The sequence below is a fragment of the Triticum aestivum genome, chromosome 3A (assembly GCF_018294505.1).
Source record: "Triticum aestivum cultivar Chinese Spring chromosome 3A, IWGSC CS RefSeq v2.1, whole genome shotgun sequence".
Taxonomy (NCBI): domain Eukaryota; kingdom Viridiplantae; phylum Streptophyta; class Magnoliopsida; order Poales; family Poaceae; genus Triticum; species Triticum aestivum.
Genome location: NC_057800.1, coordinates 735,027,897 through 735,099,985, shown reverse-complemented (window position 1 = coordinate 735,099,985; position 72,089 = coordinate 735,027,897). Strand labels below are relative to the sequence as shown.

Genomic DNA, 72,089 nt, shown 5'->3' with positions numbered 1-72,089 from the left:
ATGGGCCAAGAGTTACAAAGGGCCTCATATGGGCCAAAAGATGTCATGGGCTATACATGGGCCAGAAGTGAAAACGGGCTGGAATCATATTGGACAGCCCAGATGACGCTACTGGGCCTAATTCGGATAGGGCGTAACTGGCCTTGGGTTAGCGGGCTGTAAATGGCCAATATGCAAACAGGCCGTTAACAGGCTTTCCATGGGCCGGCCTGCCAGCTTTGACCAAGTCAAATGGGCCGGCCTTTTCATAGGAATGTGCCACTGTTGGGCCGTGCCACATGTCGACGTATCATAGGTGCCTTCTGCCCAGTGAGTGGATGACATCTGTCCCAACGATGAGCCGACACGTGTTTCCTCTAGCCAATGATGATTTTACACGTGGAAAATCCCCATTGGTCGGGGCTGTTAACGGGTTATCGGATCCAAAACCCGACCCGATAGCTTAACGGCGTTCCATTACGGTGGATGCCACGTGTCGGTCACCCTTGACGAAAGCACTTTTGTGACGCGCGATTTATTGTCATGGAAGTGGACACTTCCGTGACGATAATTTTGGTAATGTCATGGAACACTTCTACGACAGCACAGGTATGACTATCTTGATTCTGTCATAAATTTGTCATGGATGTACATGCATGACAAAAAAAGCGACCTACTGTGACAAACACGTATCATCACGAAAGTGTATTTTTTTTGCAGTGTGAGGTTGTAGTTTGTTAGTTTTCAATGAAGTTTATGACTCATACTTGAAATTGTGATGGAATTGTTACTCTAGCATAAGAGATGATATGACAAGAATTATATAAGTTGATGTTCTAAGAATGATCATGATGCCCTCATGTCCGTATTTTATTTTTATCAACACCTCTATCTCTAAACATGTGGACATATTTTTCGATTTCGGCTTTCGCTTGAGGACAAGCGAGGTCTAAGCTTGGGGGAGTTGATACGTCCATTTTGCATCATGCTTTTATATCGATATTTATTGCATTATGGGATGTTATTACACATTTATGCCCATTATCTCTTATTTTACAAGGTTTACATAAAGAGGGAGAATGCCGGCAGTTGGGATTCTGGGCTGGAAAAGGTGCAAATATTAGAGACCTATTCTGCACAGCTCCAAAAGTCCTGAAACTTCATAGAAGTCATTTTCAGAATATATATAAAATACTGAGCGCAAGAAGATCCAGAGGGGGGCCACACCCTGCCCACGAGGGTGGGGGCGCGCCCTACCCCCTGGGCGCGCCCCCTGCCTCGTGGGCTCCCCTGGTGGCCCTTTGATGCCCATCTTCTACTATATGGAGTCCTTCGATGAGAAAAAAAATCATAAGCCAGCTTTCGGGATGAGACTCCGCCGCCACGAGGCGGAACCTTAGCGGAACCAATCTAGGGCTCTGGTGGAGCTTTTTTGCCAGGGACACTTCCCTCCGGGAGGGGGAAATCATCGCCATCGTCATCACCAACGCTCCTCTCATCGGGAGAGGGAAATCTCTATCAACATCTTCACCAGCACCATCTCGTCTCAAACCCTAGTTCATCTCTTGTATCCAATTCTTGTCTCTAAGTCCGAGATTGGTACCTGTGGCTTGCTAGTAGTGTTGATTACTCCTTGTAGTTGATGCTAGTTGATTTATTTGGTGGAAGATCATATGTTTAGATCCTTTATGCATATTAATACTCCTCTGATTATGAACATGAATATGCTTTGTGAGTAGTTACGTTTGTTCCTGAGGACATGCGGGAAGTCTTGCTATTAGTAGTCATGTGAATTTGGTATTCGTTCGATATTTTGATGAGATGTATGTTGTCCCTCCTCTAGTGGTGTTATGTGAACATCGACTACATGACACTTCACCATTGTTTGGGCCTAGAGGAAGGCATTGGGAAGTAATAAGTAGATGATGGGTTGCTAGAGTGACAGAAGCTTAAACCCTAGTTTATGCATTGCTTCGTAAGGGGCTGATTTGGATCCATATGTTTCATGCTATGGTTAGGTTTACCTTAATACTTCTTTTGTAGTTGTGGATGCTTGCAATAGGGGTTAATCATAAGTGGGATGCTTGTCCAAGTAAGGACATCACCCAAGCACCGGTCCACCCTCATATCAAATTATCAAAGTACAGAACGCGAATCATATGAACGTGATGAAAACTAGCTTGACGATAATTCCCATGTGTCCTCGGGAGTGCTTTTCTCCATATAAGAGTTTGTCGAGGCTTGTCCTCTGCTACAAAAAGGATTGGGCCATCTTGCTGCACTTTATTTACTTTTTTTACTTGTTGCTCGTTACAAATTATCTTATCACAAAACTATCTGTTACCTATAATTTCAGTGCTTGTAGAGAATACCTTGCTGAAAACCGCTTATCATTTCCTTCTGCTCCTCGTTGGGTTCGACACTCTTACTTATCGAAAGGACTACGATAGATCCCCTATACTTGTGGGTCATCAGGCGGCGGCAGCTGCAACCCTGAATGAAACCACAGATTGTTCTTTTCCCTCTGCTTGGTCTAGGTACCATTTTTCTTTTTGAGACAAGTCTTGGTAACAATTTTCTAGGCATTTCCTATTTAGTATTGCAGGCGCTCGTCACAGTGCAATTTTGCAAACGGGCGCCTACATCAATCTAAACTGGGTCGGCCCATTCAGACTTTTTCGTCCGGTTCTTTCCTGATTTTCGAAAGGTCAAAAATAGTGCCAGAAGGGCTGTCTAACCTCATGGCATCGTCAAAAAATGAAAGTAAATTTATGCCAACAAAAACTGATAATACTAGACGATGACGAAGAATGTAGAACTCTTAAAGATGTGAGGTTCTCCGCCTCTCAGCGCAAGATGGCAGTCGGACGCGGCAGCTGCATCCCTAAATGAAACCGCGGATTGTTCTTTTCCCTCTGCTTGGTCTAGGTACCATTTTTATTTTTGAGACAAATCTAGGTAACAATTTTATGGGCATTTCCTATTTAGCGATGTAGGCGCCTGTTACAGTGAAATTTTGCAAACGGGCGCCTGCAACAGTCTAAACTAGGCCGGCCCATTCTGACTTTTTCGTTTGGTTCTTTCCTATTTTTCGAAGGTCAAAAATTGTGTCGGAAGGGCTGTCTAACCTCATGGCATCGTCAAAAAATGAAAGTAAATTTATGCCAACAAAAAGCGATAATACTAGACGATGACGAAGAACGTAGAACTCTTAAAGATGTGAGGTACTCCGCCTCTCAGCGCAAAATGGCAGCCGGAGGCGAGGGGGCAAGACAGCGGTGGCAGCTGCAGCCTGATGACCCACAAGTATAGGGGATCTATTGTAGTCCTTTCGATAAGAGTGTCGAACCCAACAAGGAGCAGAAGGAAATGATAAGCGATTTTCAGCAAGGAATTCTCTGCAAGCACTAAAATTATAGGTAACAAATGGTTTTGTGATAAGATAATTTGTAACGAGCAATAAGTAACAAAAGTAAATAAAGTGCAGCAAGGTGGCACAATCCTTTTTGTAGCAAAGGATAAGCCTGGACAAACTCTTATATAGAGAAAAGCGCTCCCGAGGACACATGGGAATTATCGTCAAGCTAGTTTTCATCACGTTCATATGATTCGCGTTCGGTACTTTGATAATTTGATATGTGGGTGGACCGGTGCTTGGGTGGTGTCCTTACTTGGACAAGCATCCCACTTATGATTAACTCCTTTTACAAGCATCTGTAACTACAAAAGAAGTATTAAGGTAAACCTAACCATAGCACAAACATATGGATCCAAATCAGCCCCATACGAAGCAACGCATAAACTAGGGTTTAAGCTTCTGTTACTCTAGCAACCCATCATCTACTTATTACTTCCCAATGCCTTCCTCTAGGCCCAAATAATTGTGAAGTGTCATGTAGTCGACGTTCACATGACACCACTAGAGGAGAGACAACATACATCTCATCAAAATATCGAACAAATACCAAATTCACATGACTACTAATAGCAAGACATCTCCCATGTCCTCAAGAACAAACGTAACTACTCATAAAGCATATTCATGGTCATAATCAGAGGAGTATTAATATGCATATAGGATCTGAACATATGATTTTCCACCAAATAAACCAACTAGCATCAACTACAAGGAGTAATCAACACTACTAGCAACCTACAAGTACCAATCTCAGACTTAGAGACAAGAATTGGATACCAGAGATGAACTAGGGTTTGAGAGGAGATGGTGCTGGTGAAGATGTTGATGGAGATTGGGGCCCTCCCGATGAGAGGAGTGTTGGTGATGACGATGGCGATGATTTCCTCCTCCCGGAGGGAAGTTTCCCTGGCAGAACAGCTCCGCCAGAGCCCTAGATTGGTTCCGCCAAGGTTCCACCTCGTGGCGACGGAGTCTCGTCCCGAAATCTTGCTTATGATTTTTCTTCGGACGAAAGACTTCATATAGCAGAAGATGGGCACCAGAGGGCCACCAGGGGCCCCACGAGGCAGGGGGCGCGCCCCCCACCCTCGTGCCCAGGGTGTGGGTCCCCTCTGGTATTTTCTTTGCTTAGTATTTTTTATTATTTCCAAAAATAACTTTCGTGGAGTTTCAGGACTTTTGGAGTTGTGTAGAATAGGTCTCTAATATTTGCTCCTTTTCCCGCCCAGAATTCCAGCTGCCGGCATTCTCCTTCCTTATGTAAACCTTGTAAAATAAGAGAGAATAGGCATAAGTATTGTGACATAATGTGTAATAACAGTCCATAATGCAATAAATATTGATATAAAAGCATGATGCAAAATGGACGTATCAACTCCCCCAAGCTTAGACCTCGCTTTGTCTTTAAGCGGAAGCAGATAGCGATAAATATGTCCACATGTTTAGAGATAGAGGTGTCGATAAAATAAAATACGGACATGAGGGCATCATGATCATTCTTAGAATAGCAACATATATGAATATTGTCGAATAATTTCTTATGCTCAAGTAATAATATATTCACAATGTCAAGTATGAATCCGAAACTTCATTAAGAACCGACAAACTATAATCTCAGTCATTGAAGCAATTGCAATTTATCAGAACATCGGAAAGAGTCTATGTAAGAGCTTTTCAGCAAGTTCACATACTCAACTATCATTTAGTCTTTCACAATTGCTAACACTCACGCAATACTTGTGGTTATGGAGTTTTAATCGGATACAGAGAAAGATAGGGGCTTATAGTTTTGCCTCCCAACCTTTTACCTCAAGGGTAATGTCAACAATAATAGTTTATGCTAACTTACATCCAATTGGATATATATATCAGGATCTTTCCAACACACTGTGCTTGCCAAAGGATAAAATGTAAAAAGGAAAGGTGAAAATCACCATGACTCTTGCATAAGGATAAGAGATAAAAGTAAAAGATAGGCATTCGCAGAGGGAAGCAGAGGTTGTCATGCGCTTTCATGGTTGGATGCACGAAATCTTAATGCAAAAGAACGTCACTTTATATTGCCACTTGTGATGTGGACCTTTATTATGCAGTCTGTCGCTTTTCTTTCTTCCACATCACAAGATCGTATAAAGCTTATTTTCTCCCACACTAATAAGTCATACATATTTAGAGAGCAATTTTTATTGCTTGCACCGATGACAACATACTTGAAGGATCTTGCTCAATCCATAGGTAGATATGGTGGACTCTTATGGCAAAACTGGGTTTAAGGGTATTTGGAAGCACAAGTAGTATCTCTACTTAGTGCAAAGAATTTGGCTAGCATGAGGGGGAAAGGCAAGCTCAACATGTTGGATGATCCATGACAATATACTTTATCTCAGATATAAGAAAATATAACCCATTACGTTGTCTTCCTTGTCCAACATCAACTCTTTAGCATGTCATATTTTAATGAGTGCTCACAGTCCTAAAATATGTCCAAGATAGTATATTTATATGTGAAACCTCTCTTTATTTATTACTTCCTATTAATTGCAACAATGACCAAAGCTATATTTGTCACCTCTCAACAACTTTTAATCATCATACTCTTTCTATGTGAAGTCATTACTCTCCATAAGATCAATATGATCTCTTTGTTTATTTTTATTGTTTTCCATTTCTTTTATTCCCTCAAGATCATAGCAAAATAATCAAGCCCTTGACTCAACACTAATCTTTATTATATAGCTCATGGACTCGATTACATAGAGGGATCATAAAGCAAAACTCAAAACTAGATCATACTAAAACTTTATTCTACTAGATCAAGATATTACCAAAAGGATCGAACTAAGAAAAACGGTAAAGATAGAGATGTGATGGTGATACGATACCGGGGCACCTCCCCCAAGCTTGGCAGTTGCCAAGGGGAGTGCCCATACCCATATGATTATGTCTCCTTTGCTGGTGAAGAAGATGGTGGAGTTGTTGATGATGTGGGCTTGTCGTCCATCTTCCAAGGCATGGGCTCACCATCATAGAAGGATGATCGAGTCTCTGGGATCCTCAAAGCTGCAGCCAAACTCATCCTCTTGAATCTATATTCATACTCACAGTTTTGGTTTTGCAGGTCATAGATTTGGGCTAGGAGGTGCTCGATCTTCTCGTGAAGCTTGAAGATGGTCTCCCCAATGTTCTTGCCATCTAGCTTGTGGTTGTTGGTGAACTCCGCGATCATCATGTGGTTGGCATTGAGTCCATGTTCCACCATCCCCTGGCACTTGAAAACTTGTTGCTCCATTGCTTCGAGCCTCGTCTCCATGCTTCCAGTCCTCCTTGGCCCCTCAACATCGTGGATGTGTAGCAGCCCATCACGCATCTCAATGGTTTGAGGATGTCGCAGCACCTCCGCGAGGTAAGGGTTGATGACCTTCTCGAAGAACTTGTCCTTGGGGGCGCTTGGAGACGTCAAAATGACCTAGATCTGTCAGAAAAACAGCTCGAAACAAAAACAGAGGATATTTGCATGATACAGGAGTCAAAACCTCCAGGAGATTATATAATGAATTTGTACCGACCAAAATACGTATCGTGCAAGAAAACGGAGTCCGGAGAGCACACGAGGTGCCCACGAGGCAGGGGGCACGCCAAGGGGGGTAGGGCGCGCCCTCCACCCTCGTGAAGGCCTCGTGTCCTTCCCGGACTGCTTCTTATTTTTCTACTTTTCTAAATATTCCAAAACAGAGAAAAATTGCCATTACAACTATTTTGGAGTCGGTTTACTTACTGTACCACATACCTATTCCTTTTCGAAGTTTGAAACGTTCTGGAAAGTGTCCCTTATGTATTCCTCCGGGGTTACAGTTTCAATAACATTGGTTTCAACATTTATAGCGCTACCTGAGATATAATGTTTGATTCTTTGACCGTTCACCACCTTCGATTTGTGCCTTCGAAGTTGTTGATTTTTATGGCACCGGAATGATAGACCTCCTTGATAATGTAAGGGCCTTCCCATTTAGAGAGAAGTTTTCCTGCACAAAATCTTAAACGAGAGTTGTATAATAATACATAATCACCTACATTAAACTCATGCTTTTGTATTCTTTTGTCATGCCATCTTTTAACTTTTTCTTTAAACAACTTGGCGTTCTCATAGGCTTGGGTTCTCCATTCATCAAGTGAGCTAATGTCAAATAACCTCTTTTCACCAGCAAGTTTGAAATCATAGTTGAGCTCTTTAATAGCCTAATATGCCTTATGTTTTAGTTCGAGAGGTAAGTGACATGCTTTTCCATAAAGCATTTTATACGGAGACATGCCTTAGGTAAGTGACATGCATCATCAAGTTTCTTGGACCAATTCTTTCTAGATCTATTAACAGTCTTTTGCAAAATTAATTTGAGTTCTCTATTACTCAATTCTACTTGACCACTAGACTATGGGTGATAAGGAGATGCAATTCTATGATTAACATCATACTTGGTAAGCATTTTATGGAAAGCACCATGAATAAAATGTGAACCACCACCAGTCATTAAATATCTAGGGACTCCAAACCTCAGAAAAATAACTTCTTTAATCATCTTAATAGAGGTGTTATGATCAGCACTACTAGTTGGAATAGCTTCTACCCACTTAGTCATGTAATCAACAACAACTAAAATATGTGTATATCCATTAGAGGCAGGAAACGGTCCCATATAATCAAAGCCCCAAACATCGAATGGTTCAATAACAAGTGAATAATTCATAGGCCTTTCCTGACGTCTACTAATATTACCAGTTCTTTGGCATTCAGCACAAGATAAGACAAACTTACGGGTGTCCTTGAAGAGAGTAGGCCAATAAAAACCGGATTGCAATACCTTATGTGCAGTTCTATCTCCAGCGTGGTGTCCTCCATAAGCCTCGGAGTGACACTTGTGTAGGATCTGTTCATGTTCATGCTCAGGTACACGACGTCTAATGACACCATCTACCCCTTCTTTATAAAGATGTGGGTCATCCCAGAATTAATGTCTTAAATCATAGAAAAACTTTTTCTTTTGCTGGTATGTGAAACTAGGTGGTATAAATTTAGCAACAATGTAATTAGCATAATCAGCATACCATGGAGCAGTACGAGAAGCATTTATGACATTTAGTTGTTCATCAGGGAAGCTATCATCAATAGGTAGTGGGTCATCAAGAGCATTTTCTAACCTAGACAGATTGTCTGCAACGGGGTTCTCAGCTCCCTTTCTATCAATAATACGCAAATCAAATTCTTGTAGAAAGAGAACCCATCTAATAAGTCTAGGTTTAGCATCTTTCTTTTCCATAAGATATTTAATAGCAGCATGATCCGTGTGAATAGTTACTTTAGAATCAACAATATAAGGTCTAAACTTATCACAAGTAAATACAATTGCTAAGAATTCTTTTTTAGTAGTAGCATAATTTCTCTGAGCACCGTCTAGAGTTTTACTAGCATATTGAATAACATTTAATTTCTTATCAACTCTTTGCCCTAGAACAACACCTATAGCATAATCACTAGCATCACACATAATTTCAAAGGATAAATTCCAATCAGGTGGTTGAACAATAGGTGCAGAAATCAATGCTTTCTTAAGTATTTCAAATGCTTCTACACAATCATCATCAAAGACAAGGTATATCTTTTTGTAATAGATTAGTCCGAGGCCGAGAAATTTTTGAGAAGTCCTTAATGAACCTCCTATAAAACCCGGCATGACCAAGGAAACTTCTTATACCTTTGATGTCCTTGGGACATGGCATCTTTTCAATAGCATCAACTTTAGCTTTATCAACTTCAATGCCTCTTTAAGAAATTTTATGCCCCAAGACAATACCTTCATTAACCATAAAGTGGCACTTCTCCCAATTCAAGACAAGGTTTGTTTCTTCACATCTCTGCAAAACTCGATCAAGGTTGCTCAAGCAATCATGAAAAGAGGATCCATAAACGAAGAAATCGTCCATGAAAATCTCACACATCTTTTCACAAAAATCAGAGAATATAGCCATCATGGATCTTTGAAAGGTAGCAGGTGCATTACATAAACCAAAAGGTATACGTCTATAAGCAAAAGTACCGAAAGGGCAAGTAAAAGTGGTCTTTGCTTGATCATCAGCTGACACAGGTATTTGAGAGAAACCAGAGTAACCATCTAGGAAGCAAAAATGTGTGTGTTTGGATAATCTTTCTAGCATTTGATCAATGAAAGGCAAGGGGTAATGATCCTTTTTAGTAGCTTTATTTAATTTGCGGAAATCAATTACCATCCTATAACCTGTAATAATTCTTTGCGGAATCAATTCATCTTTATCATTAGGAACGACAGTAATACCTCCCTTCTTAGGGACACAATGGACAGGACTTACCCACTGACTATCAGCAACGGGAAAAATCATACCTGCCTCAAGGAGCTTTAGTATTTCCTTTCTTACCACTTCTTTCATCTTAGTATTCAGCCGTCGTTGGTGATCAATAACTGGTTTGGCATCCTTCTCCAAATTTATTTTATGTTGACATAGAGTGGGACTAATGCCCTTAATATCATCAAGAGTATATCCAATAGCAACACGGTGCTTCTTCAGAGTTTTCAATATTTTTTCTTCCTCCTTCTCTGAAAGGTTAGCACTAATAATAACAGGATATATCTTCTTTTCATCAAGATAAGCATATTTAAGAGTATCAGGTAAAGGTTTAAGCTCAAACACGGGATCACCCTTGGGTGGAGGAGGAACCCCTAGGATTTCAATAGGCAAGTTGTGTTTTAGAATAGGTCACTGTTTAAAGAATACCTCATCTATTTCCCTTCTTTCATTCATAAACATATCATTTTCATGGTCTAGCAAATATTGTTCTAGAGGATCACTAGGAGGTACGCCAATATAAGAAAGATCAATAATTTCATATTTACTAGGCAATTCCTCTTCACGGTGTTGTCTATGAAATTTAGAAAAGTTAAACTCATGGGACATATCACCTAGACCAATGGTAAGAACATCCTTTTCGCAGTCTATCTTAGCATTAACAGTATTTAAGAAGGGTCTACCAAATATAATGGGACAAAAGCTATCTTGTGGGGAACCAAGAACAAGAAAATCAGCAGGATACTTAGTTTTCCCACGCAAGACTTCAATATCTCTAACAATTCCAATTGGCGATATAGTATCTCAATTGGCAAGCTTAATGGTAACATCAATTTCTTCTAACTCAGCGGGTGCAATATCATGCATAATTTCATTGTATAAGTCAATAGGTATTGCACTAGCACTAACACCCATATCACACAAGCCGTGATAACAACGATCTCCTATTTTAACAAAAATAATAGGCAGGCCTACCATAGGTCTATATTTATCTTTAGCACAAGGTTTAGCAATTCTAGCAGTTTCATCACAGAAATAAATAACATGCCCATCAATATTATCAGCCAAGCGATCTTTAACAATAGCAATATTAGGTTCAACTTTAACTTGCTCAGGAGGTGTATAAGTTCTAATATTGCTTTTATGAACCAAAGTTGAAGCTTTAGCATGATCCTTTATTCTAACAGGGAAGGGTGGTTTCTCAACATAAGTAGTAGGAACAATAGGATCATTATACGTGATAGTATTTTCTTCAACTTTAATAGGTGCAACTACTTTTACTTCTATGGGAGGATTATATTTAAACCACTTCTCCTTAGGGAGATCAACGTGAGCAGTAAAAAAAATTCACAGAAAGAAGCTACTATCTCAGAGTCAAGTCCATATTTAGTGCTAAACTTACGGAAAGCATCGGTATCCATAAAAGATTTAACACTATCAAACTTAGGTGTTATACCTGAATCTTTACCTTCATCGAGATCCCAATCTTCAGAGTTGCGTTTAATTCTTTCCAATAAATCCCATTCGAATTCAATAGTATTCATCATAAAAGAACCAGTACAAGAAGTATCTGCTACCTCTTGAACACTGCGTTGGTTTTCCCTTGAAGAGGAAAGGGTGATGCAGTAAAGTGATAACCCACAAGTATAGGGGATCGCAACAGTTTTCGATAAGTAAGAGTGTCAAACCCAACGAGGAGCTAAAGGTAGAACAAATATTCCCTCAAGTTCTATCAACCACCAATACAACTCTATGCACGCTTGACATTCGCTTTACCTAGAACAAGTATGAAACTAGAAGTACTTTGTAGGTGTTGTTGGATAGGTTTGCAAGATAATAAAGATTACGTAAATAAAAAGTAGGGGCTGTTTACGTAAAGACACAATAAAGTAAATATAGCGAGTGTGGAAAATTGGTGGTAGGAGTTGCGAAATTGTCCCTAAGCAACTGACTACTTTACTAGACCGATAGCAAGTATTATGTGGGAGAGGCCACTTCTAGCATGTCATCCCTGACTTGGAATTCTATGCACTTATGATTTGAACTATTAGCAAGCATCCGCAACTACTAATGTTCATTAAGGTAAAACCCAACGATAGCATTAAGGTATATTGGTCCCCCTTCAATCACGTATGCATCAATTTCTATGCTAGGTTGAAGCTTCTGTCACTCTTGCCCTCCCATACATAGTCTTATCAACATACAACTAACCCTAGGGTGTGATCCACACACGCAATCATATGATGGGAACCAAAGGACAGCAACATAACCACAAGAAAATTGAATCAATCATAGCAATTCATCAACCACCGATAGGACAATGAAAATGTACTCAGACATCATAGGATGGCAACACATCATTGGACAATAATATGAAGCATAAAGCACCGTGTTCAACTAGAGGGTACAGCGGGTTGCAGGAGAGCGGACCGCTGTAGATAGAGGGGGGAAGGTGATGGAGATGTTGGTGAAGATGGCGGAGGTGTTGGTGTAGATCGCGGTGATGATGATGGCCCCCGGTGGCACTCCGGTGCCACCGGAAGCAAGGGGGAGAGCCCCCCTCCTTCTTCTTATTCCATGATCTCCTCCCTATATGGGAGAAGGGTTTCCCCGCTGGTCCAAGGCCTCCATGGCACGGGAGGGGCGAGAGCCCCTCCGAGATTGGATCTGTCTCTCTGTCTCTCTCTGTTTTGCGTTCTCAGATTCTTCCCTTTCACCGTTTCTTATATTCCCGGAGATCCGTAACTCCGATTGGGCCTAAATTTTAACATGATCTCTATCCGGAAATTAGCTTTCTTGCAGCGAAAGAAGTGCACCAACTGCCTTACGGGTGGCCCACGAGGGTCAGGGGCCGCCCAGGGGGGCAGGCGCGCCCCCTGCCTCGTGGCCACCTCGGGCACCATCTCGCGTGGATTTTTCTTCCCAAAAATCATATATATTCCAAAAAAATCTCCGTCGGTTTTTATCCCGTTTGGACTCCGTTTGATATGGATATTCTGTGAAACAAAAAACATGCAACAAGCAGGAACTGGCACTGGGCACTGGATCAATATGTTAGTCCCAAAAATAGTATAAAAAGTTGCCAAAAGTATATGAAAGTTGTAGAATATTGGCATGGAACAATCAAAAATTACTCCGCCGTATCATAAAGTAGCGTAAGTATTTCCCTCAGTTTTTGAGAACCAAGGTATCAATCTAGTAGGAGGCCATGCACGAGTCCCTCACACCTACACAAACAAATAAAATCCTCGCAACCAATGCAATAAAGGGGTTGTCAATCCCTTCACGGTCACTTACGAAAGTAAGATCTGATAGATATGATAAGATAATATTTTTGGTATTTTTATGATAAAGATGCAAAGTAAAGAAAGCAAAATAAAAGCGATGCCAGAAATAACTTGTTGACGGGAGATTAATATGATTGAAAATAGACCCGGGGGCCATATGTTTCACTAGTGGCTTCTCTCGAGAGCATAAGTATTACGGTGGGTGAACAAATTACTGTTGAGCAATTGATAGAATTGAGCATAGTTATGAGAATATCTAGGTATGATCATGTATATAGGCATCACGTCCAAGACAAGTAGACCGACTCCTGCCTGCATCTACTACTATTACTCCACACATCGACCACTATCTAGCATGCATCTAGAGTATTAAGTTCCAAAGAACAGAGTAACGCTTTAAGTACGATGACATGATGTAGAGGCATAAACTCATGCAATATGATATAAACACCATCTTGTTATCCTCGATGGAAATAATACAATACGTGCCTTGTTGCCCCTACTGTCACTGGGAAAGGACACCGCAAGATTGAACCCAAAGCTAAGCACTTCTCCCATTGCGAGAAAGATCAATCTAGTAAGCCAAACCAAACTGATAATTCGAAGAGACTTGCAAAGATAACCAATCATACATAAAAGAATTCAGATTAGATTCAAATATTGTTCATAGATAAACTTGATCATAAACACACAATTCATCGATCTCAACAAACACACCACAAAAGAAGATTACATCGAATAGATCTCCACGAGAATCGTGGAGAACCTTGTATTGAGAACCAAAGAGAGAGAAGAAGCCATCTAGCTAATAACTATGGACCCGAAGGTCTGAGGTAAACTACTCACACATCATCGGAGAGGCTATGGTGTTGATGTAGAAGCCCTCCGTGATCGATGCCCCCTCCGGCGGAGCTCCAGAAAAGGCCCCAAGATGGGATCTCACGGGCACAGAAGGTTGCGGTGGTGGAATTAGGTTTTTGGATCCGTATCTAGTAGTTGGGGGTACATAGGTATATATAGGAGGATGAAGTACGTCGGTGGAGCAAGTTGGGCCCACGAGGGTGGAGGGCGCGCCCAGGGAAGGTAGGTGCGCCCCCTACCTCGTGCCTTCCTGGTTGATGTCTCGACGTAGGGTCCAAGTCCTCTCGATCATGTTCGTTCCGAAAATCACGTTCCCGAAGGTTTCATTCCGTTTGGACTCCGTTTGATATTCTTTTTCTGTGAAACTCTGAAATAGGCAAAAAACAGCAATTCTGGGCCGGGCCTCCGGTTAATAGGTTAGTCCCAAAAAAATATAAAAGTGTATAATAAAGCCCATTAAACATCCAAAACAGAATAATATATAGCATGGAACAATAAAAAAAATATAGATACGTTGGAGACGTATCAAGCATCCCCAAGCTTAATTCCTGCTCGTCCTCGAGTGGGTAAATGATAAAAACAGAATTTTTGATGTGGAATGCTACTTAGCATAATTTCAATGTAATTCTTCTTATTGTGGCACGAATGTTCAGATTTAATATGATTCAAGATAAAAGTTTAATGTTGACATAAAAATAATAATACTTCAAGCATGCTAACCAAGAAATTATGTCTTATCAAAATAACATAGCCAAAGCAAGTTATCCCTACAAAATCATATAGTCTGGCTATGCTCCATCTTCCCCACACAAAATATTAATATCATGTACAACCCCGGTTTTAGCCAAGCAATTGGTTCATACTTTTTAACGCGCTTCAACCTTTTCAACTCTTACGCCATACATGAGCGCAAGCCATGGATATAGCACTATGGTGGAATAAGGTATAATGGTAGGGGTTTATGTGGGAAGACAAAAAAGGAGAAAGTCTCACATCAACGAGGCTAATCAACGGGCTATGGAGATTCCCATCAATTGATTTTAATGCAAGGAGTAGGGATTGCCATGCAACGGATGCACTAGAGCTATAAGTGTATGAAAGCTCAAACAAAAGAAACTAAGTGGGTGTGCATCCAACTTGCTTGCCCACGAAGACCTCGGGCATTTGAGGAAGCCCATCATTGGAATATACAAGCCAAGTTCTATAATGAAATTTCCCACTAGTATATGAAAGCGACAAAATGAGAGACTCTCTATCATGAAGATCACGGTGCTACTTTGAAACACAAGTGTGGTAAAAGGATAGTAACATTGTCCCTTCTCTCTTTTTCTCTCATTTTTTTATTTGTGCCTTTTCTCTTTTTTATGGCCTCTTTTTTGTAGTCCGGAGTCTCATCCTGACTTGTGGGGGAATCATAGTCTCCATCATCCTTTCCTCACTTGGGACAATGCTCTAATAATGATGATCATCACACTTTTATTTACTTACAACCCATGAATTACAACTCAATACTTGGAACAAAATATGACTATGTCAATGCCTCCGGTGGTGTACTGGGATATGCAACGAATCAAGAGCGGCATGTATGAAAGAATTATGAATGGTGGCTTTGCCACAAATACAATGTCAACTACATGATCATGCAAGGCAATATGACAATGATGGAGCATGTCATGATAAACGAAACGATGGAAAGTTGCATGGCAATATATCTCAGAATGGCTATGGAAATGCCATAATAGGTAGGTATGGTGGCTGTTTTGAGGAAGATACAAGGAGGTTTATGTGTGATAGAGCGTATCATATCACGGGGTTTGGATGCACCGGCGAAGTTTGCACCAACTCTCAAGGTGAGAAAGGGCAATGCACGGTACCGAAGAGGCTAGAAAATTGCGAAAAGGTAAGTATGCGTATAATCCATGGACTCACATTAGTCATAAAGAACTCATATACTTATTGCAAAAATTTATTAGCCCTGAAGCAAAGTACTACTACGCATGCCCCTAGGGGAAGGGTTTGTAGGAGTTAACCATCGCGCGATCCTGACCGCCACACAAAGGATGACAATCAATAAATACCTCATGCTCCGACTTTGTTACATAACGGTTCACCATACATGCATGCTACAGGAATCACAAACTCCAACACAAGTATTTTTCAATTCCACAATTACTGAACTAGCACAACTATGATATTACCACCTTTATATCTCAAAACAATTATCAAGCATCTAATTTCTCATGATATTATAATTAAAGCAAATAGCCATGCTATTTTAAGACTCTCAAAATAATATAAGTGAAGCATTAGAGATCAATAGTTTCTATAAAACAAATCTACCGCCGTGCTCTAAAAGATATAAGTGAAGCACTAGAGCAAAAACTATAAAGCTCAAAAGGTATAAGTGAAGCACATAGAGAATTCTAACAAATTTCGAATAAAGTGTTACTCTCTCAAAAAGTGTGTACAGCAAGGATGATTGTGGCAAACAAACAAATAAAGACTCAAAATAATACAAGACGCTCCAAGAAAAACACATATCATGTGATGAATAAAAATATAGCTCCAAGTAAAGTTACCGATGGAAGTAGACGAAAGAGGGGATGCCTTCCGGGGCATCCCCAAGCTTTGCCTTTTTGGTGTCCTTAGATTATCTTGGGGTGCCATGGGCATCCCCAAGATTAGGCTCTTGCCACTCCTTGTTCCATAATCCATCACATCTTTCACCCAAAACTTGAAAACTTCACAACACAAAACTCAGCAGAGAATCTCGTGAGCTCCGTTAGCGAAAGAAAACAAAACACCACTTCAAGGTACTGTAATGAACTCATTCTTTGTTTATATTGGTGTTAAACCTACTGTAATCCAACTTATCTATGGTTTATAAACTATTTTACTAGCCATAGATTCATCAAAATAAGCAAACAACACACGAAAAACAGAATCTGTCAAAAATAGAACAGTCTGTAGTAATCTGTAACTAACGCAAACTTCTGGAACTCTAAAAATTCATCCAAAATAGGTCGACCTAAACAATTTTTTATTGATCTTCGTGAATTGGAATCAACATCATACCACCTCATGATAATTTTTAACAATTGTTTCCATGAACAGAAAGTTTCTGGCATTTTCAGCAAGATCAAAGAACTATCATCCAAGAAGATCCTATATGTTAAATTTGGCACAAACACTAATTAAAACATAAAAACACATCTAACCAGAGGCTAGATCAAATATTTATTCCTAAACAGAAGCAAAAAGCAAAAAAAACTAAAAATAAAATTGGGTTGCCTCCCAACAAGCGCTATCGTTTAACGCCCCTAGCTAGGCATAATAGCAAGGATAGATCTAGGTATTGCCATCATTGGTAGGGAATCCATAAGTGGCTCTCATAATAGATTCATAAGGTAATTTTATTTTCTTTTCGGGGAAGTGTTCCATGCCTTTCCTCAACGGAAATTGGAATCTAATGTTCCCTTCCTTCATATCAATAATTGCACCAATCGTTCTAAGGAAAGGTCTATCAAGAATAATAGGACATGAATGATTGCAATCTATATCAAGAACAATAAAACCTACGGGCACATAATTCCTATTTGCAACAATAAGAACATTATTAATTCTTCCCATAGGTTTCTTAATGGTGGAATCCGCAAGGTGCAAGTTTAGAGAGCAATCATCAAAATCACGGAAACCTAGCAAATCGCACAAAGTTTTTTGGGATCGTGGAAACACTAGCACCCAAATCACACAAAGCATAGCATTCATGATCTTTAATTTTAATTTTAATAGTAGGTTCCCACTCATCATAAAGTTTTCTAGGGATAGAAACTTTCAACTCAAGTTTTTTCTTCATAAGATTGCATTAAAGCATCAACGATATGTTAGGCAAAGGCTTTATTTCGACTATAAGCATGTGGAGAATTTAGCACGGATTGCAACAAGGAAATACAATCTATCAAAGAGCAATTATCATAATTAAATTCCTTGAAATCCAAAATAGTGGATTCATTAATATCTAGAGTTTTGATTTCTTTAATCCCACATTTACTAATTTTTGCATCAAGATCTAAAAACTCCAAATTTTTGGAATGCCTTCTAGGCAAAGGTGGATCATATTCGGTCCCATCAAGATTCATATTGCAAAACAAACATTTAATAGGGGACACATCAATATCTTTTAGATCTTTATCTTTATTTTCATAAAAACTAGAAGAACACGCTTTCACAAAGCAATCTTTCTTAGCATGCATCCTAGCGGTTCTTTCTTTGCACTCATCAATGGAAATTCTCATCGCTTTGAGAGACTCATTGATATCATACTTAGGAGTAATAGATCTAAGTTTCAAAGAATCAACATCAAGAGAAATTCTATCAATGTTCCTAGCCAATTCATTATTCTTAGGCAATTTTTCTTCAAGCAAAGCATTGAAATTATTTTGTGAATTTATAAATTCTTTAACACTAGTCTCAAATGCAGAAGGCATCTTATTAAAATTTCCATAAGAATTGTTGTAGGAATTACCATAATTATTAGAGGAGTTACTAGGATACAGTCTAGGATTAAAGTTTCCTCTATACGCGTTGTTGCCAAAATTATTCCTACCAACAAAATTCACATCCATAGATTCATTATTATTCTCAATCAAAGTAGACAAAGGCATATCATTAGGATCAGAAGAAACACTTTTATTAGCAAATAATTTCATAAGTTCATCCATCTTTCCACTCAAAACATTAATTTCTTCTATCGCATGCACTTTTTTATTAGTGGATCTTTCGGTGTGCCATTGAGAATAATTAACCATAATATTATCTAGGAGTTTAGTAGCTTCTCCTAAAGTGATTTCCATAAAAGTGCCTCCCGCGGCCGAATCTAAAAGATTTCTAGAAGCAAAATTCAATCCGGCATAATTTTTTTGTATAATCATCCACAAATTCAAACCTACGTATCATTAATTTCATCCTCTCCCAAGCTTGTGCAACATGTTCATGATCAAGTTTCTTAAAATTCATAATATTGTTTCTAAGAGAGATGATCTTAGCGAGAGGAAAATACTTAGAGATAAAAGCATCTTTGCACTTATTCCAAGAATCAATACTATTTTTAGGCAAAGACGAAAACCAAGCTTTAGCACGATCTCTAAGCGAAAAAGGAAATAGCTTCAATTTAACAATATCATTGTCCACATCTTTCTTCTTTTGCATATCACACAAATCTACGAAGCTATTTAGATGGGTAGTGGCATCTTCACTAGGAAGGCCGGCGAATTGATCTTTCATGACAAGATTCAACAAAGCAGCATTAATTTCACAAGATTCAGTATCGGTAAGAGGAGCAACCGGAGTGCTAAGAAAATCATTGTTGTTGGTATTGGTGAAGTCACACAATTTATTATTATCTTGAGCTATCATGACAAGCAAGCAATCCAACACATGAGCAAACAAGAAGCGAGCGAAAAAAAGGCGAACAGAAAAGAGAGGGCGAATAAAATGGCAAGAGTGAAGTGGGGGAGAGGAAAACAAGAGGCAAATAGCAAATAATGTAATGCGGGAGATAAGGGTTTCTGATACGTACTTGGTATGTTGACTTTTGCGTAGACTCCCCGGCAACGGCGCCAGAAATGGCTCGTTGTCGGGAGTTCAAATCTTGACTTGACTTTGCATAAGCCTCCCCGACAACGGCGCCAGAAATCCTTCTTGCTACCTCTTAAGCACTGCGTTGGTTTTCCCTTGAAGAGGAAAGGGTGATGCAGTAAAGCAGCGTAAGTATTTCCCTCAGTTTTTGAGAACCAAGGTATCAATCCAGTAGGAGGCCACGCACGAGTCCCTCGCACCTACACAAACAAATAAAATCCTCGCAACCAACGCAATAAAGGGGTTGTCAATCTCTTCACGGTTACTTACGAAAGTAAGATCTGATAGATATGATAAGATAATATTTTTGGTATTTTTATGATAAAGATGCAAAGTAAAGAAAGCAAAATAAAAGCGACGCCAGAAATAACTTGTTGACGGGAGATTAATATGATGGAAAATAGACCCGGGGGCCATAGGTCTCACTAGTGGCTTCTCTCGAGAGCATAAGTATTATGGTGGGTGAACAAATTACTGTTGAGAAATTGATAGAATTGAGCATAGTTATGAGAATATCTAGATATGATCGTGTATATAGGCATCCCGTCTGAGACAAGTAGACCGACTCCTGCCTGCATCTACTACTATTACTACACACATCGACCGCTATCTAGCATGCATCTAGAGTATTAAGTTCAAAAGAACAAAGTAACGCTTTAAGTACGATGACATGATGTAGAGAGATAAACTCATGCACTATGATATAAACACCATCTTGTTATCCTCGATGGAAACAATACAATACGTGCCTTGCTGCCCCTACTATCACTGGGAAAGTACACCGCAAGATTGAACCCAAAGCTAAGCACTTCTCCCATTGCAAGAAAGATCAATCTAGTAGGCCAAATCAAACTGATAATTCGAAGAGACTTGCAAAGATAACCAATCATACATAAAAGAATTCAGAGAAGATTCAAATATTGTTCATAGATAAACTTGATCATAAACCCACAATTCATCGGTCTCGTGCCTGGGGGGTAGGCGCGCCCCTACCTCGTGCCTTCCTCATTGATTGCTTGACGTAGGGTCCAAGTCCTCTAGATCATGTTCATTCCAAAAATCACGTTCCCGAAGGTTTCATTCCGTTTGGACTCCGTTTGATATTCTTTTTCTGCGAAACTCTGAAATAGGCAAAAAACAACAATTCTGGGCTGGGCCTCCGGTTAATGGGTTAGTCCCAAAAATAATATAAAAGTGTATAATAAAGCCCATTAAACATTCAAAACAGAATAATATATAGCATGAAACAATCAAAAATTATAGATACTTTGGAGACGCATCAATATCGAGCATGGTGCGATTGTTGTCAGAAAGCAAAGCATAAAAATTTTGAATAATCATTTTTCTTGAGAGCTCATGATTGGGGCATGAATATAACATTGACTTAAGCCTCCCCCAAGCTTGAGCGATGCTTTCTCCTTCGCGAGGCCAGAAATTATATATATAATTACGATCACGATGAACAAGATGCATAGGATAAAACTTCTGATGAAATTCCAATTTCAATCGCTTAGAGTCCCATGATCCCATATCATCACATAGCCTATACCATGTCAATGCATCTCCCTTCAAAGATAAAGGGAAGACATTCTTCTTGATAACATCATCGGGTATACCTGCAAGCTTAAATAATCCACAAACTTCATCCACATAGATTAGGTGCTCATCAGGATGTAATGTTCCATCTCCTGCAAAAGGATTAGCTAGCGGTTTGTCTATCATACCCGAAGGAAATTCAAAGTAGACATTTCCATTTTCAGTAGGTTGAGGACCAACTCTTTGCTCTACTGGTCGGGGTGAAGATACCCCGAACAAGCCCCTCAGAGGATTACTTTCCATAGTAACAAGTGACAGTAAATTTCAGCACACCATATAAATTTTTCCTTACCAAATTCCACCTACCAAAGGCGCTTTACTCACAAGTATAGGGGATCTATCATAGTCCTTTCGATAAGTAAGAGTGTCGAACCCAACGAGGAGCAGAAGGAAATGATAAGCGGTTTTCAGCAAGGTATTCTTTGTAAGCACTGAAATTATAGGTAACAGATGGTTTTGTGATAAGATAATTTGTAACAAGCAATAAGTAACAAAAGTAAATAAAGTGCAGCAAGGTGGCCCAATCCTTTTTGTAGCAAAGGACAAGCCTGGACAAACTCTTATATAGAGAAAAGCGCTCTCGAGGACACATGAGAATTATCGTCAAGCTAGTTTTCATCACGTTCATATAATTCGCATTCGGTACTTTGATAATTTGATATGTGGGTGGACCGGTGATTGGGTTGTGTCCTTACTTGGACAAGCATCCCACTTATGATTAACTCCTATTGCAAGCATCCGCAACTACAAAAGAAGTATTAAGGTAAACCTAACCATAGCATGAAACATATGGATCCAAATCAGCTCCTTACGAAGCAACGCATAAACTAGGGTTTAAACTTATGTCACTCAAACAACCCATCATCTACTTATTACTTCCCAATGCCTTCCTCTAGGCCCAAATAATGGTGAAGTGTCATGTAGTCGACATTCACACGACACCACTAGAGGAGAGACAACATACATCTCATCAAAATATCAAACGAATACCAAATTCACATGACTACTAATAGCAAAACTTCTCCCATGTCCTCAGGAACAAACATAACTACTCACAAAGCATATTCATGTTCATAATCAAAGGAGTATTAATATGCATATATTATCTGAACATATGATCTCCACCAAATAAACCAACTAGCATCAACTACAAGGAGTAATCAACACTACTAGCAACCTACAAGTACCAATCTCAGACTTAGAGACAAGAATTGGATACAAGAGATGAACTAGGGTTTGAGAGGAGATGGTGCTGGTGAAGATGTCGATGGAGATTGGCCCCTCCTAATGAGAGGAGTGTTGGTGCTGACGATGGAGATGATTTCCCCCTCCCGGAGGGAAGTTTCCTCGACAAAACAGCTCCGCCAGAGCCCTAGATTGGTTCCGCCTCGTGGCAGCAGAGTCTCGTCCTGAAAGGTTGCTTATGATTTTTCTTCGGACGAAAGACTTCATATAGCAGAAAATGGGCACTGGAGGACCACCAGGTGCCCCACGAGGCAAGGGGCGCGCTCCCACGCTCATGCCCAGGGTGTGGGTCCCCTTTGGTATTTCCTTCGCTCGGTATTTTTTATTATTTCCAAAAATAACTTCCATGAGTTTCAGGACTTTTGGAGTTATGCAGAATAGGTCTGTAATATTTGCTCCTTTTCCAGCCCAGAATTCCAGCTGTCGGCATTCTCCCTCTTTATATAAACCTTGTAAAATAAGAGAGAATATGCATAAGTATTGTGACATAATGTGTAATAGTAGTCCATAATGCAATAAATATTGAAGTAAAAGCATGATGCAAAATGGACGTATCACAACCCTGAATGAAACCGCGGATTGTTCTTTTCCCTCTGCTTGGTCTAGGTACCATTTTTCTTTTTGAGACAAGTCTAGGTAACAATTTTATGGGCATTTCCTATTTAGCGCTGCAGGCGCCCGTTACAGTGCGATTTTGCAAACGGGCGCCTGCAGCAGTCTAAACTGGGCCGGCCCATTTTGACTTTTTCGTCAGGTTCTTTCCTGTTTTTTGAAAGGTCAAAAATAGTGCCGGAAGGGCTGTCTAACCTCATGGCATCGTTAAAAAATGAAAGTAAATTTATGCCAACAAAAAGCGATAATACTAGATGATGACGAAGAACGTAGAACTCTTAAAGATGTGAGGTTCTCTGCCTCTCAGCGCAAGATGGCAGCCGGAGGCGAGGGGACAAGACGACGGCGGCAGCTGCAGCCCTAAATGAAACCGCGGATTGTTCTTTTCCCTCTGCTTGGTCTAGGTACCATTTTTCTTTTTGAGACAAGTCTAGGTAACAATTTTATGGGCATTTCCTATTTAGCGCTGCAGGCGCCCATTACAGTGCAATTTTGCAAACAGGCGCCTGCAACAGTCTAAACTGGGCCGGCCCATTCTGACTTTTTCGTCCGGTTCTTTCCTGTTTTTCGAAAGGTCAATAATAGTGCCGGAAGGGCTGTCTAACCTCATGGCATCGTCAAAAAATGAAAGTAAATTTATGCCAACAAAAAGCGATAATACTAGACGATGATGAAGAACGTAGAACTCTTAAAGATGTGAGGTTCTCCACCTCTCAGCGCAAGATGGCAGCCGGAGGCGAGGGGACAAGACGGCTGCGGCGACTGTAGCCCTGAATGAAACCGCGGATTGTTCTTTTCCCTCTGCTTGGTCTAGGTACCATTTTTCTTTTTTGAGACAAGTATAGGCAACAATTTTATGGGAATTTCCTATTTAGCGTTGCAGGCGCCCGTTACAGTGCAATTTTGCAAACGGGCGCCTGCAGCAGTCTAAACTAGGTCGGCCCATTCTGACTTTTTCGTCAGGTTCTTTCCTGTTTTTCAAAAGGTCAAAAAAAGTGCCGGAAGGGCTGTCTAACCTCATGGCATCGTCAAAAAATGAAAGTAATTTTATGCCAACAAAAAGCGATAATACTAGACGATGACGAAGAACGTAGAACTCTTAAAGATGTGAGGTTCTCCGCCTCTCAGCGCAAGATGGCAGCCGGAGGCGAGGGGACAAGATGGCGGCGGCAGCTGCAGCCCTGAATGAAACCGCGGATTGTTCTTTTCCCTCTGCTTGGTCTAGGTACCATTTTTCTTTTTTAGACAAGTCTAGGTAACAATTTTTGGGCATTTCCTATTTAGCGCTGCAGGCGCCCGTTACAGTGCAATTTTGCAAACGGGCGCCTGCAACAGTCTAAACTGGGCCGACCCTATTCTGACTTTTTCGTCCGGTTATTTCCTGTTTTTCGAAAGGTCAAAAATAGTGTCGGAAGGGCTGTCGAACCTCATGGCATCGTCAAAAAATGAAAGTAAATTTATGCCAACAAAAAGCGATAATAGTAGACGATGACGAAGAACGTACAACTCTTAAAGATGTGAAGTTCCCCGCCTCTCAGCGCAAGATGGCAGTCGGAGGCGAGGGGACAAGACGGCGGCGGCAGCTGCAGCCCTGAATGAAACCGCGGATTGTTCTTTTCCCTGTGCTTGGTCTAGGTACCATTTTTCTTTTTTAGCCAAGTCTAGGTAACAATTTTATGGGCATTTCCTATTTAGCGCTGCAGGCACCTGTTACAGTGCAATTTTGCAAACGGGCGCCTGCAGCAGTCTAAACTGGGCCGGCCCATTCTGACTTTTTCGTCCGGTTCTTTCCTGTTTTTTGAAATGTCAAAAATAGTGTCGGAAGGGCTGTCTAACCTCATGGCATCGTCAAAAAATAAAAGTTAATTTATGCCAACAAAAAGCGATAATACTAGACGATGACGAAGAACGTAGAACTCTTAAAGATGTGAGGTTCTCCGCCTATGGCAGCCGGAGGCGAGGCTGCAGGCGCCCGTTACAGTGCAATTTTGCAAACGGGCGCCTGCAGCAGTCTAAACTGGGCCGGCCCTATTCTGAATTTTTCTCATGTTTTTTCCTGTTTTTCGAAAGGTCAAAATTAGTGACGGAAGGTGGGTTTGATCTCGCAACCCTTCGTTCGTTGTAATCACTCGGCTCTTGCCAGCAGGCTATCCACCCGTTACTGTAAAGGTCGTTCATTTTTCTATCTTTATTTAGTTCTTCCGATTGCTTTATTCTTTTTCTTTTTTCTCATATGTTTTGTTTGCCTCATTGCGCGTTTTTTTAATTCATGAACTTGTTTGTTAAATTTGTGAACTTTTTTTGAAAATCGTTGAAATTTTTTATAAATTTTTGAACTTTTTCTGAAATTTGATGAACTTTTAAAAAATTCCACGAAGAATTTTTTCAAATTCAATGAACTTTTTTCAAATTGGGTGAACTATTTTTCAAATTTGATGAACTTTTTTTAGTTCGACGAACTTTTTTCAATTTGATGAAAAATTTTCATCTATAATTTTCAAATTTGATGAACATTTTTCAATTTGATGATTTTTTTCAAATTCGGTGGAAATTTTTAAAATTCGATGAACTTTTTCAAATCGATGAACTTTTTTCAAAATCGATGAGGTTTTTTCGAAAATATATGAACTTTTTTCAGTTTTGTGAATTTTATTCAAAATAATGAATTTGTTTCAAAATTTTCATGAACTATATTTTAAATTGATGAACAGTTTTCAAATTCAATGGACTTTCCTTGAATAGGGGCAACGTTTTTTGCATGTTCACGAACTTTTTTCCGAAATCTGTGAAGTTTCAATTAATTTAAGAAGAAAATCATGTATGGGCGGGTAGTTTTTAAAGTGTTGGAGCTGCATTCGATCACTGGTAACGACATGCCGTAGCGGTTAGCCAAATGCTGTAGGTAGCGAAGGGCGCAAGTTCGATTCCTAGCGGGAGCGGTAATTTTTTGAATTCTATTCGACATTCAGCTTCCAACTGGGCTTCGAAAGAGCAGCCCACTAACCATCCCTGTAGGCGCCCGTTAGGAGCTCCCATTTTATGTGCATCGCTCCCTCTCTCTACGGCGATATGGCCCAGCGGCCCAGTCTCTCCTCGAGCCCAATTCTGAAATCGCCACAGCGCAGAGACGACAAGTCGCAGACCATTTCAGCATTTCCTCCACTAAACTCGAACCCTAGAGACGGCGCGGCGTCGTAGGCATCCGGCGTGGGTCGTGCCTCTGTTCCTCGCCCCTCTGGCCCCTGCGCTCCGTCTCGGCGGCAGCGGGGGAGCGGCGTTGCCTCCCCCCTTCTCCGGCGCTTCTGCAGCAACTGAGCCACTCCTTAGATTGGTTTTGCTTTCTGCTCCCATATATTTGAAGTTCTTGAACTGTTTGCGGCGGATTCATGAATTATTGAAAGATCAGCCGTGGGCATGCTTGTTTGTGACTCAGTTGTGCTTAGATTCAGTTGCGGTTTAGTACCCTGTTATTTACAGAGCTCAATTTATTTATTCTCTAGCTCCGCAGTGTTAATTTCGCAGAATTAGTATTTTTATAGCATATTCCAACCCGCAGCACGGCACATGGTTGCTCTTCAAGATCGGAAATGATAATCAAGCTTTTCACCTTACCAACGCAGTGGTCTAGTTCAGTTCTGTTCATAGAAACATGCCAAGCATGTTTACTGCCGTCCCTTGGTTGTTGCTTATTTTTTTTGTTTTGCTATGAACAAGCAACTTACTTAGTGCACCATTTAATTTCTGCATGTATTGTATTTTCAGTTATATGTGGTAGAATCCACGCTAATTCAGGCTCCACATCTTATGGAAATGCTAGGACAGTTTGACCTGGATTCTGAAGCAATGAGTGCATGTAAAAAGACCAGGGAGGAAGCTACATCTGTTGTGAGTTCAGACAGCATTAGCAGTCTACCTCCAGAGATAAAGGGCGACATCCTCTCCCGTTTGAATGTCGAAGAAGCGGTTAGAACTAGCACCCTATCAAGTACTTGGAAGGATGCATGGACTTATATGCCAAAAATAATTACGCGCGATGGAAATTTTGCACAAACAAAGTTTGTTACGTTGGTCGATACGGTGCTATCACTCCACAAGGGAACCATAGAAAAGTTTGATATATCAGGTAAAGGAAGTTACCATGATGAATTCGTTAGGTGGATGCTCATGCTGTCAAGGAGATCACCAAGATCAGTTATAATCAAGTTGAACTCAGGGCCAAGGTATAGGATTCCCTCATGCCTCTTTTCTATTGCCTATCTGAAGTGTCTGTGCCTGGAAAACTGCACTATCAGCCTGCCCCGGGCATTTGAAGGTTTCAAGAGCCTAACTTACCTCAGCCTGAAAATTTTCTGCTCAACAGACAGAGATATTCAAAATCTGATCTTGTGCTGCCCCATACTGACCAATTTGATATTAATTTATTTTGAGGGCATCCACTGTCTAAACATTCAAGCTCCTAAACTGGAATATCTTAAAGTTTATGGGGACTTTGAAGATATTGCTTTGGACGCCCCTAATCTGGAGGAGGCCACTCTCTCTATTGATTACAGATCTAATGTATATCAATCTGTTCCAATTGCGCTCCACAAGGAAAGCCTTGTCAAGCGGGCACTGGGAAGCCTTAGTGAGATCAAATCACTTTTAATTACTGGTTTTTTCCTGAAGGTGAGCTATTATTAGCTACAGCATTACTATGGCCTTCTTCTGCCTTCTGACTAATCTGTGTTGCCATTTATTTTTTCTTTTCTTGTTGCAGTATCTATCAAAGGGGTGCATACCTATGAGGCTCCCTGCCGTGTTTCGTCGGCTGGAGTATATTTATGTTATGATAAATTTTGAGGATCAGAGGCAAGTGTTGACCGCATGTTCATTGTTTCAGATTGCCCCTAACTTGAAGGAGCTTAAGATATCGGTACGTGTGCCTCCAGTAAACCCTCTCCCTCGCTCGATTATCCAATCCATGTTCTTTCGTTGTGTCGCCTAATGAGCTGTGAGAATATACATGCAGAGTTACCGTTGGGGCATACCTGATCTGGATGATCAGGATCAGGCGAGCACTCAAGAACTTATCATGCAAATGCAAATGCAAACGGACCATCTCGTAACGGCCAGTATGTACTATTTCGAGGGTTTGGACTATGAAATTGATTTCGTGGCAAAGATACTGAAGGTAGAGTGGAGGGGCGACGTAGAGCGCAGCAAGGTTGTTGCCAAGCTGCTACTAGATCTACCAAGGGCGTCTCCCAGGGCCAAGGTCATTGTTACATTTTGACAAGCATGCGTCCCTCATCACTTTGCTGGCTTCAGTTGCCGCCGAGTATAACTATTTCGTCGTCTTTGTTTATGCGAATGTACCACCTAGGTAGAGGTAGTGTGTACTGTTGACAACATTTGACCCTGTTTTCTGCGTATGGTAGATTCCTGGTTCTAGCAAATAGGAGTATATGTGTCCGTAAGAAGTGATCACAACTCTTCATGAAGACACCTTCATCTTGTATCAATAAGATGTGAATCGAAGGCGTCAAATTGTATTTTCTGCATGTGATCAATCAAAGTAACTCATGCCAGAATCAGTCTACGCCCTCTCCTACTAGGATGATGTCGGGCAGGGAGTCGTCAGCTGATGAATGGACCGGGATCTGAGAAGGGCCCTCCTTGTCAGGACAAGAGCGAGTCAGCCGGCTATGTGAGCTGTGTTTGGTTGGGTGGGACCCACGCTTGTAAGTGCGAGGCTAGTTAAATAGGAGCAGAGCCGTTGTGACCTGGCATGTAGTATGACGAATGAGCAATCTGAATTCTCCACTGACCTCTCTAATCGAATGTCTACTGTTCGTCTCTCCTCATCCCAAAATTCCCCTTTTTCCCTTCCCAAATTCCTCTCCTGTGTTATCCTCTATCATAGGGTTCTTCAATTGGTAACCAGAGCCTAGATCACTCTGCTCGCACTTGCCAATATTAGCTTGTAAAAAATTTCACCGCGACAGGTGCCTAGATTTGCTTTGGCTATCAGCACGAAATCCTTCGAAAAATCCCAGGCAGTCGACTCATTTGGACATCACCATCTTCTGCATTCGATCGTCACCACACGTATACTCTGTATAGTAACAATGGACATATTTTACAAACGCGATCGAAACATTAATGCAGTGGGTGGTGCATGATTGACAACAAGCAACACTACAAGCTCTTCGGCAAGCCCTGTCGACCTAGAGTCCGTCATCGCGCTCGACATCGAGGAACGCAAGGTCGTCAGGCATCAAGGAAGGCAAGGTCGTCAGGCACCAAGACTGGTTTGTTAAAAGACCAACTTAGTTGTCATCAAACTTTTTTTTGACGCGTCAACGGCGGGCTTACGCCTGCCTGAACCTTTATTGCCAACCGTCAGGGGTGGTACATACCCCAAGATCACTAGAGAGTGTATGGGGTATCGAAAGAGAAGACAGAGAAGCAAAATTACATCGTGTGTTGCGGTTATATTCTCCCGCCTAGATGAAACAATATGGAGCCCCAATCACGGAGCCTAATTTGTTTTTGCATATTATTACAGCGATGAGACTAGAGTCTAAGATCATCCGCAGCGGAGCTCGCTACATTATGGAGCCCAAAGGTGTATGTTCCGGAAAACCTTTGCGTTCCGTCGTTTCCAAATATTCCAAAGAACAGCCAGCAGAACTGTTGACCTAGTTTTGTTGTTCCATTCTCCATCCTAGGCCTGGAGCAGCCCTTGCGGAGCATCGGGGCAGAGACTGTCGAGGGCCGCCCATAGCGGAGCAAGATGTTGGCAGCCGAATAGAAGATGGGCGATGGATCCACAATGGCTGCAGAAGGGGCATGCAGCAGATGTGGCGATGTCCCGCCGGAGAAAGATTTTGCACTTATTCAGTGCATAGTTTCTCAGTGCATAGTTTCTCAGTGGTCTTTGTTGGCAATCCATAGAAAGATTTTGCACTTATTCAGTGCATAGTTTCTCCAGATGGCCGGGGAGAGCGTGTTTGTAGGCCTCGGCCGCCAAACCGCCTGGTATGCCAGCTTAGTGGTGAACGGCTTGCCTGCGTCCCTTGTAGTTCTTCTGCCAGCCACCTGCATATTCAAGTTATCCGTGGCCAAAATAGAGCGTAGTTCGGTAAGATCACATTCGGCTGCGTGGGACAGCCTAGGGGTTAGGTCCAAAGCTAGGGTGTTCGAGGCCATAGCACGGGAGTGTAGGCACGATTGGAGTGGGAAAACAGGGCAAGGGATTGTTGCGCAAGGGTTTAGGAGGAGTCGGGAAGCCAAATATCGAGCCAAAAGGAGGAAGTAGCTCCATTTTCCAATCTGCACCCTAGTCGTGGCGCGGAAGAAATCGAGACCTTTCATGATGTCCCGGCAAATAGGGGTCTGTAGGTTATCTGTCATGCCCACATCATTTGTGTTCGACCAGCCGTATTTGGAGATGATGTAGGGAGTCTCCCCCAAAGATTGCTCGTCATGTAACTTGGAGATGTGCTTGAGGAGAAGGCAAAGATTCATGTGTGGCAGAGAGAGAAAGCCAAGCCCCCGTTGGCGAAGGGAGCACAAACAATGTCCCAGGCGACCTTACAATTGACACCAGATGTTGTCATCAAACTTAATCGTGGAAGCACCACTAGCTAGCTAGTTAGTGTACGTGTTAATTGTGTGGATGTTTATATAGGTGACAAGAAGCATCTGAAGAATAGAGAGACAGTGAGCCGGGCAGCTGGTGGAGGCAAGTCGCCGGGGAGCCTTGCTACTCACCCATGTCCTGATGGGATGTGGCAAGGATCCTACCCCTTGATTTAGTAGTTATGGTTTTGTTTCATCCTAGTCCACGTACTCCTATCTAGGTTGTACTAGCTGGTTTGGAGATTCATTCCAATACAAAATAAAAACAAATAAACGAGATATACCACACATTTCAAAATTACCGTAATGCCGGGAATAATGTTGTCATGTGCTATATGAATTTCTATATATTATCACTAACGGTGGGAAGTAATCGAGTTCACATGTGCCTGATTGTTAGAAATGAAAAATAGCATTGTTTGAATTCTCGTCATGATGCATTGAGAAAATAGGTCAAAAGAAGAAGCAAAAAACATTGTGTTGGCTCCAGTAGAGCTTGCATCAATCATGAAGTAGCAAAACTTGAGCGTCGGTACTGTGAATTAAGGATAACCGAAGCCCACAAATGATGCACCAACTCTGGCTTATAGGAAGCCGCTTATGTAAGATGAGATTGAAGAGGAAGATCAATGGAAGCGAAGGAGCAAACAAGCGTGTCATTGGAGTTCGAAAACCTAGTGCAATGAGAGAAGAGCCGGAAAGACATAGATACCTGTGAACCCACAACATTTTTTAACAAGAAAAATTGCATTACATTATTAGAATTGCACAGATAAATCGCTTGTTACAAAGCTTAGTGCACAAATGGAACATGACTCCGATCGTCGGTCGTATGACTTGAGCTTCACCAACCATGCATCCATGAACCAAATGTGGCAAGATGCATGGGCAGTAAGCAACCTTACACCGCAAACAATTCATGAAAATTACCTCCTTTGTTTTTCGAAACTAGGGGAAGTCTCCTCGGTGGTGGCAACTCGAAAAGTGAAGGTTGAGGCGACATTCTTCCAGACAGTAGAGTCAATGCAGTGGGAATCATCGAGCAATAAGAATCATATGTAATGATCATAATTTCACATGTCGCATCCCTCCAATCCAATCGCCTCGTACACCTTGATTGACTGATGAAAGTGGTCTCCCGGGCTTTACCCAGTCACCTCTCCTTGTGTCTCTCCATCAGAACTCACGATGCCAGCCTTCCCCCCCATGGAGCTCCCAAACCACCAATTCCCAGTTGAATACAAATTGTTTAAATAAAATATATTTTTTAGAGGAAAAAATAAAAATAGAATATGTATATCTTTTGAGAAAAAGGAAACTATCGCAGACTATTCAAGCATTCAGCCCAAGATAAGGACTAGCCCACTCCGATATCGCTCAGTGGCCCAGTCTGTCCTCAAGCCCAATTCTGAAATCCCCAGCCTGCATCGCAGAGAGTCGCATACCATTTCGAACCCTAGACCACGGCACGGCCGGCGTCGCGGCGGCGTAGCCGCGTAGGCGTCCAGCGTCTTCCCTTCGTTCCTCGCCCCTGTGGCCTCTGCGCTCCGGTTCGGCGGCAGAGAGAAACCGGGCGAGCGGCAAGCGGCGTCGCCTTCCCCCTTTCTCCGGCGCTCCTGCAGCCACTCCGTAGGTTCGTTTTGCTTCCTGTTCCCATATATTTGAATTTCGAGACTAGTTTGCGGTGGATTCAGGAATTAAACAAGATCAGCCATAAATGATTCAGTTATGTGGGTTATCGGATTGCTCCGTGAGTGTTGACGACTAGCAAGATTCAGTTGTTCATATGCTTGTTTAGATTCAGTTGCTTAACTGAATCCACTTTAGTACCCTGTTATTTACGTTGCTTTTGTTGTTCTCTAGCTCTGCAGTGCTAATTTCTGAGAATTATTATTTTCCTAGCGTATTTCATTCCCTAAGAAACTAAGAAAGATTTAATTGTCAGTTGGAACCTACTCTAGTACTCCCTCCGTCCGAAAAAGTTTGTCCCTTAAATGGATGTATCTAGCACTAACTAGGGAGTACTTAGTACACGGCTTTAAGTTAGTACATGTCGATCATGCTTATAGTGAACGTTGGAACTAAACATGCTGTTGCTCCTGAATAATTTGAGTCCAAGTCCACATTTAGGATAAGAAAGGAGGGTAAATTGACTCTCTGTCCTGAAGTAGAGTTGCACTTCATCATTTGCCCACGTTGAGAGCCTTTCAGTTATATACTTATATACCCTATATTGTTTGTCCAGTCGATATTTTGCAATAGCAATACAAGTTCTTTTCCCCAAAAATTTAATCACATCTTCAAATGACTGCACATATATTCAACAAAAGGAACCCCTTTCCAACTTGCAGCAGGGGACATGTTTGCTCTTCAAGATTGCAATTTAGGGTCTTGTAACACATGTCAAATGATAATCAAGCTTTTCACCTAACCAACGCAATAGCCGAGTAAAGTTCTGTTAGTAGTAACATGCTGGAGTTGTTTCCCTAAACTGCATCTTTCATTGTTGCTTATATCTTGTTTTGTTATGAACAGGCTACTTACTTAGTGCACTATTTCATTTCTGCATGTATTGTATTTTTAGTTATGTGCGGTAGACTGCAAGCTAATTTAGGCAATGGGTACCTGTTTTTTGAAAATGCCAGGACAGTTTAATCTGGATTCTGAAGCAATGAGTACCTGTAAAAAGGCCAGGGCGGAAGCTACATCTGTTGTGAGTTTAGACAGACTGAGCAGTCTACCTCCAGAGATAAAGGGCAATATCCTCTCCCTTTTAAATGTTGAAGAAGCAGTTAGGACTAGCACCTTATCAAGTACTTGGAGGGATGCATGGGCTAATTAATATGCCAGAAATATCTCTGCGTGATGGAAATTTTGCACGGACCAAGTTCGTTACGTTGGTCGATATGGTGCTAGCACTCCACAAGGGAACAATAGAGGAGTTTGATATTTCAGGTAACAAAAATTACCATGATGAGTTTGGTAGGTGGATGATCATGCTGTCAAGGAGATCACCAAAATCAGTTATAATCAAGTTGAACTCAGGGCTAAGGTATAAGATTCCCTCGTGCCTCTTTTCTATCGATGATCTGGAGTCTCTGCACCTAAAAAACTGCATCATCAGCTTGCCCCGGGCATTCCAAGGTTTCAAGAGCCTAACTGACCTCAGCCTGAACATTTTCTCCTCCACAGACCGGGACATCCAAAATCTGATCTCGTTCTGCCCCATACTGACTAATTTGTCATTAACTTCTTTTGAGGGCATCCACTGTCTAAACATTCAATCTCCTAAACTGAAATATCTTTATATTGATGGGGACTTTGAAGACATTAGTTTGGATGCCCCTAATATGGAGGTGACCCTTCTCTCTCTTGATCCCAAAGCTAAATCATATCAATCTGTTCCGGTTGTGCATGACAAGGAAAGCTATGTCAAACAGTCATTGGGAAGCCTAAGTGAAATAAAAAAACTTGGAATTTTTGGCACTTTCATGAAGGTAAGCTATTATTAGCTTTAACATTACTATGGCCTTCTTCTGCCTTCTGACTAATCTGTGTTGTCATTTTCTTTTCTTTTCTTGATGCAGTATCTATCAAAGGGGTGTATACTTACGAAGCTCCCTGCCGTGTTTACTCGCCTGGAGGATATTTATCTTACGATATGCTTTTGCGACCAGAGGCAAGTCTTCACCACGTGTTCATTGTTACAGAATGCCCCTAACTTGAAGAAGCTTCACATGTGGGCACGCATGCCTCCAGTAAATCCTCTCCCTCCCTCAGTCACCCGATCAATGTTCATTCTTGTATTTAAGGCACCTAATGAGTTGTTAAAAAAATGTAGAGTGGCTCTTCAAGCACATGGGATCAGGATCAGGCCAGCATTCAAGAACTTACCCTGCAAATGCAAATGGACCATCTCATAATTGCCAGTATGAAATGTTTCCAGGGTTTGGACTACGAGGTCAATTTTGTGGCAAAGCTATTGAGCTGCACACCTGCTTTGGAAGAAGTGAAAATAGAGTGGATGGGCGAAATGGATCGCAGCATGGTTCTTACCAAGCTATTAGCTCTGCCAAGGGTGTCTCCCAGGGCCAAGATCATTGTTACATGATAAGTCTGCTCCCTCATCACTTTGCCGATCTAATTTTCTGCGGGTAGAATTATTTTGTCTTTGTTTATGCAAATGTACCAGCTAGACCTGGTGGTTATATATGTGTGTGCACTGGATGCAAATCATCAGGTAGCTGTAGTGTGTTCTGTTGAACATTCGGTCTATCAGCAAGTGTTTTCCATATGAAACGCCACAAACCACTGCTGTCGTTCTTCAAATGCGTCAGTTCAGCTCGTCCTGTTTTGTGCAGGTGTTCTGTCTATGATCACATTCCTGGTTGTAGCAAATATATGTGTTCATGAGAAGTGATCACATTTAGGAAGGCACCTTCATGTTGTATCAACAAGAAGTGAACCAAAGACATCAGATTGTACTTTCTGCATGTGATCAAAGTAGCTCATGCCTGAAATCAGTTTACTTTCGGAAATCAAAGCATTTGTCAGATTGGTTTGTATTGGTTTCAGGTTGGAATGAATGTTTAATGCTCCTAAATCTCCTTTTCTTTTACTAGTAAACGTGCATGCGCAATGCGCGTCTTCGTCTCAACCAATATAGATTCAACAAAAACACATGGCATGGCAGTTGATAATATTATTATCCCTAGTCTTTTCCACACAATAGAATGATTGTCCAGTAGCATAGACAAAACATTCGTGGGTACAAACTTTTCAATATTCATATTACATAGAAGATGTAAAAGTAGGTTACACCATGAACATTGTTTAAACATTATAATAAATCTGAATTTTAGCCTCTTATGAATTAATACCAACCTTGAAATTGTGCTAACCCAGAATAAGAAAACTTTGGTATTTTAGAACTAGATCATGATGGGCACGCGTTTTCGTGGCCGTCTATTTGTACGGTAATATAGTAGGAGTTTCCACAAATACATCAATGTATGAAAAATATAAATTGATTTTAGAAAAAAATGTCCATATTTTTTTTGGTTTTACAAAACATAGATTATACAAATGTGATACTCCCTCCTTCCCAAAATATAAGACACACTTTGACATTTTTGGTCTTCATCGCATAACTTTGACTGTTATTTTCACTTATTGTATGTCTACAAAATTATTATTAGGGTTTTTATTATTTATGCCACTAGTTGTGTCCCACTACTCAGTTTTGCCATTACAAGTTACAACTGCTCAAAAATGCCATCAATCTGTGAGATGCTTGCTCAAAAATGCCATTAGATATCTCAAAAATGACACCGTTCTGTTAGATGTTTGCTCAAAAATGCCATTAGACATTGTTATTTTTACGTCAAACCCGTTGACCATGTTCTATGACAAAAATAAGCCTAAACCCACATGTCAGTTCTCTCTATCTCACAATGATATGTGTGGGCCCACTTGTCATGAGTAACCAAGCGAATAATTTTATAAGAAAATAATAACGCTGTTGAGATCAAGTGGGTCTCATACTTTATTGTAGTGAGATAGAGGGAGAGTTGGCATGTTGGTTCATAGGTATTTATGTCATTATAACATGGCAAAAGAGATTTGAGATCACAATAATGGTGTTTAGTGGCATTTTTGAGCATGTGTCTAATGAAGCGATGGCATTTTTGAGTAGTTGAAATTTCTAATGGCAAAACTGAGTAGTGAGACACAACCGTTGGCATAACTGATAAAAACCCTTATTATAAAGACATATAAGATAAAATTATTTTGCAAGACAAATACGATGGTACAATTGATAAATGCTCAATCCATGTATTTTGGTACATATTAGTGGTCAAATCGTGCATCAAAGATCGTGTAAAGTCAAACGCGCCCTATATTTTGGGAAGGAGGGAGTACTAAATCATCTAAATGATATTTTTTGCTTGTTATTTTATCACATTATTATGACAGGAAACCATATATAAAACTGAAGAAGGAAAGTTATTTCTTAGTTGCCCTTCCGTCGATGGAAATATATGTATATAAGGATGGCAACAACTAAGTGATATTCAACATAGGATTAATGCGATAAATTGCAAACTAATTTAGAACAATAAATATTATTATATGGAAAAAGTGTGAAAATGAAAATTACAAGGAAATGACAAAGGAGGCTTGGAAAATCTTCACTTTGGCTTTGTCATTCTTGCTCATTCAAAGCTAATATTGCAGACACCGCTTGAACAAAATCAATTCTCGCAGCTTTTAAATGAAAGGTTTTGCTTTGGCTCAAATCATTTGAACTATGGATGGCATGTTGGAGATGGAGCTCACTGCTAGCTGATTAGCATGAAGGATTCATTTGCATTGCCACCCACTATAGTATACAATGGATAAGAAGATTGGGTACTTAAATAATCAAAATTAAACAGCTAATCCAAGGCATGAACAACTAAGAGCGCACAAATAACTGTTGGTAAATAAATAAAGAGACAGATTCCCCATTGCATACAAAGGAAAGTACTGCAAGAATCTCTGTTGCAAAAATAAATTAGTAATATGTTGAGCAATATAGGAGGGTATTAAGTATTCAAGACTACAAATCATGTAGCTTGGGTTATAGTACCTTCTCAATATAACAAAACACATCAGCTTGTTATTTTTCCTAAGAAGGATCTTTTGCATAGAACATATGATTACATCTAACTTGTGCGTTACCAAAAGAGAGTGCAGAAAAGGAAAACAATACCTGAATAAAATTATCCTAAAGAATAAAAATATAAAAAACTAAGAGTTGGCAAACATGCCCTAAAAAAGAGAGCTGCCAAACATGCTTTAAAAAAAGGGTTGAGAAACATTAGATTGGAATAGACAGATAACAAAGCAGTTGTTCTCAAAATACAACACTTTCACTAAGCATCTAGAGAAATCTTAATATGAAATGATGAGGAAGTTAATAGAAGATATGTAAAAACAATAAAAGCTCTAGAAAAATAAGTATTCATCTGAAATCAAAGCATTAGCAGAAGTCATCATTTCATCCCTCTATCACCTAAAACAGTTAGTTCACCCTTAAAATATCCTGACCATTCTGTGTCTCTCATGTTCGTTGGTCCCTAACCAACATCCTCAATTAAGGTTGGTGCAACATGTACAACTCCAGAAGCAATAGTCCGAATCTAGCATGCGAGAGACTCAAGGACATTTTTCCTTCCTACTACCTGGCAATTCAGCTCTGTTAGTTTTGCTCTCTCAAAAAATGTGATCAAATTGGTTTGTAAAAAAGGTGGAATAAAAGGTAGAATAAAAGGTAGATGTTTGACCGGCTTGGTTAACAATGTTGTGTCAACAAACCAAGTAGGACCGAGTTTGAGTTCATCCTCCTAAAGCACATTCATTCAGTTTGAGCTATGTTAGTACAAAACACACCTGTTCATATCAATTAAAAATACACAACAAATCATAAACTTTTTAAAATCCAGAAGCTAAATAATCCTGGCTACTTTGTGAAAGAATATTGGACTAAGCAAGTAATCTCACACTATAGAACCTTGAGCAACTCCAAGATGATGGTATTCAAGAATTGCACTCTCGGGCAACAAATTATTAAAGGTACCCGCAAAAAAACAAATTATTAAAGGTGAAAGCAGTTCATCACCTTCTAATGTAGCAGCAGCCAACACAGTGAAACCACGGTCCACCCGGAGGTCGGAGCTACAGAACCTGCATTCATTTTGGAGGGAGAAAGAAGTGCATCAGTACAAAAATAATCTATAAATCATTGCAAAACTAGGGGGTAGGAAGTGTTAGAGTTGTGTCGAATATTATTGTACAAGGTAGGTTACAGTTGGACTTGGTTTTGAACTGTGTGTAGACAGGGTAGGAGTTGTGTCCTTCTAATAGGACATTTGTATCCTAGGCCTCTCATATATATCGGGGTAGACACACGATGTAACCCATGCCAACATAATAGTACAGGCACGCGGGGGAGCCGACGGCATGTGCCGGCGCCCGGGCGGCCAGGGTGCGGAATTGTAACGGTATCATGGGGAGGTGCGCCCGTAGTCATGCCCCGGGGATGTAGTCATGATGATGAATCTTGTTAACAAATCTCGGTGTCGTACTCGTGTGATTGATTGATCCTCGGTAGATCGATGAAGTGCCTCGGATTATTCTAACAAGTGGTATCATGAGCAAGGTTTGATTTGAAGGCTAAAGAAGTTGATTTAGAGGTGGAGCAGAATTCGTCCAATCTATCGGTGGCGGTCGAGGCTTGCGACCGGAGAAGATCGATGGAAGCGGCGGGAGTTATGTTCGTGTCGGAAGCAATCGGAGGCAGCAGCGGCGTCATCAGCGGTGTGCAGCGACTCGAGACCGTTACGGCGTGATGCGATGGGGTGAGCGAACAGCGGCAGTTGGCGTCGACGAGATCGATTCGCTCGATCGAGCAGCAGATCGATCCGAAGCCGCAGCGGCGTGTTTCCAGAGGACTCGGCGATGGATCGTGGTGTCCAGTTGGTGGTGTCACGTAGCGTACGGCAGTTCCAAGTCGGTATTGCGGGTCGTCCAACGCGCGGAGGCCCAAGCGCGTGTGCTCCAAAAGCGTGGAGGCCAGTTGCGGCCCAGGAGGGCCCCAGCCGGACTGGTGCGCTGCTGAAGGACGATCGGGCTGAGTACAAGGCAGAGCTGGTGCGGCTGCGGCAGGAGGAGGTCGGTGCTACGGTGTGGTTGAGTGCTGAGCCGATGGACGCAAAGACATGCGATTTGTTATTAAAAAGATGGAAGGAACGAAGTCCTGACGTGCATGCATGAGGTCAAGGAGCATTGGCGTGGAATCAAGAAAGGGTTTTTTGGGGGTCCTATTATGCTAAAGGTACACAAAAGGCTGCCATGAAAGGGGACAAGTTCTGGGTTAGAAGTCTACGCGTACACAGGAGTTACTAGCAAATGGCAATAAACAAATTATGCAGAAAGTATCCGTGGGGTCAAGTTTGCATGGAGATTTTTTCTGGTGGGTCATGTTTGCGGGAAGTGCTCGGAGTGTGTACGACAAAGGACGGAAGGCGTGCGTATAAGGTTCGGGAGGAGTCTGGAGCGCGTCGTGGCAGGATCATGCATACACATGGTGTCAAGCAATGCACGAAGATGTGCGGGCGGTCACGATGCAGGGTGGAGCATGGTCGCAGTCGGATAATTTCGGCTGGGTCGGACTGGACTGTCAGGCGGATCGACGTGGATGCCGGTCAAAGCAGAAGACAGTGGTGATTTCAGCGACGACGACACAGGAGCGTGATGCTGATGGTGGCCGACTTCTGGGGCGTGGAAACACGTGGTGCAGGCCAGAGGGCTTGTGCGGCTTCGACAGACTATGGCACAGGGTTGGTTCAAGGCAGTGTACACATGAGAGAGCTTGAAGTCGGCGGAGCGCGGCGTAGCAAAGGCGCAGCTACATGTAGTCATGTTGAAGGTGGAGCTGGAGTCTGATGGACGACTTCACTCTATGCCGATGAGGGGGCTACGGCGTAAATGCATGGAGAGTCGAAGCCTATTTCAGCGGGATAGCGAGAGACACGTGGATCGTACTGGGGCCCAATGGTCTGATGGAGACGTGATACTCGACATCGGTCGGTGATGATCGGTGGTTCTCTGCAGTGGGGGTTGAGGCAGTGTGGGCAAGCTACCGGGAGACTCGACCAGGACAGTAGAGGCTCGACGCGGTGATAGCGGCGAGGCGTGCGGCAAGCACGGGACACAGCGATAGGCCAAGGCACTGGTGGTCAGACATGTGGTCAGAAAAATTGTGCAATTGTGCAGGGGGTGCTGAAGCAGTGTTGACGAGTACCAGATTCAAGTTGGTGACTGGGTCTGTCGGTGCTAGTTGATGGACAAGAGTTGACCATGGAGAATCTGAGAAAGTGGCGGGAAGTCTGAAATTGTCAAAAGCTGAGAGTACATGGCCGTATATTTTGTGGTGTTCAGTGCACATGGCAAAGTGCGGATGACAAGTACAGAAGGAGGTGGAGTGCTATAGCTATGGGATATGTCAGACACTATCCGGGAAAAAAGGATGAGACAACTGTGAATTTGACTCAGGGTGACACAGGGCGACGATGAAATTCTTTCAAGTTTCAGACATGCGGTGAAGAAAGAGCGGTGATGTTGAGTTCATGTAACTCTTATATGTGGCGTCCAATATGTGAGTTGTTCATTTTCACGCAGACAGTGTTCGGTGTGTGATGACGTTGAACGGATTCTTCGGAAATTAGGAGCACAAAGTAGAGTAGTAAGGAACTTAATTTTTGCTCGAGTGTTGACTGTGAAGAAGACGAGAAGGGACTATAGTTGCAGGTGGAGTCACATGGAGTCTGGGAGTAGTAGCGGTGCTCATGGTGTATCTCAAGTCCAATGTACATGGAGGTCCGATGCATGGATGAATCGGTGGTGGAGAATATTCGCCAAGGTGGAGTTTGTTAGAGTTGCGACGAATATTATTGTACAAGGTAGGTTACAGTTGGACTTGGTTTTGGACTGTGTGTAGACAGAGTAGGAGTTGTGTCCTAATAGAACACTTGTATCCTAGGCCTCTCATATATATCGGAGGTAGACACACGATATAACCCATGTCAACATAATAGCACAGGCACGCGGGGGAGCCGACGGCATGTGCCGGCGCCCGGGCGGCCAGGGTGCGGTATTGTAGCGCTATCAGGGGAGGAGCGCCCGTAGTCATGCCCCGGAGATGTAGTCATGATGATGAACCTCATTAACAAATCTCGGTGTTGTGCTCGTGTGATTGATTGATTCTCGATAGATGGACGGAGTGCCTCGGATTATTCTAACAGGAAGGATAGAACACTACCTAAAGGGGAAGATGAACTAGTGACGTCCGTGTCAACTATGGCCGCCCAAGGGAGTTTTGCAGAAGTAAGGAGAAGCTAGGCGATGAAGATTATATATATAAGCGCGTCGTAAAGGAGGAGCATGAATCGCAAGTGTAAACGACCTTCACTTATCGGCGACTGGCGCACATTGATTACCATCAATTAGTTGCAGCAATTGTGATTTACTTCTGAAACCGCCGGTGAAAGGAATTGAACCGACAGGGAACGATCCACTGCCAGCGCAACCCCGTCGCAGCGCTTCAGTCGGACCCGACCTAGGTCGTTGTGGGAAAAAAATTATATGAGACCAGATCTCACGGTTAGCAGGTGAGACCCATCCTGATGGATAACACGTGGCATTCACAAATCACAAAGCATCTAATCTTTCTCCCCCCTGATTTTAAATGGGGGTTGGGAGATACTTTGTGATTTGTGAATGCCACGTGTCATCTATCAGGATGGGTCTCACGTGAGACCTGGTCTCATAGAATTCTTTTCCGTCGTTGTGGGTGTCAGACAAAGAGGAGGGAGGCGGAATAGCGGCAGTGGCGGCAGTTGATCAGGGTGGAGGAGGGAGGAGTGCGACGCTGGAGGGGGTGCACCTGGTGGACTGTGGGGATCACGGGGAAAAGGAGGCCATGGTTTGTGCATTTTTTTTGAGACAAACTTGCAAAGCTTTATTAAGTCGTCACAATGTTTACAGAGATGGATGAAAGATCTTTGGGATGGTCTAACCAGACATGGCGGCCACCACCAAAAGAGAGTGCGTGCTTTGCAAGTTTGTGCATGGACGTGGGTTAGCAACTGGGCTGGGAGATCCGGCCCGATTAACCAGAAGGCTTCATTTCAGCCTCCAGAGCAGCAACCCATTAGGATAGCTGGGCCACTATTTAACAAAAGCAAGATAGAAGGCTATATACAAAGTAGATCAAACGGCTGAAAATGTCTAGATAATGAAAATGGACGACCAAAAACCTAATCGCTGAGAGGGCTCGTTTTAGACTCGATTTTACTGTCCTAAATGACGAGCTATACTCTGGGATCTCAATCTGAAGACCTCACCCGTCGACAAAGACAATATCATTCTCTTTTAACTCCTCCGAACCTGCCCAAACAGACTTGCAGAAGGGCTTGCTAATGAAAATCACATGGACATTTAGACCATTCATCATTGACACCCACATGCTCATGCCGACATTTGCCTTGAATGCTTCCACATTGCAGGTGATGCCGAGACCGCGAGGATGTACCCAAGTAATTTTACCAGGGTGTCTTGAATACTTCCACGTTACAGGACCTTGGGCAAAAAACATTTTCCTTCATAGTTTTTGCTCACTACATGGCTCGTGACATCCCAAACTCTCGATAATAAGTATGTGTGATTTATATGGTGACATCGTGTAGTTTTCGCTCTAGGTCTGCCCTTGGAAACTGCGTGAAGGGTATTGCACTAGTTGCCGCCTCACCGGGAGCAACTTCCCACGTGATTCAACAAAAGTTGATGATGACCACCTTCTTCCTCAAATATATACTATAATGCCGTTGATCATCATGGAATAATGCTATGTCAGCTACTAATGCCTCTTATCTCCAACCCAGTACATAATGTTATTATGATTGCCTTATTCCCCAAACTATCTCCTTTGTTTTTCAGAAGCGGGGAAATAGTATCCTTGATGTTGGCAGCTCGGAAAGTTAAGATTGAGGCGACATCCTTGGAGATGACACACTAGTCTTTTTTTAGTTGAACATTGCACTTTATTTCAAACAATAACGTTTAAAGGGATACAAAGGCGATCTAGTGAAACGTTGAGCCACATATGGCGACCAATACTAAGAATAGTAGCCGATCTAGCTAGTCTGTATGCCTCGCCATTAGTTGCGCGATGCTCATGAACAAACTCACAGCTATGAAGCTTCGTCTTTCTGTCGTTGGAGAGGACACAGTGGAGACACACACTAGTCCTTTTTTTTTTCTGGAGACGACACACTAGTCTTTTTTTTAGGGGAACGACACACTAGTCTTTTTTTTTGAGGCAACAACACACTAGTCAAGACAGTGGGAATCCGTCCAACCCAGAAGCCCGATATGGCCCAGTGGCCCAGTCTCCCCACAAGCCCAATTCGGCGTTTCCTGACTAAGCTGTGTTGCTATTTCGTTTCTTTTTCTTTTCTTGTTGCAGTATATATCAAAATGGAGCATATTTTTGTTGAGATATGCTTTTGGGACCAGAGGCAAGTCTTGACTGCTTGTTCACTGTTTCAGAATGCCCCTAACTTAAAGAAGCTTGGCATGCGGGTACTTATACCTCCAGTAAATCCTCTCCATGTGAATTATGTTCATTCTTGTACTTACGGCACCTAATGTGTTGTGAGAAGAAAATGCAGAGTTGCGTTTCGAGCACATGGGATCAGGATCAGGATCAGGCGAACATTCAAGAGCTTACCGTGCAATTGCAAATGGACCATCTCGTAACGGCCAGTATGGAAGGTTTTGCGGGTCTGGACTATGAAGTTGATTTCGTCGCAAAGCTACTGAGCTGGGCACCAGCTTTGGAAGAATTGGAGATAGAATGGGAGGGCGAAACAGACTGCAGCAGGGTTCTTGCGAAGCTATTAGCTCTGCCGAGGGTATCTCCCAGGGCCAAGGTCATTGTTACATTTTGATAACCATGCATCCCTACAGTCTGCAGTGCATAATCCCCATCAGTTTGCCAGTTTAATTTGCTGCTGAGTAGAACTATTTCGTCTTTGTTTATGCGAATGTACCAGCTAGGTAGAGGTAGTGTGTTTTGTTGACAACATTCGGAGGGGGTACTTAATGTGCTATCGGCAAGGGTTTTCCATGTGAAACACTCCATTCCTTTGCGCAACCGAGGTCACGCAAGCTGCTGCTGCCATTCCTCCACACACCGGGGACTCTGCACGCCACAGCCCCTGCCCTTAATTGTGTCAGATCAGTTTGTCTTTGTGTTCCGTGTACGGTTAATTTCTGGTTCTAGCAGACATGTGTATAAGAAATGATCGCATTCACCTTCATGTTGTATGAGCAAGATGTGAACACAAGACATTAAACTGTACCTTGGTATTGTACTTTCTGCATGTGTAGACGTATGAAGCCTGAAGTCTTTTGAGATGAAAAAAGAAGCAGCTCATGCCTGACCACTATTTTTTTTACATCAAAGCAATCATCAGATTGGCCTGCGTTGATTTCAGATTAGAATGAATGTTCAATGTGTAGAACATACATGGCGCATTACACATACGTGACAGAGGAGGATCTTCAGAGATAGTTCAGGAGGTAGTTTAGTTAGGATATGATATCTATTCGGTTGTAACCAAGTCTATCTCTTGTTTTCTTTCTCCTCAAGTTGTATCCCGATTCTCTCTTATCTTCTCAACCAACTCATGTATGCGCCTCAGGGTTATTGCGCCCCTGCTATATAACACGTAGCACGTCGCCCAAGATAGGGTAAGACGTTTCCGCCATCGCACATGGTATCAGAGCCTTCCTCTTCCAATTTAGCCTCCCGATTGCATCTAGTGCATAGACATGTCTTCATCCTCCGGCGCCGCTCAACCTAGCCTCAATTGCCAGGTCACCGAGAAGCTCAACTGCACGAATTATGTGATGTGGTGCACACAGGTCACACCCCACCTGCGGGGCGCCGGTGTCTTCGGCTACATCGACGTCACCGCGCCGGAGCCGGCCAGACTCCACGTCACCAAGGACAAGGACGGCAAGGAGTCCTCTGAGCCCAACCCTCTCCACCCACTTTGGGTCCGGGAGGATCAACGGGTGCTTGGTTATCTGCTGAGTACCCTCTCCAAGGAGGTGTTGGTCACGGTCACCGCGATCACCACGGCGCGCGAACTCTGGGTGGCCTTGGTGGGCATGTTCTCGTCCCAGTCCCTCAGCCGCGTCAACAACATCAGGACTGTGCTCATCAACGCGCAGAAGGGCAACCAATCGGTCGCCTCCTACTTCGCCTCCCTGCGCGACCTCGCCGATGAACTCGCCGCCGCCGGAAAACCTATCCAGGACGACGAGTTGATCTCGTACATCCTCCATGGCCTCGACGTTGACTACCAGCCGCTCGTCTCCGCCCTCGACGCCCGCGTCATGCCCGTCACCCTCGACGGGTTCTTTGCCATGCTGAGTAACTTTGACCAATGCATGGCCCAGTTCCACGGCTCCTCCGGCGGCTTCAAATCTTCGGCAAACGCGGCACCCGTGGTCGTGGTGGTGGCTCTCGCTCGCGTGGATCTCCCCACAACAAGGGGCGATCAGGAGGAAACAACAACGCTAGCGGCTCCTCCAACTCTCGCAACGGCCGCTCCATCAACTCCAAGCCTCGCCGCGACGACGGCTCCAGCCGGTCCCGTCCTGATGCGCCTCGCTGCCAGATCTGTGGCAATCTTGGGCACACAGCCAATGACTGCTAGTACCGCTACGATGAAGATGACGACTCCTCCTAAGACGAGGACAAGGTTGCTGCGGCCGCGGACGGCTCCTACGGCGTTGACACGAATTGGTACATTGATAGTGGGGCTACCAACCACATCACCAATGAGCTCGAGAAGGTCACCATGAAGGAAAAATACCGGGGCAAGGATCAAATCTACACTGCCAACGGCGAAGGTATGAGGATTAGTCATGTTGGTCACTCATTTTTTAGTACCCGTCGTAAAATTCATCTAAAGAAAATTTTGCTAGTTCCTAGTGCCGACAAGAATCTTCTTTCTGTTCATAGAATTGCCATTGACAACCATGTCTTCCTTGAGTTTCATCCTTATTTTTTCTTGATCAAGGATCAGGCAACGAAGAAAGTGCTCTATCGAGGTAGATGCGTTCGAGGGCTCTACCCGTTGATCCTAGAGCGTAGAAGATTCAATAAACAAGCCTATGGTGCTACCAAACTCTCATCAACACGGTGGCACGATAGATGAGGACATGCTACTTTCTCTTTAGTTGAAAAACTACTTAGGAAAAATATGCTCCCGTTTGTTGGTGAGCGTGATCTTGAAACTATTTGTGATTCTTGTCAACGTGCAAAAAGTCATCAATTGCCTTATCCCATATCTACTAGTGTTTCGACCAAACCCTTGCAATTAATCTTCTCTGATGTTTGGGGTCCTGCTCCTAGTTCTGTTGGTAGACACACTTACTATGTGAGCTTCATAGATGACTACAACAAGCTTTCTTGGATTTATCTTCTCAAGAAAAGATCCGATGTTTTTCAAGTCTTTCAAAACTTTCAAGCTCTCGTTCAACAAAAAATTGATAGTAAGATCATTGCTGTCCAGTCGGACTGGGGAGGGGAATATGAAAAATTAAATTCCTTCTTCCAAAACCATGGTATATCACATCATGTGTCATGCCCTGACGCTCATCAACAGAACGGCTCTGCTGAATGCAAGCACAGACACATAGTTGAGGTTGGTTTAGCCCTCCTAGCTGGCGCATCTATGCCCCTCAAGTTCTGGGATGAGGCTTTCCTCACAGCCGTTCACATCATAAACATGCTTCCCAGTCGTGTCATTAACAATGAAACACCACTAGAATGACTCTTCCATGTTAAACCTGACTACAAATCTCTCCGTGTTTTTGGGTGTGCCCGCTGGCCCATTCTTCGCCCATATAACACTCGAAAGCTCATGTTTCGCTCAAAACAATGTGTTTTCCTAGGCTATAGCACCCAACATAAAGGTGTCAAGTGCCTCGATGTTGCCATTGGTTGTGTGTATATCTCACGCGACATTATCTTTGATGAAACTAAGTTTCCTTTCATTGATCTTCACCCCAACGTCGGTGCTCTTCTTCGCCAAGAGATCCTTCTTTTGCCTCCTCATCTCTTCGGTGTCCATCAAGGGGGAAACAATAGTGATGATCAACTACTGACTAACCCTCTTACTGATGATATGCACGAGCCTTGTGGTGTTACAGGTGAAAACAACAAGCAAAATGGCGAAATCAGAGAAGAAAATGGTAAAGAAAATACTCCACCAGCGCCATATTTCATGTGCCCGGAATCTGGAGACAAATCCCTCTCGGGATCCGTTCGCCTGCACCTGCAGCGTATCAGATCTGCCTCGGGATCAGCGGCGGCAGACGTGCCAGGGGCGCCAGCAGCGCACACGCCCGCCTCGGACCAGGCGCGCCCCACGCGGCCACCGCTCACGGGATGCGGCGCGTCGTCACCTCCGCACCAATCACCATCTGCCACTTGTCAGCCCGTGGTTGGCGCAGGCGGTGCACGCTTCACCAGCCAACCGGTGTGCTACAAGCGGCGCCACCCAGTTCGCCCGACCGGTGCAGGGCCCGAAGCTGGCGCGGGATCTAGCGCCGATCCGCGCGTGCGTCTGACAGGCGTCAGAGCCGAGGCTGATTCACCATCATGTGGTAATGATGAACCTGCTGCTGCGGCGGGCTCTTCTGCGGACTCTTCACACGGGCAGCCGCTGCCCCTTGCCACAGAAAATCCGAGCGGGGCAGAATCTGCTGCTGCTGCGCACGGATCGTCCCCGTGATCGGCTCCTACAGAAACTCCTGTTCAGCCTGCAGGATCGTCTGTGGCTGAAAATCTGGGCACTTCTCCTCGGCGTACACGACTACAAAAGGGAGTAATACAACCTATTAATTACAAACGTGTAACAAAATATGGCATGGTTTGTTCTACAGGTGAACCAGGTGAACCTCATACTCTAGAAGAAGCACTTGGTGATGAAAAATGGAAGAAAGCAATGAATGAAGAGTACATAGCTCTAAAGAAAAATAAGACATGGCACTTAGTTCCTCCACAGTAAGGTAAAAATTTAAATGATTGCAAGTGGGTATTGAGGATCAAGAGAAAATCTGATGGAACTATTGACCGTTACAAGGCTAGGCTCGTTGCAAAAGGATTTAAACAATGGTATGGTATTGACTATGAGGATACCTTTAGTCCAGTTGTTAAAGCTGCAACCATCCGTCTTGTTTTGTCTATTGCTGTTTCTAGGGGCTGGAGTCTCAGACAGTTAGACGTTCAGAATGTGTTTCTTCATGGTGTTCTAGAAGAGGAAGTGTACATGAAGCAACCTCCTGGGTTTGAAAGTAAAAATTCCCCTCTTATGTGTGCAAACTTGACAAGGCACTTTATGGGTTGAAGTAAGCACCAAGAGCATGGTACTCTCGTCTCTGTCATAAAATGCAAGCACTTGGCTTTATTCCATCCAAATCTGACACTTCTTTATTCATCTACAACAAGTCCAACCCATGCATATTTGTTTTGATATATGTTGATGATATCATTGTGACAAGCTCATCAAATAAAGCAATCACAGGACTGTTGAAAGATTTGAGTGCAGATTTTGCTCTAAAGGACCTTGGTGACTTGCACTATTTTCTTGGAATTGAGGTGAAGAAACATGCAGGTGGGCTTCATCTCTCTCAGGAAAAATATGCAGCTGATTTGGTAAAAAAGGCTGGTCTGCGAGGTTGTAAGCCAACACCTACTCCATTATCTAGCTCAGAAAAGCTATCTCTCACAGAAGGTAATCTCTTGAGTCCAGAAGATAGCACAAAGTACAGGAGCTTGGTAGGAGCACTTCAGTATCTCACTTCTTCCTATTTGTTTGCTGACAGCGCAAAATATTTTTATACCAGCACCGCTTTTAATATTAGCTATGGCATTATCCACATCGATCCAATTATTGCTTCAAATAATCTCTGCATGTGATCAAAGTAGCTCATGCCTCAATCAGTCTACTTACGGAAATCAACGCATTTATCAAATTGACTGCATGTGATCAAAGTAGCTCACGTGCGAGTCCACATCTATGTTAATAAAGGAGGGCCTGTTCTGGGGTAAATTGACTCTGTCCTGAAGTAGAGTTGCATTTCATCATTTGCCCACGTTGACAGCATATCAATTATACACACTACATTGTTCGTCCATTGGATATTTTGCGATACAAGGTTTTCAAAAATTTAATCACATCTTCTTCAAATGACCCCTTTCAGAATGCAGCATGCCACATGTTTGCTCTTTTAACACAAGTATAATCAAGTTTTTCAGCTTATTGACGCAATAGTCGAGTTCAGTTCTATTAGCAGAAATATACTGGACTTGTTTCGCTCAAATGCCATCTCTCGGTTGTTGCTTCCTTTTTGTTTTGCTATAAACAAGCAACTTACTTAGTTCACCATTTAGTTTTCCCATGTTTCGTATTTTAAGTGATATGTGGTTGAATCCACGCTAATTTAGGCCCCCTCGAAATGCTAGGACAGTTTAATCTGGATTATGAAGCAATGAGTACCTGTAAAAAGGCCAGACCGGAAGCTACATCTGTTGTGAGTTCAGACAGACTGAGCAGTCTACCTCCAGAGATAAATGGTGATATCCTTTCTCGTTTGCTTGTCGAAGAAGCGGTTAGGACTAGCATCTTATCAAGTACTTGGAGGAATGCATGGACTGATATGCCAAAAATATTTCTGCACGATGGAAAGTATGTTACATTGGTCGATATGGTGCTAGCACTCCACAAGGGAACCATAGAAGAGTTTAATATATCAGGTAACAAAAGTTACCATGATGAGTTTGCTAGGTGGATGCTCATGCTGTCAAGGAGATCACCAAGATCAATTATAATCGAGTTGGACTCATTGCCGGAGTATAGGATTCCCTCATGTCTATTTTCTATCGGCAATTTGAAGATTCTGCACATGGAAAACTGCACCATCTTGTTGCCCTGGGTATTCCAAGGTTTCAAGAGACTAACTCACCTCAGCCTAAAACTTTTCTCCTCCACAGACATGGACATCCAAAATCTGATCTCGTTCTGCCCCGTACTCACTGATTTGAGATTAGTTTCTTTTGAGGGCATCAAGTGCCTTAACATGCAACATCCTAAACTAAAACATCTAGATGTTGATGGGGGCTTTTAAGACATTAAGTTGGATGTCCCTAATCTAGAATGGGCTGTTCTCACTCTTAATCCCAAAGCTCAAGCATATCAATCGGTTCCAATTGCTCATGACACAGAAAGCTATGTCAAGAAGTTATTGGGTAGCCTAAGTGACATAAAACAACTTGCACTTTTTGGCTTTTTCCTGAAGGTAGGCTATTGCTAGTTTCTAGCTCCAACATTACTTTGCCCTTCTTTTGTCTTCTGATTTCTGACTAATCTGTGTTGCTATTTCTTTTCTTGTTCCAGTATCTATCAAAAGGGTGCATACCTAAGAAGCTCCCTGCCGTGTTTACTTGCTTGGAGCATATTTTTGTTGAGATATGCTTTTGGGACCAGAGGCAAGTCTTGACTGCTTGTTCACTATTTCAGAATGCCCCTAACTTAAAGAAGCTTGACATGCGGGTACTAATGGCTCCAGTAAATCCTCCATCTGACTTATGTTCATTCTTGTACTTACAGCACCTAATGACTTGTGAGAAGAAAATGCAGAGTCGCTTTTCGAGCACATGGGATCAGGATCAGGATCAGGCGAGTATTCAAGAGCTTATTGTGCAAATGCGAATGGACCATCTCGTAATGGCCAGTATGAAAGGTTTTGAGGGTCTGGACTATGAAGTTGATTTCGTGGCTAAGCTACTGAGCTGGGTACCAGCTTTGGAAGAATTGGGGATAGAATGGAAGCAGGGACGAAGCTAGAAAAAATTGTCATTGGGGTCAACCAATGTCCAATGCCTACTACAGCACATGCTATGGTGTGACTCACGCTGAGAGCAATATAAAGAGGAAAAAACAAAAATATGCCCATTAAAACACAAATAGAAATAACATCCAAGGGCGACATGAAGAGCGAAAATATGCAATGAGCCAATGATAAACTAGTATCATAATAATAAGATTGTCATACCAAGTACTGGTTCCGCAAAGTCATAAAATCATTTGTTTACATATTCAGGGAAAATAAGCAAAAAAGATGTCTTCTAACAATTTCATTTATAACTTCCTGAAAAGGATGAACAAAGTAATATATTATATTCACAACAATGGTGTGTAAGAAATAATATAGAGAATAAATAGCATAAACAAAAAGTTAGAGTGATGTTAGAGTCACATTTTATAACTTGCCTTCTCGATCTCCCATCTTCTTAAATAGATCAATTACGGCGTCATTCGTAATGGTAGCAAATATATCTTTCTCCACATAGCAAATCAAGCAATCACTCATGAACTGGTCACCCATTTTGTTGCGTAAAACACTCTTCACAATATTCATTGCTGAAAAGCATCTCTCCATTGACGCTGTGGCAACCGGCAAAATTAGCACTAGCTTTAGAAGTTGATACACCAAAGGGAAAGCAAGATGCTTCTTAGTGTCCACCAACTTTTTAGCAAGATCCGCAATGCCATCCAAATTGGCAAATCTTTGGTGTGCTCGAACATTGTCAATGTAAATCCGAAGTTCATGTCCAAGATCCATCAATTTTGATGAATCAAAATCCTCAGGATAAAACTCAGCTAGCTTCAATAAACTCCCCAAGTTAAAAGCAGCGAAAGAGTTTTTTGGGTTGAAAGAAGCCATGTGCATAAGCAATGCAGAATTTACTTCATTGAATCTGTCATCAAACTCTCAAAGTTGCCAATCAATAACAGTGTTAAGACACTCTATTTGATAATGATGCAGGTTTGTTATATTGGTTCTTTTTCGTGTATTATGTCGATTGACATATTCATCATGCATGTTTAGCTTTGGAATGTCATGCTCTTCACAGAATGAATATACCTTCTCCAAGAGTGATTCCCACCCATTATCTCTTAGTTGTTGTAGATCATTCCTTGTTGACTTCACACATGACATTGCATTCAAGATATCTTGATCCTTTTGTTGCAATGCTTGTGACAGAGTGTTGGCACTCCCTAATATATGGAACATCATGTGCAAATAGAACACAAAATCAAAGGTTCCAAAATATGATAGAAGACCACGTGCTTCACTTTTCTTGGAATCTTTCTTGCCTTCTTTTGATACATACTTGAGGACACTAACAATTGATGGGAACAACTGAGTTAGGCTTGAGAGGGTTCTATAGTGAGAACCCCAACGGGTGTCTCCCGCCCTTTGAAGTGATTGATCTTGATTCAACCCTGTGCCGGTACTAATTCGCCCACTACTTATGGCTTTTTTTACATTCTCTCTATTATTCTCTCGGATCATGTCTTTTCTTTTGCAAGAAGCTCCAACCACATTAAACAAAAGAGAAATCATGTAAAAGAAATCTGCAATATCTTCATTCTTCTTTGAAATCGCTACGATAACCAATTGGAGTTGGTGAGCAAAACAATGCACGTAATATGCTGACCTATTCTCCTCCATAATTTTAGCTTTCAAACCATTGATCTCACCCCTCACATTGCTCGCCCCGTCATAGCATTGCCCTCTAACTTGTTTGAAGCTTAATCCAATATCAACAAGCAATTTCTCAAGGGCTGACTTGAGACACGTTGCCGATGTTTCCTTCACATGTACTACCCCAACTAGTCGTTCTAGGATTAACCCAAGCTTATCAACATACCTCAACACAACAGCCATTTTTTCTTTGTCTGACACATCGGAAGCCTCATCAATCAACAAACTGAAAACATCACCACCAATTTCTTCAAGAATAGGATTCAATGTTAACTGTAACAAACAAGATAAAATATATTTTTGGGTGCTCAGAGAGATAAATCATATGAAATAAATAAAGAATAGCGATGCTAGTAGGTAGTAATTTACCTTTGCAAAATAATTTGCAAGTTACTTTTGAATATCTGGAGACACCCATTTGCAATTTTTTGGAGCATTTTTAAGAACTACATTCCTCACATCCCCATTCTGATTTGCTAATGTTTGTACCAACTCTCGAAAATTCCCCTTATTTTTGGATTCCTCTGATTCATCATTGCCACGGAAAGCTAAACCTTGATGTAACAAGTATCTAACAGATTCGACGGAAGTCATCAACCGAATATGATTTTTCCTTTTTGTGATGTCAGTTTGCTTGTTGAGGGCAACTTTAATGGACTGATCTTGATTCATCAAGGCATCACACCTTTTAGCAGCTACATTGTGATAGCTATTAACCTCACCCACATGAGTATCCAATCTGTATTTCTTATTCCAACTAGAGAAACCATCGACAACAAATGCATCATTCCCACCTTGACCGTCAATGCAATCTCTGAACAAATAGCAACATTGGCAAAATGCCTTATGCACTTTATCACTGTACTCTAGCCAATGATAATCTTTAAACCATTCTGGCTTGAATCTTCTTTCGAATCCTCCGATGGTCTTCTGCGGATATACAAAGCCTTCTTTTGGCCTATAAGGTCCTCTAGTTAAATATATTCTTCTGATCTCATCTTGCTTCTTTGGATTCTTAGTGTATTGTGATATTCTTTTTCGTTTGGCCGGATCAAAAGGAACTTCATCCAAATTAATATCTGCAGTAGTAGTAGTACCAATATTTGATGCGTGATCTTGGCTTAGTCTAACTGGCCTTGAAGTCCCAGCCAGATCAGTCTCTGGTGCCGTTCGTTTCAGCAGAAATCTGTCCATATCCTTCTAGCCCTAGCCTCCTAGATGCAGCAAAAAACATAAACCAAATTTAGTAATTAGCCATCCGGAGAGACAGAGTTGTTAGTGCGTGAGACCAAGAGAAACTGAAAAAAAGATTGGCTTACCTGCGTGAGAACAACCTACGAGGACGTCGAGGAGGGCAAGTGCCAAGTGGGCAACCAACACTCGGGAGATTAAGGATTATACGGCGGCGGCTGGCCGGCCGGCATCACCTTTGGAGATTAGGGATCACTGCTGTCGCCGATGCAAATTGGTGATTAGGGATTGAGAGTTGGGGTGAGGAAAAGATTAGGGGAAGGCAATGAGATGGAGAGGCGACCTGACGATGGCGGAAGAGACGAAGAGGCGACCTGGGCTGTTCACGAAACGCCAAACGTGTATGCGAGCTGTACAACACATTCTTTTTTATCTTTTACTAGAAATTACGGATGTTATGGGCTGAGACTATGAATAATTGGACATTAGCTACTGGGCTGGGGTCAACACATATTTTGGGCTGGGGTCACACGCAGTTTTGATGGACCTAGTTAGCTTCAAATACTCGAAGGCATTGGGGTCAATTGACCTGGGCTCCAGTATGGCCGCTGGGGTCAATTGACCCCAATGCCTTCGAGTATTTGAAGCTAACTAGGTCCATCAAAACTGCGTGTGACCCCAGCCCAAAATATGTGTTGACCCCAGCCCAGTAGCTAATGTCCAATTATTCATAGTCTCAGCCCATAACATCCGTAATTTCTAGTAAAAGATAAAAAAGAATGTGTTGTACAGCTCGCATACACGTTTGGCGTTTCGTGAACAGCCCAGGTCGCCTCTTCGTCTCTTCCGCCATCGTCAGGTCGCCTCTCCATCTCATTGCCTTCCCCTAATCTTTTCCTCACCCCAACTCTCAATCCCTAATCACCAATTTGCATCGGCGACAGCAGTGATCCCTAATCTCCAAAGGTGATGCCGGCCGGCCAGCCGCCGCCGTATAATCCTTAATCTCCCGAGTGTTGGTTGCCCACTTGGCACTTGCCCTCCTCGACGTCCTCGTAGGCTGTTCTCACGCAGGTAAGCCAATCTTTTTTTCAGTTTCTCTTGGTCTCACGCACTAACAACTCTGTCTCTCCGGATGGCTAATTACTAAATTTGGTTTATGTTTTTTGCTGCATCTAGGAGGCTAGGGCTAGAAGGATATGGACAGATTTCTGCTGAAACGAACGGCACCAGAGACTGATCTGGCTGGGACTTCAAGGCCAGTTAGACTAAGGCAAGATCACGCATCAAATATTGGTACTACTACTACAGCAGATATTAATTTGGATGAACTTCCTTTTGATCCGGCCAATCGAAAAAGAATATCACAATACACTAAGAATCCAAAGAAGCAAGATGAGATCAGAAGAATATATTTAACTAGAGGACCTTATAGGCCAAAAGAAGGCTTTGTATATCCGCAGAAGACCATCGGAGGATTCGAAAGAAGATTCAAGCCAGAATGGTTTAAAGATTATCATTGGCTAGAGTACAGTGATAAAGTGCATAAGGCATTTTGCCAATGTTGCTATTTGTTCAGAGATTGCATCGACGGTCAAGGTGGGAATGATGCATTTGTTGTCAATGGTTTCTCTAGTTGGAATAAGAAATACAGATTGGATACTCATGTGGGTGAGGTTAATAGCTATCACAATGTAGCTGCTAAAAGGTGTGATGCCTTGATGAATCAAGATCAGTCCATTAAAGTTGCCCTCAACAAGCAAACTGACATCACAAAAAGGAAAAATCGTATTCGGTTGAATGACTTCCGTCGAATCTGTTAGATACTTGTTACATCAAGGTTTAGCTTTCCGTGGCAATGATGAATCAGAGGAATCCAAAAATAAGGGGAATTTTCGAGAGTTGGTACAAACATTAGCAAATCAGAATGAGGATGTGAGGAATGTAGTTCTTAAGAATGCTCCAAAAAATTGCAAATGGGTGTCTCCAGATATTCAAAAGGAACTTGCAAATTATTTTGCAAAGGTAAATTACTACTTACTAGCATCGCTATTCTTTATTTATTTCATATGATTTATCTCTCTGAGCACCCAAAAATATATTTTATCTTGTTTGTTACAGATAACATTGAATTCTATTCTTGAAGAAATTGGTGGTGATGTTTTCAGTTTGTTGATTGATGAGGCTTCCGATGTGTCAGACAAAGAACAAATGGCTGTTGTGTTGAGGTATGTTGATAAGCTTGGGTTAATCCTAGAACGACTAGTTGGGGTAGTACATGTGAAGGAAACATCGGCAACGTGTCTCAAGTCAGCCCTTGAGAAATTGCTTGTTGATATTGGATTAAGCTTCAAACAAGTTAGAGGGCAATGCTATGACGGGGCGAGCAATATGAGGGGTGAGTTCAATGGTTTGAAAGCTAAAATTCTGGAAGAGAATAGGTCAGCATATTACGTGCATTGTTTTGCTCACCAACTCCAATTGGTTATCGTAGCGATTTCAAAGAAGAATGAAGATATTGCAGATTTCTTTTACATGATTTCTCTTCTGTTTAATGTGGTTGGAGCTTCTTGCAAAAGAAAAGACATGATCAGAGAGACTAATAGAGAGAATGTAAAAAAAGCCATAAGTAGTGGGCGAATTAGTACCGGCACAGGGTTGAATCAAGATCAATCACTTCAAAGGGCGGGAGACACCCGTTGGGGTTCTCACTATAGAACCCTCTCAAGCCTAATTCAGTTGTTCCCATCAATTGTCAGTGTCCTCAAGTATGTATCAAAAGAAGGCAAGAAAGATTCCAAGAAAAGTGAAGCACGTGGTCTTCTATCATATTTTGGAACCTTTGATTTTGTGTTCTATTTGCACATGATGTTCCATATATTAGGGAGTGCCAACACTCTGTCACAAGCATTGCAACAAAAGGATCAAGATATCTTGAATGCAATGTCATGTGTGAAGTCAACAAGGAATGATCTACAACAACTAAGAGATAATGGGTGGGAATCACTTTTGGAGAAGGTATATTCATTCTGTGAAGAACATGACATTCCAAAGCTAAACATGCATGATGAATATGTCAATCGACATAATACACGAAAAAGAACCAATATAACAAACCTGCATCATTATCAAATAGAGTGTCTTAACACTGTTATTGATTGGCAACTTTGAGAGTTTGATGACAGATTCAATGAAGTAAATTCTGCATTGCTTATGCACATGGCTTCTTTCAACCCAAAAAACTCTTTCGCTGCTTTTAACTTGGAGAGTTTGTTGAAGCTAGCTGAGTTTTATCCTGAGGATTTTGATTCATCAAAATTGATGGATCTTGGACATGAACTTCGGAGTTACATTGACAATGTCCGAGCAGACCAAAGATTTGCCAATTTGGATGGCATTGCGGATCTTGCTAAAAAGTTGGTGGACACTAAGAAGCATCTTGCTTTCCCTTTGGTGTATCAACTTCTAAAGCTAGTGCTAATTTTGCCGGTTGCCACATCATCAGTGGAGAGATGCTTTTCAGCAATGAATATTGTGAAGAGTGTTTTCTGCAACAAAATGGGTGACCAGTTCATGAGTGATTGCTTGATTTGCTATGTGGAGAAAGATATATTTGCTACCATTACGAATGACGCCGTAATTGATCTATTTAAGAAGATGGGAGATCGAGAAGGCAAGTTATAAAATGTGAGTCTAACATCACTCTAACTTTTTGTTTATGCTATTTATTCTCTATATTATTTCTTACACACCATTGTTGTGAATGTGATATATTACTTTTGTTCATCCTTTTCAGGAAGTTACAAATGAAATTGTTAGAAGACATCTTTTTTGCTTATTTTCCCTGAATATGTAAACAAATGATTTTATGACTTTGCGGAACCAGTACTTGGTATGACAATCTTATTATTATGATACTAGTTTATCATTGGCTCATTGCATATTTTCGCTCTTCATGTCGCCCTTGGATGTTATTTCTATTTGTGTTTTAATGGGCATATTTTTGTTTTTTCCTCTTTATATTGCTCTCAGCGTGAGTCACACCATAGCATGTGCTGTAGTAGGCATTGGACATTGGTTGACCCCAATGACAATTTTTTCTAGCTTCGTCCCTGTTTGTAAGGTGTTGTCTTCTGCTATACCTGCCAAGGTTATTTCCTCAAAAAAAACTGCCATGGTTGTTTCCTATTCCGTAATTTATACGCTACACTTTCGGTACATTGTTAGTCTCTTCAAAATATCTATATCTACACCTAATATTAAAGGTGGAAGATTTCATAGTTCTCTTCCCGCCACCCCTTCATATCTGTTGATTTTGTGTTAACTATAATGATTGACGACTGGTATTTAAAAATAGATCCACATAAAACGAAGCCTATCTATATTCTTATTTGGTTTCGTGGCTTGTTTGCGGTCCGTAGTGATCATGTAGTGATGGGGTAAAAGTCCCCACCGATCGATCTCATCTTGCCCATCTGAACTCGATCTTTTTTTCTGTCAGCAGCACGTCTTCATGAGACACGAAACTCACAGTTCGCGTCCAACTCCACATCGATCTCCGCTCCTCTTTCTTCTACTTAATGGGAAAGAAAACGATCCACATCTCTTCTCATCATTCATGATCACGTCCCTAGCTCTCACCTACAACGTCCTTAGTGATTCCACAACACACTGCTACGGGCCTAGGGCCGCCTCTCCCACGTGCACAGCTGCTGCAGGGAGACCGTAAGTGGAGAGTGAAGAATACAAGGTGCGGGATCGGATCGAGAGGAGGAAGAGGAGAGCCCCGGCTGCACGTCGTCTCACCCAGCGATTAGGTGGAGACGTGAAGAATATATGGTGCGGGATCGGATCAAGAGGAAGAAGAGGAGAGCCCCCGCTGCACGCCGTCTCCCCAAGCGATTAGGTGGAGACGTGAAGAATATAGGGTGCGGGATTGGATCGAGAGGAGGAAGAGGCGAGCCCCGCCTGCACGCCGTCTCCTCTAGCGATTAGGTGGAGACGTGAAGAATATAGGGTGCGGGATCGGATCAAGAGGAGGAAGAGGAGAGCCCCAGCTGCACGCCGTCTCCCCCAGCGACGCTTGCGACGGAAGATCAGGAGTATCCATGATTTTTATCTCTCGAGGAGGACGCTCAATGTTGGGCCGAGTCTCAGGGCAGACGGCAGTGAGGTAATGCACGTTTTCTACTTTATGTTCGTTCTATTCTAGAGCTATGCTTGTATGGTTGTCCACATGTTTTGGCTGAGGTGGAACCGTGGAAGTGGGATGAATGTGAAATCAGTGCATTTGCTTGATTGTGTTCGTCTATGTTTTGTTTCCGAGCATTCAAGAGCTTACCATGCAAATGCGAATGGACCATCTCGTAACGGCCAGTGTGAATGATTTCAGGAATCTGGACTACGAAGTCGATTTCCTGGGAAAGCTTCTGAGCTGGGCACCAGCTTTGGAAGAACTGAATATAGAGTGGATGGGCGAAACAGACTGCAGCAGGGTTCTTGCCAAGCTATCAGCTCTGCCGAGGGTGTCTTACATTTTGATAAGCATGCCCCATCACTTTGCCGATCTAATTTCCTGCCGGGTAGAATTTATTTCAGATTTGTCCTAGCTGGTGGTTATATATGTATGCGTGCTTCAGGGTATAGGTACTCCGTTTTGTTGTGAACATTCAGTAGGATTACTTAACGTGCTATCAGCACATTGTTTTCCATATGAAACATTCCATTCCTTTGCGCAGCCGGGGACACAGGGAGACACACAAGCCGCTACCGTTATTCCTCCATGCGCCGGAGACTCTCACACTGCTCCACCCTTACTTGCCCTGTTATGTCCCTTTGTTCTGTGTATTGTCAATTTATGGTTCTAGCAAATATATATGTCCATAAGAAGTGATCACACATATGAAGGCACTTCATGTTGTATCAACAAGATTGAATCAAAGACATGAAACTGTACCTTCATGTCGTACTTTCTGCATTTGTAGACATATGAAGCCTGAAGTAATGAGATTGATGTAGCACATACCTGAATCAGTGTAGACATATTGTACGTATGCGGTATGCCACCACGAGCCGTCTGGCGATCGGCAATGCCCCACCATGACTCCCCAGCACGACACAACCACCGGGTCGTTCTCCCGATGACCGCTGCTGCTGATGCACTGATGCAAGCGTACCTAAGATGCCCTGGTGGCTGCGGTAGCAGTATGTATGTACAGTCGTGCCCAGAATTCTGATGTGTGATGTTTTAGTACAAGAATAATCTCGATCCCCCTGTTGGAGAACATAGCAGAAATTCAAAATTTTCTACGCATCACCAAGATCAATCTATGGAGTAATCTAGCAACGAGGGGAAGGAGAGTGCATCTACATACCCTTGTAGATCGCTAAGCGGAAGCGTTCAAGTGAACGGGGTTGATGGAGTCGTACTCGTCGTGATCCAAATTACCGATGATCCTAGTGCCGAACGGACGGCACCTCCGCGTTCAACACACGTACAGCGCGGTGACGTCTCCTACGCCTTGATCCAGCAAGGGGAGAAGGAGAGGTTGGGGAAGACTCCATCCAGCAGCAGCACGACGACGTGGTGGTGGTGGAGGAGCGCGGGACTCCAGCAGGGCTTCGCCAAGCACTACGAGAGACGAGGAGGGAGAGGGATAGGGCTGCGCCAACAGGGGAGGAACTTCATCTGTTGGGCTGCCCCTTTGCCTCCACTATATATAGGGGGAGAGGCAGGGCTGCGCCCCCACCTAGGGTTTCCTCCCTAGGGGTGGCGGCAGCCCTAGATCCCATCTAGGGTGGCGGCCACAAGGGGGAGAGGGGGAGGCGCACCTGAGGTGGGCCTTAGGGCCCATCTGCCCTAGGGTTTGCCCCCTTCCCCTCTTGGAGGCGCCTTGGGCCTTGGTGGGAGGCGCCCCAGCCCACCTAGGGGCTGGTCCCTTCCCACTATTGGCCCATGTAGGCCTCCGGGGATGTTGGCCCCAGCTGGTGGACCCCCGGACCCCTCCGATGGTCCCGGTACACTACCGGTGATGCCCGGAACACTTCCTGTGGCCAAAACCATACTTCCTATATATTAATCTTTACCTTCGGACCATTCCGGAACTCCTCGTGATGTCCGGGATTTCATCCGGGACTCCGAACAACATTCGGTAACCGCGTACATACTTTCCCTATAACCCTAGCGTTATTGAACCTTAAGTGTGTAGACCCTACGGGTTCAAGAGTCATGCAGACATGGCCGAGACAACTCTCCGGTCAATAACCAACAGCGGGATCTGGATACCCATGTTGGCTCCCACATGTTCCACGATGATCTCATCGGATGAACCACGATGTCAAGGATTCAATCAATCCCGTATACAATTCCCTTTGTCCATCGGTACGATACTTTCCCGAGATTCGATCATCGGTATTCTGATACCTTGTTCAATCTCGTTACCGGCAAGTCTCTTTACTCGTTCCGTAACACATCATCCCGTGATCAACTCCTTGGTCACATTGTGCACATTATGATGATGTCCTACCGAGTGGGCCCAGAGATACCTCTCCGTTTACACGGAGTGACAAATCCCAGTCTCGATTCGTGCCAACCCAACATACACTTTTGGAGATACCTGTAGTGAACCTTTATAGCCACCCAGTTACTTGTGACGTTTGGCTCACCCAAAGCACTCCTACGGTATCCGGGAGTTGCACAATCTCATGGTCTAAGGAAATGATACTTGACATTAGAAAAGCTTTAGCATACGAACTACACGATCTTGTGCTAGGCTTAGGATTGGGTCTTGTCCATCACATCATTCTCCTAATGATGTGATCCCGTTATCAACGACATCCAATGTCCATGGTTAGGAAACCGTAACCATCTATTGATCAACGAGCTAGTCAACTAGAGGCTTACTAGGGACATGGTGTTGTCTATGTATCCACACATGTATGTGAGTTTCCTTTCAATACAATTCTAGCATGGATAATAAATGATTATCATGAACAATGAAATATGATATAATAATAACTAATTTATTATTGCCTCTAGGGCATATTTCCAACAGTCTCCCACTTGCACTAGAGTCAATAATCTAGTTCACATCGCCATGTGATTAACACTCACAGGTCACATTGCCATGTGACCAACATCCAAGAGTCTACTAGACTCAATGATCTAGTTCACATCACTATGTGATAAACACTCAAAGAGTTTTGGGTTTGATCATGTTATGCTTGTGAGAGAGGTTGTAGTCAACGGGTCCTGCCATATTCAGATCCCTATGTATTTCGCAAAACTTTATATCGTAGATGCTGCTACCACGTTCCACTTGGAGCTATTCCAAATTATTGCTCCATTATACGTATCCGGTATCTCTACTCAGAGCTATCCGGATAGGTGTTAAGCTTGCATCGACATAACTCTTTACGTCGAACTCTTTATCACCTCCATAACCGAGAAACATTTCCTTATTCCTCTAAGGATAATTTCGACCACTACCTGGTGATCCAGTCCTAGATCACCTTTGTACCCTCTTGCCAGACATGTGGCAAGGCACACATCAGGTGCGGTACTTCAGCATGGCATACCGTATAGAGCCTATGACAAAAGCATCGGGGACGACCGCCCCGTATAAAGCCCCGAGCGCCGCCGTCGCGCGTCACCGCGGCCATCGACTGCCCCGTCCTCCGTCGTCGTGCCTAGGAGCTGCGCCAGGAGCAACACCATCATCACCTTCATCGCCTACGTCCACGGATTGGAGCCGGGTCATCAAGGATCGAGCGCATCGACCTCTTCTTCCTCATCACCGACCACTGCTTCTCGGCGTCGATCAGCGCTGCCCCGACCACCCTCGGCCTCGCCGTCTCCTTCCCCAGCTCCGCGGTGAGCGTCTCCATCGATTCCCCCATTTTCTCCTTGTTTAGCCACCGTTTGTGCATGCGGGCTCGTGCTCACCGCGCCGGCCGCCCCTCCCTGTAGATTCTCTGATGTCCTTATCTAAAACTGAATATAAAGTCAGTTTAAAAGTCAGTCTCCTGATCTAAATATAAACTTTATCTGAAACTGAAATTGAAACAGATGCAGTCGTAAAAATTCAGTTAAAAATTCAATTTTAGAGCTTGGCTCCTGATCTAAATATAAAGTGTACGGCAAGCTTATATTGCAAGAAAGTTTAAAATTCAATCTAAAACTCAATGTAAAATTCAGTTAAAGTGATCTGAATATAAAAACTCTTGGAGTAAAAATTCAGTCTAAAAGTCAGTTAAAGTTTCAGTTTTAGAGTAATTTTTAGTTTGTAAAACTGAGAAGTGTATTTTTTATTTTGAAACTTAGTGTAACTATTTGCATATACAGATTTCTTGAACAGTGCTATTAATTACAAATAGAGCAATGTTGAAAATGAAACAAAAGGAATTGGAAAACCAGAAAGATAGGCATTCTGTTGTAAGTAAGCTAAGATAAAAAAAGTGTTTACTTTAAGTAATTATTTACAACAAGCATTGTGTAGGAAAATGTCATGCAGGCTGTAACTTGAACTTGAAGAACTCCTTAGATAGTTTTTTAGTCTCCTTATACAAAGCAAGCTGAAGTTTGAAACCTATTTCTCCTAAGCAGACACTGAAAAATTGCAGATAAGTAGACACTAAAAATTGCAGCCATGTCAAAGTGTCATTTCATTTGGGAGCAGTAACGAAAACTGTATGTGCTGTCATAGGTGTCGTGCTGTCAAAAACTGTATGTGCAATCTCCAGAACAATTATGCTTATGTGAAAACTGTATGTGCAATCTCCAAATGTATCATCATAATGTAGGTGCTGTGTTGTGTGATTCTTCATGCTGAGAACTTCAGCTTTTTCAACTTGCTGGACTATATGTTCATTGGTACTACTTGTGATGCTACTGCTGTACTACTTGGGAATTGTGTCAACTTGTGATGCTGCTGCTGTACCCCGAGAGGCCCTTGAGTTTGCCGGAATGTCGATTAACTTCCGTTCCGGCAAATTCGGGTATTTCCATATGTCCTATTTTCAGCAAAGGTCATGCTGAAATTTTCCGTGAATTTTAGCATGACTTTGCTAAAAATAGGACATATGGGGTACTTGCGACTAATGCATGGGCCGGGGTATCTTAGTACTTAGTTAAGTAGGATCAACTGCCTCGCCATTCTTGCTGCATTAAACCGTAGGTGGCAATAGAGCCAAGTGATTAGGCCCAACTTAGAATTCTCTTTAGCATCGATAAACCCTAGATGATAAACCCAACATAGGTGGCAATAGAGCCAAGTGATTAGTGCCAAGTGATTAGCCCCAACCTAGGGTGCCTCGGCATCGATAAACCCTAAATGATGAAAACTTAACTTGGCTTCTATAGGGTGCCTCGGTGTTGATGAGAACCTAAATGATGTACGCTTAGGCTTTTAGGGTGCCTCGGTGTCGACAAAACCTAAATGATGAAAGCTTAGACTTTTAGGGTGCCTCGACGTCGACAAACCTTAAATGATAAAACCTTGGCTTTTAGGGTGCCTCGGTGTCGATAAGAACCTAAATAATGAAAGCTCAGGCTTTTAGGGTGCCTCAGCGTCGACAAACCCTAAATGATAAAAGCTTAGCTTTTAGGATGCCTCGGTGTCGACAAACCCTAAATGATGTAGTTTTGAATTATGAACGTAGGATATGTCGTCGTCATCATCGGATGACGAAAGTCTCCCGGGGGAGTGCGACTGGTGCCACGACGATTGAGGTCTGTGCGACATGCCTCACCTGGACGATGATCGGCGCTTCAGCATTAAGCTCGAGGAGACCTTCGAAGTTGAAACGGTACACAACACCGACAAGTGTTATTTTCACAATTAAGCATGACTTCAACTATTTCAACGTGTAATTTTCATCTTTTACAATTCGAGTATAGCTTATCCCATGCCATGCAAGACGCTATGTCTTGGAGAGGATGGATTTTGAAGACCATGAAATTTCTGAAACAAAGAAAATTCACCTAAGGACTCATCACGATGTGGACTTTGAAGCAAATCTATATAATTCTGAGAGCATAACCCATTTTGGTTGCAAAAATTGGGAAGCATTTTGCAAGATGTATGGTTTTGATGAGGGTATGCTTATCACCATGAATCTTGGTAATCCTGACATCAACCTAGACAATATGGACATTTGGGTCCTTGTTGATACGCCTCCAGTTCTACCGCTATGTGAGTTTCTCAAACATAGTTATTAGCTAATTTATATTGTTTATTTCAAAATAGTTGACAGCTTATTTCCATTGACAGCTTATTTTTATTGTTCAAAGAATGTGCGGGAGATGGTAGACAAAACCCACTACACCGATGGCTCCGAATTAACAACTTACAAGGAGAAAAATCATCTGATCGGATTTTGTACTGACATTGAGAATTACAATATCCACAATCAAACTCCTCAACATTATGGTAAATACGTGCCACTAGTGCATGTGTTCAACTACGGTAACTACCATGGAGATACCCTGGTAAGATTTTTACTATTACGACATCCGTGCATCTTTTGCATATTTCTAAAACTAGTACATCATTGCTAACTATGAAGTTATTACTATGTTTCTCAACAGATAATCCCAAAGAATTGTGTGCCTTATATGATGTATCAGAAAGGTAGTCTTAATGTTTTGAACACACAGCCAGGTCATCCTACAAATCTCAACTGTCCATACGAGATTTCTAAAAGAAGTGGAGACATGAAAATCAAAGGATGGAAAAAATGTATGGACAGTCGTAAGGAGCTTCTTGGAAGCAAAAGGAAGCGAAGCGCAAGAATTGGAGACAGGATGTTCTCCATTCTCCATAATGGAGAGTCAGGGTCTATATTGTTTTATACTATTTTAGCTTAAATAGGGTATTTAGGTCCTGCCTAATACTGATGATCATGTGCTAAGAACAATTAAGTAGGGTTGGTTCGATGACTATCTAGATGATGATCGTATGACCTGTTATGAATAACGAGTAGAAGTTGTATGATGATGATTAGTAGGACTTGTTAGGATTAGTATTACTTCTGACAAACTCGATACTCGCGGTCTCGAGACTTGTAATGTTTTATCTTTGTTCGGTCTTTTGAATTCGGAGACTAATATGATGAATTGTATTCGGAGAGTAATCTTCTATTGTATTCGATGAATCTGCTGTTGCTGTGTGCTACTGTCTATATTCTGTCAAATAATATATTTTGTAACCTGTGCAAAAATCAGAAAAGTAAAAAACCTAATATTCATACTAATGGCGCATCACTACAGAGTGCGCCATTAGTATGCCAAGTATACTAATGACGCATCCATCCGCAGTGCGCCATTAGTGTGACAAAGCACATGGTTAAATATGGCCCTGGGAGGCATACTAATGGCGCATGGTGTTATATACTAATGGCGCACTAGGTGGTGCGCCATTAGTAATAAATACTAGTAGCGTGATACTAATGGCGCACCAGTGATGCGCCATTAGTAGGCAAAACTGGTGCGCTATTAGTAGGCCTTTTCCTAGTAGTGCGTACCCATGGTTAGTACCGTCCAATGCATCATAGGACACCCGATGAGTGACTTTGATGAAGCAAGTGATGTGGATGATGACGAGGACGATGAAGAGACAAGTGACGATGAGGGAGATGAGGTTCTTGAAGGCATTGCTGATGTTGATGAGCAATATGAGGTTCTTGAAGGCGTTGCTGATGTTGATGAGGAAGATGAGGTTCTTGAAGGCATTGCTGATGTTGATGAGGATGATGGTCTGCCTGGACACTTTGACTACTTTGATGATGGTGGGCTAGGTGTGGTATTCCAAGACTTTGACTATGCCGATGATGCTGACGGAACCGAGATTCACATCATCAGGTACTTTGTTGAGTCGTGTGGGAAGCTATTCATGGTAAAGCAAGAAGCACAATATCTTGGATATAAACTTGACTTCACTCGTAAGGTGGAGGTTTTTGAATCAGACATCGTGACACGCGCGTGGGTGCCAGTGGTCGGTGGGCTAGGCGGCAATGCACTTCTCCTCAGTAAACAAATTAGCAAGTTCATTCCTGCTTGTGGGGAGATAGAGAAGGATGCGGTCTATTTCATGGACACGGTCGACGTTTTTGGCATGAGATCCCAAACAAACAGCGAGGCATAATGGAACTATGATAACCCTATGTCGTTGATGTTGTGCTCTGACCTGGAGCAACCAACATGGATCTTTCCTCCAGTTCTTGTGGTTTAATAATTTGTACTACTCCCTTCGTTCCTAAATATAAGTCTTCCTATAGATTTCAATATGGACTACGTACATAACAGATTAAGTACCATGCATGATTTATTATTAATATTATGCTTGGAAGTTCCTTTTTATCCCTCGGAAGCTTTTGTTTTCCTTTTGAGACATTACAGGTACTTTATTTATACCTTACAATAATTAATTGAGGACGGGATCGATGGAAGGCCGCGGTTTCCAACCCTTTTTTGAAAGAAATATAGTACCCCCTCTGTAAACTAATACAAGATCGTATCTACTTCGATCTTATATTAGTTTACAGACGTAGTAAATGCTTGGGCAGCCAATGATTATAACTGGTCACTAACAAAATAATAAGAAATTGGAGACAAACTCAGCTTTTTAGTTCTTTATTTTTGCATTATTGGTCAAGCAGCACTAACAGTACTCCTACTTTGTTACCCGCACCACATCTCGTTTGTGGTTTTCATGCATTATTTGCTATGGGTCGACTAAGTCACCAGAACTGACAGATTTCATGCAGGGTTCTATCAGCGCCACTGGGAGCTGATCAGCCATGATGTGACAACGGCGATCCTCGGTTTTTTCAACAGAGGGCATATGCCGGTTGTGGTGGATAGTATGGTGATCGTCTTGATTCTGAAGGTGAATAATCCTCATAATATAACGCAATATAGGCCAATATCTTTATGTAATGTTCTCTATAAAATTTTCTCCAAAGTTTTGGTTGACCGCTTGAGGGAGATTCTTGATGAGATAATTGCAGAGCCAAGTGCTTTCGTCACTGGATGATTAATTACTAATAATGTCCTAATGTCTTATGAGTGCATACACTCCATGAGGCGACGTCGCCAACCCTAGTAGTGTACCCCCGCGTCGCAAACCCTAGGCGACACGGGGGGCGACCATGCCGCCGGCCCTAGGCCCCCTCCCCTCGCCTCCTCTGTCCTGCCGCCACCTGAGGTCTCACCGGCTAAGCCTAGCCTATTATGGCGGCGGCGGGGCCTTATCCCTCGCGTGTTCGTGGCATTTTTTCCGGGCGGCGGCCATGCATCGTTCGACGGAGATCCGGCGGCATGGAGCGACGAGATCCCTACGGCATGCGTGACGGCGGCGTCAGCGGAGGCACAACCTCCCCGTGGCGGAGTCGCCCCTGTGGCGGCTGCCGAGATCGCCGATCTGGTCTTGCCCAGATGGGCTTGGGCGGGCCGGGGGCTGCGGTGTGCATCTCCAGGCGAGCGTGGTGGGCCTAACGGCACCGGCTGTAGGCACCGTGGTGGTGCCATGGCAGGTCATGCGACGACGGCGGCCTGGATCCATTTTTTCCAGTCCCCGGCCATTTCTTTGATTTTCCTATGTGCTTTTTAGGCGGCTATCTATATTAGCTGGCGCTCCATCTCGGCCGGCATCCTGCTCTCGAGAGGGTGTCGTCCTTGAGCGAACTAGTCATGTTCTGTGATGCCCCAACGCCAGAGATGGCGGCAGTCCATGCACGAGATGCTTGAGGGAGGATCTTCAAACAGATCTGGGTGAAAACCTGCTCTCGGCTAGCTGCCAAGGCCGGCGGTGGCGGCGCTGTCTGCGTCATTCCCTTCTTGAAGCCATCGCCGTAGAGAAGTTCAAGGCCACTCTATGCTACCTCCGGGGAAAACCCTAGATCAGTAGATCAGATGACGGCGGCGTTATGGTGTCGTTTCCCTCTTGGGGGCATCATTCGTGGAGGTGTACACAGACTGAGGGACCAGTGGACGGCTTTTTCGTGGAGCGGTGCTTCAGCTTACACATTGATGGCGGCGGATCTCGGTGGCATGGCGCCGTGGAGACTCGACGTCTGATGCGCGGAGATGGACTCTGATACGTCTCCAACGTATCTATAATTTTTGATTCCTCCATGCTATATTATCTACTGTTTTGGACTATATTGGGCTTTATTTTCCACTTTTATATTATTTTTGGGACTAACCTATTAACCGGAGGCCTAGCCCAGAATTGCTGTTTTTTGCCTATTTCAGTGTTTCGGAGAAACAGAATATCAAACGGAGTCCAAACGGAATAAAATCTTCGGGAACGTGATTTTCTCACCGAACGTGATCCAGGAGACTTGGACCCTACTTCAAGGGATCAAAGAGGAGGTCACGAGGGTGGGGGACGCCCCCCTGCCTCGTGGGCCCCTCGGTGCTCCACCAACGTACTCCTTCCTCCTATATATATCTATGTACCCCCAAACAATCAGAATAGGAGCCAAAAACCTAATTCCACCGCCGCAACTTTCTGTATCCACGAGATCCCATCTTGGGGCCTGTTCCGGAGCTCCACCGGAAGAAGGCCGTCATCACGGAGGGCTTCTACATCATCCTAGCCCCTCCGATGAAGTGTGAGTAGTTTACCTCAGACCTTTGGGTCCATAGTTAGTAGCTAGATGGCTTCTTCTCTCTCTTTGAATCTCAATACAAAGTTCTCCCCTCTCTTGTGGAGATCTATTCGATGTAATCTTCTTTTTGCGGTGTGTTTGTTGAGATCGATGAATTGTGGGTTTATGATCATGCCTAGATATTCTCATAACTATGCTCAATTCTGTCAATTGCTCAACAGTAATTTGTTCACCCACCGTAGAATACTTATGCTCTTGAGAGAAGCCACTAGTGAAACCTATGGCCCCCGGGTCTATTCTCATCATATCAATCTCCATCACTTTAATCTTGCTTTGTTTTTTTACTTTGCCTTTACTTTTTACTTTGCATCTTTATACCAAAAATACCAAAAATATTATATCTATCAGATCTCACTCTCGTAAGTGGCCGTGAATGGATTGACAACCCCTAATCGCGTTGGTTGCGAGTAGCTATCATTTTGTGTAGGTATGAGGGACTTGTGCGTGGCCTCCTACTGGATTGATACCTTGGTTCTCAAAATCCAAGGGAAACACTTACGCTACTCTGCTGCATCATCCCTTCCTCTTTGGGGAAAACCAACGCAAGCTCAAGACGTAGCAAGAAGGATTTCTGGCGCCGTTGCTGGGAGTCTACGCAAAAAAGTCAAAATACCAAGTACCCATCACAATCCTTATCTCTTGCATTACATTATTTGCCATTTGCCTCTCGTTTTCCTCTCCCCCACTTCACCCTTGCCGTTTTATTCTCCCTCTCTCTCTCTATCCTCCCTCTCCGTTTGCCTCTTTTGCCCGTTTGCTCTTGTTTGCTCGTGTGTTAGTTTGCTTGTTTGTCGCGATGGCTCAAGATAATACTAAATTGTGTGACTTCACCAATACCAATAATAATGATTTCCTTAGCACTCTTATTGCTCCTCTTGCCAATACTGAATCTTGTGAAATCAATGCTGCTTTGTTGAATCTTGTTATGAAAGATCAATTCGCCGGCCTTCCTAATGAAGATGCCGCTACTCATCTGAATAGCTTCGTTGATTTATGTGATATGCAAAATAAAAAAGATGTCGATAATGATGTCGTTAAATTGAAGCTATTTCCTTTTTTGCTTAGAGATCGTGCTAAAGCTTGGTTCTCGTCTTTGCCTAAAAATAGTATTGATTCATGGAACAAGTGCAAAGATGCTTTTATCTCTAAGTATTTTCCTCCCACTAAGATCATCTCTCTTAGAAACGATATTATGAACTTTAAACAACTTGATCATGAACATGTTGCACAAGCTTGGGAGAGAATGAAATTAATGATACGTAATTGCCCTACTCATGGTTTGAATTTGTGGATGACTATACAAAATTTTTATGCCGGATTGAATTTTGCTTCTAGGAATCTTTTAGATTCGGCCGCGGGAGGCACTTTTATGGAAATCACTTTAGGAGATGCTACTAAACTCCTAGATAATATTATGGTTAATTATTCTCAATGGCACACTGAAAGATCATCTAACAAAAAAGTGCATGCGATAGAAGAAATTAATGTGTTGAGTGGAAAGATGGATGAACTTATGAAATTATTTGCTACTAAGAGTGTTTCTTCTGATCCTAATGATATGCCTTTGTCTACTTTGATTGAGAATAACAATGAATCTATGGATGTGAATTTTGTTGGTAGGAATAATTTTGGTAACAACGCTTATAGATGGAATTTTAATCCTAGGCCATATCCTAGTAATCCTTCTAATAATTATCGGAATTCCTACAACAATTCTTATGGAAATTATAATAAGATGCCCACTGATTTTGAATCTAATATTAAAGAATTTATTTCTTTGCAAAAGAATTTTAATGCTATGATTGAAGAAAAAATGTTTAAGATTGATAATTTGGCTAGGAACGTTGATAGGATTGCTCTTGATGTTGATTCTTTGAAACTTAGATCTATTCCACCTAAGCATGATATCAATGAGTCTCTAAAAGCCATGAGAATTTCGATTGATGAGTGTAAGGAAAGAACCGCTAGGATGCGTGCTTCCAAAGATGCCTTTATTAAAGCGTGTTCTTCCAATTCCTATGAAAATCAAGATGAAGATCTAAAAGTTATTGATGTCTCCCCTATTAAATCTTTGTTTTGCAATATGAATCTTGATGAAACTGAATATGATCTTCCTTTACCTAGAAGGCGTTCTAAAAATTCGGAGTATTTAGATCTTAATGATGAAATTGGTGAAAGTAGGATTGAAAGAAATAAAAATCTAGATGTTGCTAAACTCACTATATTGGATTTTAAGGAATTTAATTATGAAATTTGCTCTTTAACTGATTGTATTTCCTTGTTTAAATCCGTGCTAAATTCTCCACATGCTTATAGTCGAAATAAAGCCTTTACCGAACATATTGTTGATGCCTCGATGC

The 72,089-nt window shown here is 42.5% G+C and overlaps 1 protein-coding gene and 2 pseudogenes across 2 annotated transcripts; all 3 read left to right on the top strand.

The window, feature by feature from the left end:
• Positions 1-26,158: 26,158 nt before the first annotated feature.
• Positions 26,159-28,733, top strand: LOC123063599 (putative F-box/FBD/LRR-repeat protein At5g44950). Of its 2 annotated transcripts, XM_044487446.1 has the most exons (4): positions 26,159-26,334; positions 26,830-27,672; positions 27,764-27,919; positions 28,016-28,733. In XM_044487446.1, the coding sequence occupies exons 2-4, from the start codon at positions 26,851-26,853 to the stop codon at positions 28,277-28,279; spliced, it is 1,242 nt and encodes a 413-aa protein (XP_044343381.1). In that variant the 5' UTR covers positions 26,159-26,334; positions 26,830-26,850; the 3' UTR covers positions 28,280-28,733. The 2 variants fall into 2 exon arrangements, with proteins under 2 accessions (XP_044343381.1, XP_044343380.1); XM_044487445.1 differs by lacking the exon at positions 26,159-26,334 and having other exon boundaries at positions 26,347-27,672.
• Positions 28,734-33,279: 4,546 nt separating this feature from the next.
• On the top strand, positions 33,280-35,229 carry LOC123063601 (F-box/FBD/LRR-repeat protein At1g13570-like; annotated as a pseudogene).
• A 14,577-nt stretch (positions 35,230-49,806) lies between these two features.
• Positions 49,807-59,666, top strand: LOC123057331 (F-box/FBD/LRR-repeat protein At1g13570-like; annotated as a pseudogene).
• Positions 59,667-72,089: the final 12,423 nt, after the last annotated feature.

What these genes read in the sequence shown, in the direction of transcription:
- LOC123063599 (XM_044487445.1), top strand. Translation starts at nt 26,812, where the DNA reads ATGGAAATGCTAGGACAGTTTGACCTGGATTCTGAAGCAATGAGTGCA. An exon ending in TTACTGGTTTTTTCCTGAAG is followed by an intron (nt 27,673 to 27,763) that starts GTGAGCTATTAT and finishes TTCTTGTTGCAG; the next exon opens with TATCTATCAAAGGGGTGCAT. An exon ending in TGAAGGAGCTTAAGATATCG is followed by an intron (nt 27,920 to 28,015) that starts GTACGTGTGCCT and finishes ATATACATGCAG; the next exon opens with AGTTACCGTTGGGGCATACC.